The following is a 72,089-nucleotide window of genomic DNA, read 5'->3' as shown; positions in this document are numbered from 1 at the left end:
CGGGGCCCTGCGCCTGGCCGCACGGTTGGGGCTCTGCTCTTGGCCCCATGCGTGGGATCCTGGCTGCCGGCCCCTACTGGGGCTCCGCTCCTCGCCCCACGCCTATTCCCAGCCCCCTTACCTCTGTCCATGTTCTCTCCCCTCCCCTCCCAGAGACACAGCCCTGCTCCCAGCCTCGGGGGTGGAGGGCAGACAGGGATAAGGAGGCTGGCTTTCAGCACCCCCACTACTAAAAATGTTCCTGCACCACTGGGTGCCAGGACAGGCAGTCAGCCTGCCTTAGCCCCGCCCCCCGCTGCACCGCTGACCGGGAACAGCCCGAGGTAAGCCCCCGTCTCAACCCCGAGCCCCAACCCCCTGCCCCAGCCCTGAGCCCCCCCCCAAACCTGGAGCCCCCTCCTTCACCCCAAACCCCTCATCCTCAGCCCCAGCCCAGAGCCCTCACCCCCTCCCACATCCCAACCCCCTGCCTCAACCCACAGCCCCCTTCCGCACTCCAAATCCCTCAGACCCCCCCCGCAGCCTGGAGCCCCCTCCTGCACCCCAACCCCTCATCCCCACCCCCAGCAGGAGCCCTCACCCCCTCCCACACCGCAAGTCTCTAGCCCAGCCTGGAGCCCCCTCCCGCACCATGAACCTCTCATTTCTGGCCCCTCCCTGGAGCCCGCACCCCTAGTAAGAGCCCTCACTCCCCACCTCATCCCAACCCCCCGCCCCAGCCCAGTGACAGTGAGTGAGGGTGGGGGAGAGCGAGCCAGCCAGGGAGGGGAAATGTAGTGAGCGGGGAGGTGGGGGCTTGGGGAAGGGGTGGGGAAGGGAAAGAGGCAGGGTTAGGGTGTTCATTTTTGTGCGACTAGAAAGTTGGCAACCCTACACATACAATGTACACACACACACACACAAATCTATATATAGAAGGCTGGGATTTAGTGAGTGGGTAGGTACCCTAACCCCTCTGAAGTACAATAACTAATACCTATCCTGCCGAGTAACGTGCCTTTGAAGATCCCCGCCAAATCTGTAGATATATATTTTTTCCAGCACATTTTATAGCATTTATTTCTATGATAACTCAAACTCTTACATGACAGTTCCCAATACTGGGATAATAGCAAATCATTTTTTAAAGCAATGGATTAGTGAACATGTTTGGAGATTAAATTGCTGCTCATTTCAGTCGCTATTTGTGAGCTTTCTGACAATATTCACAAAAACGCTTGCAAATCCCAAGTGTTTTGAAAATTTTAGCAAGAATGCCCCCAACGTGCATTGTTTGTTATTTGCGTGTTTAAAATGTTTCGGTCAACCAGTCAGGGAGCCAATACAATACTACGTGCCCAGATACTAGAAACGAAGGTAGTATTATAGAGGTAGTTACTGTGAGAAATTCTGACCGTTACTCTGTTTAGTATGTGCCTCTCTGGCAGCCGGAAAGCCATCTGAGCTAGCTTCCCTAATGCAAAGAGAATCCCTACATGGCAAAGTGCCGGCCTAATGGCATTATGCGACTCTCATTGCAGTTTCTGGCATGAAGGACATGACAGGAGTAAAGGGGATAAGGCTGGAGCAACCTGTACACCAACAATGGCTGCTGGAATGGCTCCTTGGAGTCATGGGGTACTGGGAATAAGTTTGAGCAGTTTTCGCACTGCTCTAATATCAGGGACTAGTCCGAGCTAGCCACAGGATATAGGGACTACAAAGATGGTCTGAACATACATCTACGCCTCACTGCCATGTTTACCCAGAGAGCACAGCTCTTCTGGATCAGAGAATCTGGCCCATCACCTCAATAAAGTGTGTAACAGACACCTCGCCCTGTTTAACACTCTCAGTCCAGGCTGTTAATGGATCCACAAAACTCTGCAAAGCACCCACAGGCACAGCATCTATTTCAAAGTCCCTGAATAAGCACATGCCATTCTCTTTAGCTGTCAGACGCTCCAGGCTGCTTTGGTGTATTGTCGAAACAAACACCTTGTGGGAGGTAGTATGGTCTAGTGGCCTTGGCCTAGCAGTCAGGTAACCTCGGTTCTAGTCCCAGCGCTGCTGCTGAGATACCATCTGACCTTGGGCAAGTCACTTCTACTCTGTAGTTTAAATAATAAGCTTTTTGAGTAGAGACTGCCTCTCCTTATACATATGCATAGCTTCTTGTGCAACAGGGCCCTGGGGTTTCTAGATGCTCCTGCAATATAAATAATAATAATAAGCTATCCAGATTATTCCGTGAATATTTATGAACAATCAAAACATCTGAAGATCATGACTGGTTTGCAGACTACTCACTAGCTGTGCTTTTAATGCATGTTGTTGGTAACAGTTTGACCATCATTAATGTTAGGTTTTCTCAGCTAACGTTCTTTACTAGAGATGGGCAGTGCAGCATAGCCAGTCAAGAATGAAGATAATGATTTAAATCTCATAGATTCATAGGACCAAATACTGTCTAGATCATCCCTGATAGACATTTATCTAACCTACTCTTAAATATCTCCAGAGATGGAGATTCCACAACCTCCCTAGGCAATTTATTCCAGTGTTTAACCACCCTGACAGTTAGGAACTTTTTCCTAATGTCCAACCTAAACCTCCCTTGCTGCAGTTTAAGCCCATTGCTTCTTATTCTATCCTTAGAGGCTAAGATGAACACGTTTTCTCCCTCCTCCTTATGACACCCTTTTAGATACCTGAAAACTGCTATCATGTCCCCTCTCAGTCTTCTCTTTTCCAAACTAAACAAACCCAATTCTTTCAGCCTTCCTTCATAGGTCATGTTCTCAAGACTTTTAATCATTCTTGTTGCTCTTCTCTGGACCCTCTCCAATTTCTCCACATCTTTCTTGAAATGCGATGCCCAGAACTGGACACAATACTCCAGTTGAGGCCTAACCAGCGCAGAGTAGAGCGGAAGAATGACTTCTCGTGTCTTGCTCACAACACACCTGTTAATACATCGCAGAATCTTGTTTGCTTTTTTTGCAACAGCATCACACTGTTGACTCATATTTAGCTTGTGGTCCACTATAACACCTAGATCCCTTTCTGCCGTACTCCTTCCTAGACAGTCTCTGTATGTGTGAAACTGATTTTTCCTTCTTAAGTGGAGCACTTTGCATTTGTCTTTGTTAAACTTCATCCTGTTTACCTCAGACCATTTCTCCAATTTGTCCAGATCATTTTGAATTATGACCCTGTCCTCCAAAGCAGTTGCAATCCCTCCCAGTTTGGTATCATCTGCAAACTTAATAAGCGTACTTTCTATGCCAATATCTAAGTCGTTAATGAAGATATTGAACAGAGCTGGTCTCAAAACAGACCCCTGCAGACCCCACTTGTTATACCTTTCCAGCAGGATTGGCAACCATTAATAACAACTCTCTGAGTACGGTTATCCAGCCAGTTATGCACCCACCTTATAGTAGCCCCATCTAAATTGTATTTGCCTAGTTTATCCGTAAGAATATCATGCGAGACTGTATCAAATGCCTTACTAAAGTCTAGGTATACCACATCCACAGCTTCTCCCTTATCTACAAGACTCGTTATCCTATCATTTCTCCATCTGATCCTCTCTGTCAGTCCAAGCATAAAATCCTTTAATTTCCAGAGATGAGCCTGAGCAGTGAACTTTGGATCCAAACTTTCCTGACATTTGGATGCTTGGATCTGAGGTTTGGTTCTGGCCCGTCTCTGCTAATTAACTGATGCAGAATATGCCAATTTCTTTATCAGGGGGCCTCACATTGTGTCGCATTCAGAAATAACCGGCTCTAGATTTTGAACAGAACGTGAACATCTTAAGGTTCAAGTTCCACTTGGCTCTGGTGAAACACAAACTCTGGGTTGCACCATTTGTTTGTTATATCACGTTCCCTGTGGTCACTCAGACTCTGATCCACATTGTGATCGCCTTTTTATCTAGCCATCTGGGTCCTTATATGACACCCCTTTTGCTGTTGGAGCTGAACACCTTGCAAGAATTCCAAATAAAAATAACACCCTTTCTCTCTTTCCTGTCTGGAGAAGTATTTAGTTCATAGATTTTAGTTTGTTTCCTTGTGTGTGCATGTTGAAATTACTGAGTGACAGCCGAGTCAGGGACACAAGTTTTACATTTAGCTGTAAGCTCAGTGAGGCCTGCTGTCATTCTTATCTCTTGCAGGGCTCCGTTTCATAGTCTAGCAACTCCTGGGAAAATTCTGTCTCCTCACTCATGGGCATCCCCCATTGGCCAACAGTTTTGTAATTCCTTGTGCATTGTATCAGTCAGTGCAGGGGAGTTACATGGGGACTGTGCAGCGCCAATGGGTCCAAGTCTGCTGTTAGAGATAGAACGGACCCTTTGGAGGCTTGAGTCCAGCTCCCCAGGACAGGACATACTCCCCAGAGAGGATGCATTGTATATTAAGATGATACTTTGTTTGCTCTTGAGCCAAAATTGAGGCACAAATGAACTCTGCTAGAGTTACTTACTCAGTGAGACCAGACTGCTCTTTGCTTTCATCAGGGGTTTGTTACTATGGGCCATTTCACATAAACTACTGCCTGGAGGCTGCTGAGTGCCAGCCTGTCTCCCCAGCCCGGGATGAGCTAATATCACATCCAAGTCTCTTTCAGGCCTTCCCTCGGGGCATGGTTTATTAATTCAAAGGGAAGCTCACAAAATAACACAGAACAAAGCTACCCCTGTCCCCAACCCAGAGGCCTTGCACTCTGCACCACGCTCTGCTCCAGGGCTAGTCCCAGAAGCCAACCTCCCTCTTGCAGCTCTCCTCCAACTGAGCCCTCTCACGCTGAGCCCTTTGTAAGGATCACCTGATCCTTTCCCACCTGGATCTGTTAATGCAACAGGGCTCCCTGGCTGCTTGTCCTTAAAGGAGCAGCCCAGCCTCTCACAGCACCTTACTCTGCAAGTAGCCCCATTGATTTCAGTGGGATTGCTTATGGTCCACATAGAGGCAGAATCTCGCCCTGGGAAGGGAAGACGGAGACACAGGTGTGGCTCCGATAAGCACTTGGTGTTATTAATCTTTCGAGCAGCTCTGTACTCGGTGCGATGAACCACATCAATTTTTAAAGCATTTCATTCGCATAGTTTTGTCCGACACGGGTTAAGGGGAAAAAAAGAAAACAGCTGTGCAAGGCATCTAAGGTCCCTCGGAGGGCACGTCTGAGCCGGTGTAAGCCAACCGCACATACTCAGACATATCAAGATTTATTTGCTAGGCAGCCTGGCACAAAACTTGCCAGACCCCCTGCAGTTCAAGCAAAATGAATGAGTCTGACTGCAGAGCAGTTGTTCCACCACGGTTCGACAAAGAAAGAGACTCTAGACGTAGGACAGGCAGCACTGTTCTCTCCACGTTTTGGATCTCGCTTAACCTCATACTTCATTTCCCAACCATTTCTGGTCTTACTGTGCTAATTATGGAGTTTTGGGTCTCTTCTTTTAGTGTTGGTAAAAGGTGTGATATAGATATGCTAGGGACTGATAGCCTCTGTTTTTCCTAGATCAGACATACCTAGTGAGCCTGAGAATAGCTGGTCCTCTGAGTGGGCCCGGGGCCCAGCCGACCTCTGAGTGGCTCCACAAGGAGGAATGAGGTAGCTCAGGTTCACCTATGACTAGCTCACTCTTTGAGCTGCTGGGAGGCAGGAAATTAGGCAGGGAAGCACCTAGGCAAGATAAATGGAAGCTATGCACAGGGAGGCCTATGCTACAGAAACAGAGGCTGCTGGGAAGGGGAACAGTTCCTAGAACATACAGAGAAGGCTTCTCAGGGGAAGCTGGTGAGGGGGGCCCACAGGCAAAGGAAACCAAGAAAGAATGCTCCTGGGGGGAGAGTTTCTGAAAGGAAGGGACTCTGAATGCTACATCTCAGAGAAACCTAGCTCCCATGAAAGTCTTCACCAGGCAACAGCAGAAGGCCTGGGAAAAGAGGAATTATATTCTGTCCTGAGGTTTGGCCTCCATGGGGAACTGGACCCTGGAGGAAAGACCCTCCCCCGGTTAGTGACAAGAGGCCCCTGACTCCAGAAAAGGGTTCCGGGTCATGAAGGCCTTACTGGTAAGGGACCTCTTGGACATGATTAGGGTTGACTCAGCCCCTCCTTCCTTCAGCTAGAGATGCTGGGGAGCAGTTCTAGGTGTGTGACGCTCTGCCTTTTCGGACTGAATATACCTAGATCCCTGGTGGAGTGCAGTGACAAGCCTCACTGGACTTACTAAAATCCTCACTCAGAGAAACAGGCTGAGAAGCAATGGTGGTGCTGCACTGGGCCTCCAGGGGGTGCACTAAGGTTGCGGGCCTCCATTACACATGGGCAGAGGTAATGCAAGATACCCAAAGAGAGCTCCCATGCTACCTCCCCACTGACCTAGAGGGATTACTTCTGGAGGTATGAGGGTAGTTCATTCTTCAGAGCCCATCCTGGTGCTACATGTGACAATTACAATGGTTATGTTTGTGATATGTGCACCTACCCTGCAGGAACGAGCCAGAAACCCATCAAACTCATTTCACTGGATGACAAGGACTTTCAGTCATCACCGAGCTGGGCTGGATTTGAACAAAGCAATCTAAAGGTGAAATTTACCCATGTGCTGCCTGACCCATCCTTTCTCTTTTCATCCTATTGTATGGAATCCATGTACTTCTCTGACCCATCCCTGTACCTCTTTGTCATTATGCACTATACTCGGATCTGTGCATTTCCTGGCTAGGCAGCAGATTCTAAGTATGTTCAAGTTCTGTGCTCAGATACATTTTACACAATTCCTAGTGAAGTCCATGTACCAATGGATATCTGAGGGCAGATTTTGGCCCTTAAGTATATTAAGGATTCATCTCCAAACATTGGTGCTGGAAATAGGGGTGCTGCTGCACCCCCGGGTGTGAAGTGGTTTCCATTATATACAGGGTTTACAGTTTGGTTAAATGGCTCTGAGCACCCCCACTATACAAATTGTTCCATCACTCCTGCCTCCAAATATAGCTTCCTTGTTGGGAAATTTAATTGGCATCTTTCATTGCAGCTTCTGTTTTCATTGTTATTCTGTGCTTACGTGCCCAGGGCAAGAACAGACAAACTGAATGAAATCTGGGGCCTTTTACCTGAATAAATTAAATCTTGAACCTGTGTTATGTAATTGCTATGATTCTGCCCATCCACAGCATGTGGTTCCCCCATGCACCCGTGCTCTAGATCTGTTGAAAGAGTCTGCACTCAAGTTGCTTTTTATCGTGTTTCCATTACATTCTGTTTCTTGATTACCAAAGTAAAGAAAGTGCTTTTGTGTGCCCAAAGGGAGGGGAGCTAGGACTTGTCCTTGGCCTAGCTGTGTAAGAAGAATCCATGTTTTACTGAAAATCGGCAACAACATTCATAAATAATAACAAAGGCTTTGGACCTCACTCAAACTCAGTGTAAGAAGCTGGAGCCTCTGGGTCAAATGAAGCAGTGATGTGGCCGGAGGGGTAAATGAGTTGGGGAAACAAGTGTCAATGGCAAAGAAGTGTAACTCGCACTTATTTGCCATTCAGTGGGTGTGCAAAACAAGTGTAATTGATACGTCGAGGTATCAGACTGGGGGCGTAGCAGGAAAAAGCAACTCAGCGGAGGTGGTAAGATGAAGCGGGTGGAATCTGATCTGCTTTCACCTAGGGTGTAACTGACACTGACATTTACGTCATGGCTGAATCAGGTCCCTTGCGTAGAAGCGGATTGTTCTCAAAGATGGATGTTACGCAGTACGGAGCAGCACCAAGTTACAAATGACAGAGGGGAAGTTTTTACAGTTGAGATGCTTTTGCAGTCCCCCTCCCCCTCTCTTTCTCTCTCTCTCTCTCTCTCTCTCTCACACACACACACACACACACACACACACACACACGGCTACAAGCAGTGTCTCAAACTGAAGCTGGTTTTCCATTGTATTGTGAGAGCCATTTTCAATCTACAGTGCTCAGCCTTCCTTGGGAGCCCTCCAGTCAGATTGTCCGGGGGCCTGACATGCTAGTGCCAAAGGGGCAGCTCTTGTGGAAAATTGGAATAAAGCAGAAGACGCTTTTTAAGGGGCCTGTTTATACGAATGATCTGGCTGAATGACACTACCTGAAAATAAAGGGCTTTCTTGCTCATGGAATGGAATCAAATTCAGTTTCTTCTCCGCTGTTATATACTTTCTTCAAATTCTTTCTTTCTTCCCATCCTCCCTCTCTTTCTGAAGTCATTTAACATTTAGAAGTGAGCCAACCCTGGATGAATCTTGGGCAACATTCTTGCCCCCTGAGCAGGGAACATTCTCCCGTCTTATCTGACAGTTCATAAAACACACCCACATTGATCGCTTTCTTTCATCTAATTCTCATTGCTTAGGTCTTTCATCTGGCTATGTTTCCAGTGCATTTATTGATGACCATCTGACATTAATCTCTTCCTTCCTTGGGTCTCTTGAATCAGAAAAGAAAAAAAAAAGAAACCAAAAAAAAATCAGTTCCAGATTCCTCTTATGAGATCATGAATTTATGCTATTTTCCGGGGCCAATCAACTCCACAAGAGGGAAAGTTTCCCACCCTCCTCCAAGCTGTGTCAAGATGCCTCTAATGCCTTCCCGAGAGGCCAGCTATACCTGCACCTATTTCTCTACCTTCCTGAGTCAGATACGCCAATGAGTTGCCCATCACTCCCATGTGTACTGTTCCTGGCACAGATCTGTGACTGGTACTCTTGGCTTCTTCTCCCTACCATAGGACCCAATTCTGCCCCTGTTACTTGTGCTGAGTAAGTGGTGTCTTACTTCAGGAATGGTCCCGTTGCAATCAATGGGCTTGCATATGGAACAAGATTAATAGATTATCAAGTCTGAAGGGACCACTGTGATCATCAACAGAGGCCATCAGACTTCCCTGAGTTAATTCCAGTTTGAACTAGAGCATATCTTTTAAAAAAAAACATGTAATCTTGAGTTTAAAACGTCCAGTGATGGAGAATCCACCACACCCCTTGCTAAACTGTTCCAACTGTTAATTACACAGACGGTTAAAAAAAACGGCACCTTATTTCTAATCTAAATGGATCTAGCTTTAGCTTCCAGCCATTGGCTCTTTGTCTGCTCGACTGAAGAGCCCATTATCAAATTTCCGTTCTCCATGTAGCTACTTATCGACTGGGATCAAGTCACCCCTTAACCTCTCTTTGTTAAGCCAAACAGATGGAGCTGCTTGAGTTTTTCACTATAAGACACGTTTTCCAAACCTTTAAGGGTGGCAGAATCTGGCCGTTAAGGGTAATTCCCTGTGCTGAGCTTCCGTATGCCACTACAGCATGCTTCCCATTCGGCTGTGCATGCTTTATCTTACAGTGGTGCTTGGCCTGCTCCAAACCCAGCTCCCAGCTAATCACACAAGGTGTCAAGCTCTGGCTGCTTACGGCCAAGGCATTTGGCTGGAGAAACGGAAAAGCTGCCGGAGAAGCCTGGCACCACAGCTGTCATGCCTGATGCAGAAAAGATTATGGGGAAGAAGTCCAAGAGCCCAACAAAGGGAACCAGCCTGGTGTCACTTTCTAGGTCATGGACATCTGACCCCATTCCTCCTGGGGCTTCATCTCTGCTACGCTGTAGATAAACTTCACAAGTCAAGGGACCGATCCTGCAGGCTGAGTCCCCTCGGTTCTCATTGACTTCAGAGGAGTTGATGCCTCTCAGCACCTCCCAGGATCAGACTTGATAAGGACGTATCTTTGCCATGTGGCAAAAGCAAAAGTGACAGTGAAATGCTGAAGCTGGTGGCATGCTCCTGCAGATGGCTACCTGTCAGGGGATGGAGATTCTGCTTCCTTTTCAAATGCACAGCAAGCGCATCTCCCTGCTGGCTTCACTCTCAGGTTCCTGGGAAACTTTCCTCCCTGTTTCACAATGCTCCTCTCTGGCACACAGCCTGAAGCTGTATATTGTACACCTGTTGATGGTGGAAAACATGGCATGTCCCCTGCTACCTTGATATGGCAGCGGGAGCTTACGAACTACCTGTGTGTGTGAAGATATGATCTCATTTATAATGTGTGGGTCTGGCATAGCAAGGGTTTTCAAAGGATCTGCACCCGTCACTCTTTGGGCCCCAGGCTGCCCGTTGCTTCTACAAGGACAAGGTAGCAGAACCCGGTGGATCCTGATTCCTTAGCATGCTCCTCCCATCCCCCAAACCACGCAGCAGAAGGAACGAGATGTACAAGGGAGCAGACGCTCTCCATGGCATCTTTCTTCCGTGAACAATGGATAGCTGCTTGAAGCACTGGTAACTCAGCCTCCAGGTCTGCACATGTGGGTAGCCAGTCCGAGGGCACAATAGCACCAACCGGAGCCATGCCGCAAGGAGGGGCTGGGGGACAAAAGAGCTGCAGAGGGGCTGGCCCTCTGAGGAAAGAGCAATTCCCATCCCTGCATTTCTTGCTTCCTCCACAATCATCCTGGGGAAAAATTCAAGGAAACTCTGTGAGGTCACTCTCCTCCCATTGAGATACACATGTTGGGGAGGTATAATTTGGCCCTTTTTGCACTTTAAGACGCCTTCTCCATAAATCCCCCAACTCAGATTCTAACTCCCAGCCAAGGAGCAATGGCTGGAGACCTCCCTTTCAACACCAATCAATATACTGAGAGTGGTCACTACCCTTAAATCCCTGAAGTACAAGGCTTCCCTTTTCTGGTCCCCAGCCCTTCCAGCTCTTGCCAAGCCGGGCAATCCAACTCAGATCTCCTGCTCAGCACGGCACTGCCCAGTTCGAGCACTCAGCTAGTCGCTGTGATATATTTTTTATCCTTTGTGCTCCATGAAGAACTATCAAAAGACTTCAGCAAAAAAGACTTTGGAAAACAAAAGCCAGGTCCTTAGGTTACATGTGGGAGAAGCTTCATCTTAACATGCAAAAAAGTACAATGCTGCTCATTTGGTCTGATTCCTCAGTTCCCAAATCCAGTCTCTGCATCCCAGCGAAGACAAAGAGAAGACAGAGAGGAGCCTTGCACCTATTTTCAGTGAGTAAGCCTCATTCTACTCACATCCCCCACTATTCCAGTCCTAACAATGGGCTCTTAGCAACGTATTCAACATGCAACACTTGTTGCACAAAAAGTGCATTCAGTTACATCTAGCAGATCAGTTTCTCTAACTGGACAGAGAGAGGGACTTTCTAAAGAGGGCTTGCTCCAGTGGCTTTCAAAATGTACTTTGGTTCGGTGCCCAGAAAATCTACATCATTTAATTGATCTGATCACTTTCCTATTGCACTTTGTAAAAACAAAACAAAAAACTTCTGCCTTCTCTTGGTTATTAAAAAAGGATCTGTCCTGGACAAGGTTACAAAGCATTGCCCACAATTGCCCTGTAACTCACCCATTTTCCCACACATATATAGGGAGAACAGTACAATTGCAAAAGGGTTCTTCAGTAGGAACACATGGTATTTAAATGGGCATCTGAAGAATGAGAAGTGAGTCTTCATTCAGGATTTGTGTATATCAGCTTCAAACTCAGTTCCTAAGACAAACGGACTAGGAAAGCTGCTTTTCAATAGAAATCTGATAACCATTTGGAATCTGTCAACTCAGCAGCTCTTTCTCCACATCACAGAAACCACTCCCACCACAAGAATTGGCATTAGCAGCTGGGAGAGAGGCTAAGGACTGAACACATACAGAGACTGAACTGTACTCTAGGTGCTTCATCCAGGTCAGGGCTAAGACATACAGACTAAGGAGCGGTGTTCAGGGAACCTTGCACAGCTCTTGCCTCTGGGTCCCTGTCCTGTGCACAAAGGACTCAGTCTAAAGGGCTATGATCTGTTTGACGCCTTTCCCCAGCACAGAATTCACTACAGAAATTCTGTTTTCAAACACCATCTCATGGAGCCTTTCCATTGCAACATCACGTTATGGCTGGCTACAGATGATACTACATAAATTATTATACTTTCCATTTGACTGGCTAAGCCTATCTTCAAGCCTGAAATGCACGATTCAGGTGTACATTGCATTTCCTCTGTCTAAGATGCCTGACAATAATTTTCTGTTGCACTTTACACAGGAATATGGGACTGGAAGGGATCTCCTGAGTCATTGAGTCCCGTCCGCTGCTAGCACAGGCATCCCCGCCATACTGTCCTGTTTAAAAAGGTATCGTTCTCCACCTTAAAAGTAGTTAGGTTCCTTGCCCTCACCACTCCTAGTGGAAGGCTGTTCAAGGATCTCACTCTGATGGTTAGAAACCTTCTCATTTCCAATCTTGGGGTATTCATGGCCAGTTTGTACCCATTTGATCTTATGCCAACATTGTCCTTTAACTTAAATAGCTCTTCTCGCTGCCTGGTGTTTTCCTCCTGAATGTATTCTGAGAGAACCAGCCTTTGTTTTGGTAGGCTCAACAAGCCAAGTTCTTTGCCTCCTCTTGAAAGATAGATTCTCTCGTTCCCTGATCATCCTAGTCCCCTTTCTCTGCACCTAGTCCAGTCTGAATTCATCTTTCTTGAACATGCGTGATACCCTAAGTTTCATTGTATAGTGGTTGGATGCATAGAATATGCATCCCTTGACCAGGACTATCCATTCATCAGGTATCCTCTTAAGCAGGTGCCACTATAATGGATCCCAACACACCTGAGCCATTAAAACAAGTTACTACCCCTTGTAGGGGGCTGATTTTTCAGAGGTGCTGAGCACCCACAACTCCAAAGGATGACCCTGTGTCAAAGTGTCCCAAGAAGGACACCCAAATATTGAAACAGCCCAAAATCAGTGGCCACATTTGCCTGAGTTTTTCCATTAATGAAATGGGGCTAGTAATACGTATCTCCCAGGGGCATTGTGAGCCTGAATTCATTCAGGTCTGCAGAGGTGCTATGAAAGTGCAAAGGATTGTTGTTATACCAGGAAAACAAAGCAAGAATATCAGCCCTGCAGGTGCCCTGTGCTCGGAGGAGCTCCACATCTTTCAAACCCCACTGTCAGCTTTATTCACTCTGTCCTGCAAGCACCACCCTGGAATTCACTCCCGGCTTCCTCTAGGGAAGGGCAGAGGTTGGGAGGGATCCTGGAGGGTTTCAAAACACAATGCAAAATGGTTCAGCTACAGGAATTAAGAACACAGCCACTTGGCTTTACCTGGCATATCTTGTCTTCTGAAAATCCAGGATTCTGGACATGAACATCTTGGCAGTTCCATCAGAATCCAGCTCTGGTCCAGGGAGTGGTGAAGAGGGGGGAAGGTGGGTGGAAGAAGCAGAGTGAGACAGGCAGGAGAGGAAGAAATTCAAGAGCAGCAGGTTAAATCCCAGAGGTGGATTTTCAGCTCAGTAGCGGACAGGGGGCAGGGGAGTCTCTGAGATTCGTCTGACCCAAGGAGGAAACAGCAAGCCCCGGGGTAACCGTACCAACTTCATCCGTGCTTGCTTTGTCTGCTGGCTCAGGCATGTAGAGGTAGCAACTCACAGGACCAAGGACCAGATCTCTCTCTCTCTCTCTCTACCCCAAACACTGTGTGTGTGTGTTTAAAATGCTAAAGAGAAAAATCAAGGCCACCCTTAGTTTCTCCTGCCCCCTGTTGCACAAGAGAATAATACAATAAAAACAAAAGCAACCTAAGAGAGAGCCAGTGTGTGTGTGAGGGAGGGAGGGAGGGTACGTGGGACCTGCTGCAAAATAATCCGATGAGGAGGAGGAAAAGAAGGAAAGCGAGCGAGCAATCCCATCCTGCCCCACATGTCACAGCAACCTGCCCAACCTGCCTTATCCACACAGCCAGCTTGAGCGGAGCTATAAATACACCCAGTGGATCAAATAGCAGCAGATTTGAATTTAAAATGTAATTAAAGCATGCCGAGGGCGGAGCTGCAGACAGATGGACAGAGACAGACAGGGTGGGGGGGGGGGGGGAGGGGGCGTGAGCAGCTGTTGATGGGCAGAATCACTCAGTGCTTCCCCAGACCCAGAGCCCTTAGTTGGCTTCGCTTGCTCCCAGCGAGGGCATGGCCTTCCTCACCTTCGCAGGTGTTTTGGCCAGGTGACTCTTTTCTGCACAGGGCTCACGCTTCCCCCAGAACCAAGCTGGGGCCCTTTCCCTGTCTCGAGCTGGGATGCTGGTGAGATGGCGCCTTTCCGCCCTGGCATCCTGGAGGGCATCTTCTAGGGAGTGCTGTTCTCCCTAAGCTGCCGCAGCTGGGGGTGGAGGGACATTTCTCCCCCTTCAATCTAAATGCACCTTTTTTATTAGGGCACGAAGGTCAACAGTTGTAGCCCAGGGCTATTTCTAAACAGCCCGTGGGAGCAGGGGGATGAAGCAATGCAACAGTTAGCGAAGCAGGGCTTTGCACCGAATGGTGCTGCCGGGGAGCTGGGAACCCCAGCTCCTGTCCTTCTCTGTCTGCCTCCATCACACTCCCTTTCTTTGCCTTTCATGCAAGGCCTCTCCCTTCCCTCTGTGCCTGCCCCGCCTCTGGATCTCTACCCCTCCCCCCTAACTAGTCCACATAATGTGCATTAATGGATGTGCTTGGGCTGAATGCACTGGGGATTTGCCTTCCACACAAATGCATGCCACTCGCTCTGCTCCCTTCCTGTACAGTTACAGGGGAAAAAAGAAAGGAGTTTGTTCTGCTATAGGGCAGTCTCCTCCCTAAAGGATCCATGGGGTGTAGGGGCAACGGCCCTCTCCTTAGCTATGTCTCTTTCCTTCCCCCTTCCCCGAAAAATCTTAGATGCTGAAAACTGCCACAAACAGAAGGAGCCAGGCTGAGCAGAGTTAGGGGGGAGTAGCCCTGTGTGTTTCCATTCAACAAAAGAGGTCCTTTTTGCTGGCGCACAGGGTCTTAAAGGCGCACACCCTCCCCATCAGGAGAAACATGACCTGGTTTTGCTCTGATGCCGGAGGGAAGTTCCTGGAAAACAGTTAACGGGTTAGATTCCCCTCTTGTGCCTCTTTTATACCCAACTCCATTGCCTCCAGTGGAGTTCCCCCCTGTACATGGATGTGCCCAAAGCAGAATTTGGCACCAGGTCTCTCTGCTCTTATGTATGAATGCAAGTTGATATAAACCAGTTGTATATAAACTTGATGTACACTGTTTAACTGAATCAATGTGTAGAGCAGTTTTAGTCAAAGGGGTGCAATACAGTGTGTAGACCAGGCCATCTTGTGATATTTGGCCAAAAAAGGAAGCTTAGTATAAGGTGTGATTTTAAACCAGTCTAGTTAAACCAGTGCAGCATTGTGCCTGGACATTCTAAAATTGATTGAAACCTGGTTTATATTGGCTTAGCTTGCATCTGAAAATGTAGAGGTGGCATCTAAATGGATATGACCAGTTTTAAAATGATAGAAGGGCTTGTCTACACACAGCTTTTGCATTGCTTTAACTACATTGGTTTGAAAATGGTATCATTAAAGTGGTACAGCCTCCTAGCATGGACCATGTGGGTACGTACTCAGGGCGGTTAGCCCATGCTCCTGGGGTTACACTACAAATTTTGGTGCACTACCTTGATAGGAACTATCATGAGTATGTCTATGCAAGCTGGGAATTGCACTCCTAGCTTCCATGTATAGACATAGCTTTAGTCTTGACATACAGAATTCCCTGATATTCTATTCCTAAACTTCTCTTAGAAGTCTGCTAACGAGAGTCAATCCTATGTGATTTTGTGATGCAGTACTAGGTTAAGGGCTAAGTACTATGCTAAGACTTTCAAATTGATTTAACTGTTGACATCAGGAAGATTTAAACCTTGGCTTCCACTGACCCACCGTGTCACCTAGCTCCCTCTAACTAAAATCCAAAACTCATCTCAGTTGTTTGGAAGTGTAGCCAGGTTTCTTGAGAATCCAGTTATGTGAGAAGGACAGCTTCTGGGAGGAGTTCATTTCTGTGCCAGAATGTATTTCCCTATTGGTCAAGGATTGGGGCAGCATGAACCAATGGACAACAGCCAGTGATCAAGAAAAATAAAGCAAAGGGATACGCAGATGATTCTGCACAACATTTCTTTGCTTGTTTGGGACTTTTTAAAATTTGACTCAGTGGCATGGCTTCCCGAGGGCTCTCTGATATAGTGCCCAAAGCACTCCTGGGTATACTTGAAGTGTTGTCGGTTTGCTACATTTGGAGCTGTACCCTGCACAGCCCAAAGGGGATGGAGTGGACAAATTTATTACAGCTTGCCCTTAGCTGGAACAAGTCAGAGGGCAAGGAAAAGGGGTAAATCCATAGCATCTTTCTGATCTCCTTTTCCTACCATTAGCAGTCAGCACCACAGTATCCAGACCCCAGATCCAAAACTGACCCTCGCATTAAGATCATTTCTGAGAACTGCTCCTAGATGCCTGCTGCTCACACTTAGAGATTTATTTCAAATTGCTTCTCCAGCCTTCATGACTGTGGAGAAGCTTTTGCCAGGGCTCTTTAGTGATGTCTATTTGCTCCTTTACCTTTCATCAGACATAATACAGGCATTTTGGGAGAAGGAAAAACGTCGGCAAGTAATGCTTAATGAACTGAAAGTGCGGTCCCTGTGGGAGCCCATCCCCAGGTGGAGCAGCCTGTGGGGCTGCAGAATTCATTGGCAAGGGACACCTGAAATGAACTGTCAGGACCAAAATAGACTGGGTTCTGAGGGCAAAAGGCAAATTGAAGGAAAAATAAGTTCCTATTTTTGAGGCATGAATTCAGTTGTTATAGCAACTAAAATCTCACAAATCAAGCTGCGGAATAACTCCAGAGCTAGAGCTTCATCTGACTCTTGGTGGACAGATAATTGCATTGAACTGAATATCATCTCAAGGGCGGGAAATGGAGAAATTCACCCACGTCCCAGCCAAGCGATCAAATGAGCTGGGCAGTCCAGCCCACATGGACCCGCCTTCCCCTGCCATGCCCTATGTTCAGATACCTTCCCCAGAGTATTTGTGCTCTAGGGCCTGGGTCTCACTTCCCCTGAGATATGAGTAACTCCCACTAAAGTTATGGAAAGTTACTAATATCCCGGAACAGGAGAATTGTGCCCCTGGGTGTTTATTTAGTTATGTCTATTATTTTTGTATTACCGTAGTGCCTAAGAGCCCTAGTCCTGGACCAGGCCTCATTGTTCTAGCACTGTACAGGTACAGAACAAAGAGAAGGTCCATGCCCTGTTTAGATTAGAAGCAGACAAGACAGATACAGGGTGGGGGAAGAGGTATAACGCACAAGCAGAAGGAACAAGGTGGTCTCTCTCTTTTATTTCACAGAATCCTCTAATCAAAGAATTGTAAGGCTGGAAGGGACCTTGAGAAGTTCTCCAGTCCAGCCCCCTGTGCTGAGGCAGGATCGACTGAGTCTAGACCATCCCTGACAGGTATTTGGCCAACCTATTGTTAAAAACTTCCAGTGATGGGGACTCCACCACCTCTCTTGGAAGCCTCTTCCAGAGCTAAACTACCTTTAGAATTTAAAAGTTTTCCTTAATATCTAACCTAAATCTTCCTTGTTGCAGTTTAAGCCCGTTACTTCTTGTCCTACCTTCAGTAGACATGGGGTACAATTGATCCCCATCCTCTTTCTAACAGCCCTTAACATATTTGAAGATTATCAGGCCCCCCTCAGTCGTCTTCTCTCAAGAAGAACATGTCCAGTTTTTTTAACCTTTCCTTGTTTCGAATGTGTGCCTATCATGATGGCATCTAATTTCAATAACTGCTGGTTTCTGGATGCTGCAGAGAATCACCATCAATTTATAAATCAGAAAAGCAAGGAGGAAGAGACTGTGCTGCAGTTTAGAACCATCCATCAGAGGTTTGGAAAAAAGGTGAGTGTCCAGAAGCGTTCGGAATGCTAACAAACTTGGACCACAAGAGGGAATGTGAGCTACAATGGGGAACAGTCTCCTGAACCCCATCCCATCCTCAGTCCTAAATTGTGACCAGCTATGGAATGTGAGCAAATCCATCTCCACTGCTCTCAGCCATTCTGCCAGTGCAAAGGGGGAGATGGGTATCTGTGATCTTGGGCATTGATGAACCTGAAAACAAGCTATTTGTTGTCTTGTCCACCTGTGCGCTTGAGTATTTATGGTCCTCGGTCATCTGCATGTCTGTGGCTATTTCTGGCCCTAGTATTGGTGCACCTGAAAATGTACGGTCCTGGACATTTGCTTTCCTGACAACGATCATTGAAGTGTAAATCCCACTCTTTGCTTTCATTTGTGATTTTTCCAGCCTGCCTAACCAGACTTTTTTTTTAAATTGAGAATTGAAAAAGCTTGTGCCTGACTCTTCTAGGCTGTTATTCTTCCTTGTAGTTAGGGGGAATCACTAGTAAATTGAAATTTGTGCCCTCACTGACCATCCATAGCCATTACCTCATCTGTAGCATACCCATAATTCCCCAGGCAGGCACGCCATTATTCACAATAGGACCACGGGTAACTATATTTAGATGGTAGGCTCCTTGGGGCAGGTACTGCCTTTTATTTTATGTTCGTACAGCACCCGGCACAACAGGGTTCCAGTCCTGACTGGAGCCTCTGGGTGCTAGTGTAACACATATACTAAATAATGATAACAACAAAGTATGCACAGTTAGACACAGATCTGTAGTAATGTTAACAAAAGCCCAGCTGGGAAAAAATCTGTCAGTTGTCATGAGTAACTCTGACCTTGAAACATTATTATACTGTCTGGCATACAAGGCATACGCCTGCCTACACCCAGCAGCGATCTGATTGTGAGTCTGTACACCGCGACTCATGGATTGTGAGGATTCAAAGCACAGCGTGTTGCAGACTGTCACTCGCTTGAAAGCGTGTCTCTCTCACCAACAGAAGTTGGTCCAAATAAAGATATTACCTCACCTGCCTTGTCACTTGCTGTCCAATCTGCTATGCCTGAGTGACCTCCCGTGGTATAAAGCAGAACTGCAAAGACACCTGCTGTATATATACTTGCAAATCAATCACACATATAGACACACTTCAGTCTGTACATCCATACAAACATGCCTATTTATCCCATTTCTTCTGTATGTCTGAGCCATACAGTAAAGAAAAATGACATGTGGGGAAATTAACCCTTTTGTGAAACTTTTTTCCCTCCAACCAAACACAGATCACCCTCCCTATGCACATTCATACTCATTGGTGGGTTTGAAAGCCATATGTAGGCAAGATGGTCTGCTGCATGAGAGGCCTGGTGACTATGATAAGAGACGGTGGGTCAGGAGGCCTGGGTTCTATTCCTTTATCTGCTGCAGACTGCTGTGTGGGCTTGGGGAAAATCTCTGTACCTCTGTTTCCCTCCAACCCTTATCTATGTAGACTGTCAGTCTCGCAGAGCAGGGACTGCTTCTTACTATGTATTCAGTGCCCTATGTACAATCAGGTCCTGATGTCTCTAGGCGCTACAGTAATATACACAATAATAATAGTGCATAAAGCATAAGGCTAGATGTTAGGAGACTGTATCTCTACCACTGGCTCACTCTGTGACCTCAAGCAAGTCATTTAACCAATCTGTGCCTCAGTTCTCCCTATCCGTAAAATGGGGGTAATGCTAATTACCCACCTCATACAAGTGCTGTGAGGCTTATCTAATTAGTACTTGTGAAGTGACTCAAAACCCCTGGATGGAAGGTGGGATAGAAGGGCAGAGTATTAAAATACAAGCCATAAATATTTTAAAACCATCCCATCCAAATGACACTCATTGTCCTGAGGCTGTGTTTAAAAGGAGACATTTCCTTGCCTCTGACTCACTAATCCTAACTGAAAAAGACAATAGCTCGCTCAGCGGTTTCCCTGCCACATGTCTTGCTTGTCAGGAGTGTTATCGTGCACGTCCCAGGAGGTCAGAGCTGCTCCGCTTTGTCTCACTGCTCTCATAGCCTAAGAACAAGCAAGGTGACAGGTTTGATCAGCTGAGAGATCTCAAAGAGCTACTGCTGATAAATAATACATACTACAGAAGCAAGCAAGGACCCGAAGCTGCCATAGAGAAAGAGAGCTTTACAGGTTACCGGCACATTTAAACACACTGCCAGCACTTGCGTGCAGAATTTAGTGGATCAGAACGCATGCCAGAGGGGTGGTGGGGACTTGCAGCGTAAAATCAATCACCTTGGCAGGGGCAGGAAGGAAACCATCTTCGGAGAACAGATAGCAGGTCAGTGAGCGATAAACCAGACCTGTAAGGTCTTTAATACTGCTTTAAGTCTGCCCGGCTAAAGCTGGTTTAATGAAAGATGCCACACGGATCCTTAAGCTAGTAGAGCAATTCCTTAGACTGTAAGCTCTTTGGGGCAAGGAGTGTCTTTTTCTGATGTGGCTGTTCAGGGCCTAGCACAGTGGGGGCCTCGTCCTTGGTTATTTGTAATATAAATAATGATTATTGCTAATAATGGAGCAATGGTTCTCAAACCGTGGGCCCCCTGGTATTCCACACCACAGTTCCAGGTGGTCCATGGAGATAGCCATGATATTGGAGCCTCCTACATTTTTCAATCACTGATACCTCCTGTTTTCAGGCTCACGGATGAAGGTAGGCAGGGCTAGTGGCGGGAGCTCAGTGGGCAGGAACAATCACTAGGGTTCAGAGTCAATAGCAGAGCCAATAATTAGGCCAAGGGGCAGAGCCAGAGACAGGTCAAGGGTCAATACCGGGTACCAGGGTCCACATGGGTATTCCAGCATTCAAGCAGGAATCAAGGTCCAAGTCAGAGCCAAGGTCAACTTTGGGAGTTTGTGTGGACATGGCAGATAGCTAGCTAGCAATCCACACCATTACCTGGACACTCCCTGGAACACCCCTTGGGTTTATATAGAGTGGGGAGCCAATCAGGCACCATGAGGCTGCAGTCTGTCAAACCCTTTGAGGCAGGACTTCCTGTGGCCTGGGTCTGTGGTGGAGTGTGAATAGGGGATTGCAAGCTGCTTACAGCTACTGCTGGGTGGAGGTGTTCGCTGTCTGGCAACCAGACACACTGGGCCTTACACCTGCCAATACTGGCCCAGTCCAGGACTCTCCTGGTGTTTCCAGAGACTCCACTGACCACCTGCCCTCAGAAAAGCAAGCCCTGTGCACAGCTTCTTTAGGTGTTAATTCAAGTTTGACGATGGCACCAAAACAGGAAGGGGGAAACCAAACACACAGATGAACTGCACCAACTGCAAAGTGATCTGGAAACAGAAGAGCAACAGGGCCAGCAGTGAAAAAGGGGGGAGTTCCCTGACCAGTCCACAGCCTTGCAGCCTGGGAAAGGATACAGCAGGGATACAGAATGTGGGGGAGGGGAATGTAACCAGGTAGGCCTGGACATCAAATTAAAGCTTTGCCTCTTCCTGTGACCAAATACGCTGACACTAATGGACATATTTTTGAAAGGGCTCAGTAACTAACATGCATCTGACGTGCTGCACTCTTGAAAACCTGGCCCCAGTTGTGGTCTCCTTCTTCTGAACATCCCAGCCCTATTTTCTAAGCCCAGCTGGGTGATTTACTCACTTTGTGATCTCAGACAAGTCATATGACTTCCTTGTGCTCTAGTTAACCCAGCTGAAAACACTGGGTCAAAAGCAAGCACCTCGCTGGAAACTCAGAAGCTTCCTCTAATGCAGCCAGCGTTTCTCAAATGCAGCCACCAAGGGCTCTTCTTGCAGCCACAGCCTCCTGGGTTGCAATGGGTGGTGGGGTGGAGAGGGGAGTGTGTGTCAGGTCGCAAAGTAGCGACCCCTCCCTGGTGTACCACCTTGGTGTTGGTTGCTGGGGCTGCTAGCAGGGGTTAGGCCCTGCCCCCTCTGGAGCCTCAAAAACCGGAAGACAAAGAAAAAGAACTAAAATATTATTATTTTCAATCATGACTTTTGGTGAGTTAACTCATGATTTTTTAACGTTAGAGGTTGCCAACATACCAGTGTTCAGGCCCTGAAACGAGCCCATAGTAGAAGCCACTGAAAAAGCAAAGGAATAGGACAGACTCCAGAGCTGCAGCTGAGCTGGTGAATACTATTATGGCAAGAAAATGAAGCCCCATCTTACTGATAGATGATCGCTGTGGTCTAATCGACCAGGGGCTAGCATGGAAGTTGATATACCTAAATTCTATCCTTAGCTTTGCAACTGAACTATCATGGGACTCTGGGCAAGTTTTTGTGCCTTTATTTCCCCATCTGCAAAAGGGAGTAATGTCTATTGTCCTTTGTATAGCACTTTGAGACCTACAAATGACAATGGCTATACAAGAGCTAACTCTGGTTATTAATGCTGCTGTTAACACTGAGGGAAACTGCTCCTCCCACAATTTTAGCAAGGTCTAGGAAGCTATCTAGAAAACTGGGGGGGGGGGGGGGGGGGTTGTAAACATGAATTCCTGATCCCACAGTTCAATAAACCAGGGTGTACACACCTGGATGTTCTTCACTGGCATGTTAGAAACCCAGATGGGCTTCTATTACTTGTATTCTGGTGGTGCCTAGAACCCCTTCCCATGCCCCGGAGATTGGAGCCGGATTGTGCCAGGCACAGTACAAACACAGGAAAAGACAGCCCCCGCCCTGAGGAGCATAAAAACTATATAAGAGAGTGGGAGGGAAAACGGAGGCCCAGCGTGGGGCCAATGAAATAAGGGCCCCTTCAAATAAAAGGTGGATAGTGACCCTAGGCAAAGTGACTTGCCTAAAGCAGGTGAGTAGCAGAGCCAGAAATAGAACCCAGGGCACCTGTTCAGTGGGTATTAGTCATGGGATCCCAGCCACCAGGATACCCACCTGAGCAGGTGTTATCAGGGGCCCCACTAAGAGCAGAGCATCATGCAGTGATTAACACACCCATCCCAGCCTTAAGAAGCAGGCAGGGAAACAGAGGTAGGGTGCCCCCATAACTGACAGCCTCGTTAGGGTCTGCGGCGCGCCACGTCTCCCATCCATCCGCTGACCCAGCCAGAGCCCACTTAGCTTGGGACAGCTGCGAGCCGCCCTCTAGCAACGTGCCCCGCGAGCGCCTGCGCAGTTTTCAAACGTAACCGCGAGCCGCCCGCACAAACGCCTGCGCACCAAGGTACGGTGGCCGGGCGGTAGCGGAGAGCCGACAGCGCCTGTGTGGATTGAGAGGTTCTGGGGAATGGGGGCGGGATGGCGCAGGCGCGCTCGGACTCCGGCCAGCGGAGCGTAAACAAGGCGCTGGAAGGGATGAGGGGGCGGTCGGAGTCGAGCGAGGCCCGGAGCCGCTGAGGCTGAGCCCGCACCCCCAAGCTCCCCGCCGGCCGGCCGGCCGGGGGTCCCGCCGCTCAGGGAGGCGCCATGAACCTGGCCAGTCAGAGCGGGGAGGCCGGCTCCGGCCAGCTGCTCTTCGCCAACTTCAACCAGGACAACACGTAAGGGGGGGGGGTGACGGAGCGAGCTGGGGGGCGGGGAGCAGCTCGGGGTGTCGCTGGCAGCGGCCGTGACCTGGGGGCGGGGGAGGGCGGCTGCGGCGGGAGCCTGGGCTGGGTAAGGGGGCGGTGCAGCCTGTTTCTCGTCCCCGGGGGGGGGGCGTAGCCCGCCTTGTTCCGCTGCCCGCGGGGGTGTGCTTCCCCCCCCCCCCCCAACACCCCCCCCGTTGGGAGGCTGTTGCTGGAGTGTGCCCTCTTCCTCGTCAGCCCTTGCTCCCCGCCCCCCCCAGGCTATTGCTGGAGGGCGCCCCCTCCACAGCCCTCACTCCCAGCGGTGCTGGAGCTAGGAGTGCGGGGGGTGAAGTGGTTTCCATCTTATACTGGGTTTACAATTTGGTTCAATGGCTCTCAGCACCTCCACTGTGCAAAGTGTTCCAGCACCCAGCTCGCTCCCCATCCAACTCTTCTGCCCCATTGGATAGGATACTTGCCTTTTTTTGAGCCCCTCACTCACTCCCCCAGTTCGGATCAAGAAGGATGCACTTCTGTTTTCAGTTCCCCCGCTCTTAAGATAATGCTTCTGTAAGTGCTTTTGGTCCATAGACTGCAGTGCTTGTCAGAGCTGGGTCAGTATCATTTTCATTTTACAGCTGAGGAAACTGAGGCATGGAGAGGTTAAATGACTTTGTTGTGGTTATGCAGTAAATCTGTGGCAGGTGCAGGCATAAGGCCCAGTTTGTCATATGCAATCTTGAAGGGTAACATACAAGTAGGGATGTTTAGCATGCTCTCCCTCTTAACGCCACAAAGTTTGCCTGGTCTGTGATGTGGTTACCCTCACGTGCATCTGACGAAGTGGGCATTCACCCGCGAAAACTTATGCGCCAATACATCTGTTAGTCTTAAAGGTGCCACAGGAGACTCTGTTGCTTTTTACAGATCCAGACTAAAACGGCTACCCCTCTGATACTTCTTTTAGTTGTTATCCTTGAGATGTGCTCTTCCCTTTGGGTCTCCCCTGGATGTCTCCCTTGTTCACTTTCTGGTGCCCATTCTCTAGGAGAAGGTAGTGTTTTGGGTAGACTGCGGGATGGGACCCTAAGGAGTTAGTGAGGCTTAGGTTTGCAACTCATTGTGGTTGTATTTTCAGGTAACTTTCTCTTAACCCTGTCTCTGTGGTGTTGAAATAATGTGCAATAACTTTCAGAGATACTTCATTAGCAGATGCTCCCTTCAGTGTCTTGTTTTTCTCAAAGTGCATGGGCACCCTCTTTTCATAAAGAACAACATGCTCCTTAAAAATGTCACTTATTTCTCTTGTGTTTTGGCTTCTAGCGGGTGGTAATACACTCCACATCACACTTATCTCCCGAATTATATGTCCATTGTAACATAATGTTTTAGCTTTGTGTATGCGTCTCAGTCTCCTTAGCTGTGAAATACTGTTTTGGATGCATAATATAAATCCACAGAAAGTGGTGGTTGATGTGGTGGGGAGAAAAAATCCATACATATCGAAGAATAACATTGGAAAGTCTGACAGAAGTTTAATACTTTCCATTTAAATATGGGTAACAAGAGAAAGTAGAGGTGATATGAATTATGTAGAGGAGGATTGCGCTGTTGTAAATGGTTAAGAGATTAGATTTATGGGGGAATAACCAAAGGGAAATCTGACATTGAGGGGAGTTCATCTTGGGAAGTAAGAGGAAAGGATCTGGGGTTGGGAGTATGAGTAGCTATTTTTTTTAATGACTTGTTCTTTGGTAGATCTACAAATGAACAGTAAGAAATCAAATCTCTTTTTTCCTTGCAGCAGCCTCAAGTCTCTTGATCCCTTTTCAGCACGTATTGCTAAGTGTAGAAAACCCACTGAGATTGTGAAAGCAGTGGCGATTCTCTGTGGTGGCTTTATAAAATGAATGGAAATACTACTACATCCATATCCTCTGAAAGAGTAGGATATACTGTGAACTTGGTTGTTGTACTTGCATTGAGAATAGTGCAGGGAAACAATACAAATAGACTTGGAACAAGGGATTTAGGGGGAGGGTATCTAATAATATGAAGGAAAAATAGCCTCGAGCATGTTGTAAGTAAATCATAAACTTTCTGTTGTATGTTGTTTCAAACTAAATGTGTTTCTGCAGCTTCTTTTGGGACATCATATTGTGTACCTTATTCAGCTCGGCATGCACTTGAGTGTACAGAGTATGCACATTTTTTGTTTGATACTAAGTACACAACTTTTTCTACCAGTCACCCCTAGGTAAATCAAGTCAAAGGATAATAAACTAGAAATGATTTCTTCACCTCTTTCTATCACCATTTTAAAGGACTAGTATCTAACTTTTTTGAAGTTAAAATATGCTGTCCAAGTTGACAAGCCTAAAAACTTTACTCTTTAATTAGGAAGCAGATTTATTGATAGCTGGCCCAACTTGAAGTGGATATATAAAAATAAACATCCTCGGTATATAAAACAGCAGATCTTAAAGGCTTCTGTTGAAAAAGCAATTCCCTTATGAAATGTTGATCCAGTGTGTCATAAGGGATCTAGTAGCCAGGATGTGTTTTAAGTCTAAAGTTATAAATATTAAGTAAATAGATTTGTTTAAAATTGAATGAAGGTATTGGAAATTTACTGCACTACTCAGTTAACTTGTATTTTAGTGTTTGCATATAAAATCCAGAAGTTAAGATTTTGAATTTAATACAGTTCCAGATTTCTGTGGAAAAGAATGATCTGACAGGTAGAAGAAGATGGGAAAGAGCTGTCCTTAGGGGGACAATTAATTGTTTCATTATGTAGGCGGCAAATACAAGCATACCTTACTGTAGGTGCACTTGGTACATACTTACTGAAGTTGGAATGTTGGAACTTCAAAGAATACTGCCAATACACAAGTTGCTGTAGTGTTACATAGGGTTTTTCAGTTTAAGGAAACATAGTTCCAGGATGTAATCAAGCAGGTAGGTATCCTGCTTTTCATTGTCTTTCTTAGAAAATAGCATTTTAAAAGTACTTTCACAGGTGCCTTGTGTAGTGACACAGTACCTTCTAGTGATTTAGGCACAATTCACAAAGATTTTACTTGCCTTTTTATCAGAAAATGAGCACATGGCTTTAGTTTTATTCAACACCCAAAGTCTGTCTTGGATTGGGAATGTTTTGGTGCTGGAATTTGGGATTTTTGCCTAAAAACTACCCATGCACACCTTTGATGCTCTAATGAGAAGAATTCTTTCTCCTGCTTCCTTTTGGGATAGTTTTCACTGAATGTGTCAATTTCCCTTTTAGATCTACTATTGCATAAATCAGCATGACTCGGTATTCTCTGATTAGGAAAGACTGGCACAGGTTGGAGGGGGCTGTATATCAGGATTCTGGTGCATTAGCACTGCTATGTAATGGAAGCTTGCAGGCAATCTGAGTGCTGTATAACATAACCTATCCCAAAATATAAAATCTTAAATATGTAGGTTCAGAAGGGAGTGTTTGTGCTTGTTTTTGAACAGATTAATACATTCCTTTTGTGGTTTTAAGTTTTTTATATGAATTTCCACAGGGTATGAATTTTCACATGAAAATTTAAGGTTAGTTACAGTGTGTAATCTTGTAATTAAAGTGTAATTTACATGCAGTGACAAAATTTGGTGAAACTGTCTGGAAATGATGCTTTGCAGTAGCTTAATTTGAGGCCTCTGCTATTTCAAATCTGTACTAGAAAGCCAAGACTTCACATTAGACTGCCTGTGAAATTTGTTTTTTTTTTTTTAAACTAGCTGAATAATAACGCCAATTTTTTTCTAAAATTGTTGATCTTAATTGTAATTCTTGTTTTTAAAATAAATTCCTCCATTTGGACAGACAATTATGCCAACATTATCTAGGTTTTGGAAAAAAAAAATGCCAGGTAAGAAATAAAGTCCTGAGGAAGGACTTATAATGAAAATGTTGACATAACTTTAATTATAGTTTTTCACTCTATGCATCTGAAGAAGTGAGCTGCAGCCCACGAAAGCTTATGCTGAAATAAATTTGTTAGTCTCTAAGATGCCACAAGTACTCCTGTTTTTTTTTTTTTTTTTAATTATAGTGGTACTGACAGGCACCATCAAAATATTTTTCATCCCTAATCTCATTACTATACACTGAATCACATTAACCAATTATCAGTCTATAAATTTAATCTATCCTGGTGTCTTGTTAGCTCTCTTTTTGCCTTAACCTCCCTTAATTCTATATTCGTAGCAAAAGCTTACACTTTTGAAATTATAGCATGCTCCAATTTGCTGATGTTCTAGGTAAACAAAAGTTGTCCTATATTTGCTTCTCCATACTTGTTGGGAATCTCCTCCCTCAGCTTTCAGAACACTTGCATTCCTGCCTGTATACTTGCAGGGAACACTGTGCATTCACCTCTTTGTCCTCTATTTCCCTCTGTTTGAGCTCTCTTTTCTGTCTTTCAGGATCACACATTATAGTAACTTTCCTTCTGGTCAAAGAGGGTTGAAGGCCAGAAGGAAAATTGGGGGGTGAGGGGGTAGAGATATTTTCTTCAGACCCCATTGGTATCTCCTTAATGTCATCAGGAGCAGACATGAGAGAGGAAGTCACATGTCGAACACTTCCTGATTCTGCTGTCCTGGGAGAGTAGGCAATTGAAAGGGGTACTCTTGATCGTCTGAAATTCTAATTAGAAGAGCTGGTCGTCTGCTTTGTGTTCAGAATTCAATTTTTGATCTGTCTCAACTTCCTCCATTCTACTGCTCAGTATAACGCTACAGAATTACAATAGGGAAGTGAATAATTTGATTTGAAACCCAAATCCAGCCTTTCTGAAAGTATTTGATCTTTTATACTCACTGTCTAAGCAAATATCAATTGCTGTTACAATCACACATTTAACTATACAAACACATTTCAGTATACAAACTTGCCATTGCATTTTAAAGGTAATCTGCAAATTTAAATAACTTTGCCCTTATTTTGCTGCTTTATGATATATAAAGAGAGCCTGAAAGGATTTTTTAAAAACATTACGAATATCAAGAATGTCCATTCTGGTCTTCCGTGGTTTTGCTGCAGGATCTATCAAATGTCTTGGAGTCCGTGTATCATAAACTCTCATCTTAATTAAAGGGTGATGGTCTTGACTATTTATCAGATATCTCTGTAAAATGCTTATTGGTCACTAAAGCTAAACTGGTGTTAATTTGTTTTCAAACAGTTATGACTAAAAATCTTTCCTCAATTAACTTTCATTTCTTGACTCGTTCTTTGGATGTCATTTCACTAGTTCTTCTTTCATCATAAGCCTGGTCTATATTAAGGAAATCTCTTCCAGAAATTCAAACTGGTTTTAAAACTGATCGGGGCACTAGTGTAGATCAGGCTGTAGTATTAGGAAAGCAGTTTTAACTAAACAAGTTATTAACATATAGTTTTGGCTGCTGGAGCCTTTTCTATGCTGCAACTGGTTAGACTTTGGGGGAAAATTTACCCTGGGATAATGTCTTCTGAGCTAGACAGGACCTGAGTGTCTAATGTAAAAAAGCGAGGAAGAGAACATATTTATAAAAAAAGAGCCCAAAGAGAACTCTTTAAGGCCTTCCTTATTTGTAGTGTAGAAGCAAGAGAGGACACAAGTCAATTGCTTAGCCCTTTGCAGATCACCTATGACAGTAGTTCTCAAACTAGGGCTGCCGCTTGTTCAGGGAAAGCCCCTGGCGGGCCGGGCCGGTTTGTTTACCTGCCATGTCCACAGGTCCGGCTGATCATGGCTCCCACTGTTCGCCGCTCCAGGCCAATGGGGGCTGCAGGAAGGGTGGCCAGCACGTCCCTCGGCCCAAGCCACTTCCTGCAGCCCCCATTGGCCTCGAGCGACAAACCGCAGCCAGTGGGAGCCGCGATTGGCCGAACCTGTGGACATGATAGGTAAACAAACTGGCCCGGCCTGCCAGGGGCTTTCCCTGAACAAGCGGCGGCCCTAGTTTGAGAACCACTGACCTATACAATATATATATACCCAGAAATAATTAAAAGTAATTATCACTGAGGATGGGGACACCTGTTGTGAATGACAATCTTGAAATTAGGGAGAAAATGAGGAAGGAAAGGATGCTGCATCACAAAATGTACTCTGTTCCTTTGACAAATGTAATTGTAATAATTTATGAGCATACATAGTACACTAGTAAAAAAGCTGCATTTTGTAAAAGTAATGAACTCTTTGCTCATACTATAAAATTGTCTTTGAGAAGCGAGGAGAGAGTGCTGTATGTGTGCAAATTATGGAGTAGACTAGTTTACAGTATGTACATAATTTATTATTAATAACTTGAAAATATAGAATATATGTGAAGAAATTCTAATGGAGGACACTTATACCAAGTTAGGATATATGAAAAACACCTACAACATGTAGCATAATGTGTAAGAGAATTTTAACATATTAAAATCAATAACTGCTTTAAAAAACCTCTCAATTTCACACTAACTTGGGAATATTGGCAATAATGAAAGGACATAACGCCTAAACCATAAACTAAATTCCTGCTGTACTGTACCCTCTTTTTGGCAGCTGCTGCTCATGTGAGCACCAGCATAATGGATTATTGATCCTATACCCTTCCACATACTTATATTATTTTATTCAGAAATTGGGGGAATCCTACTCTTTGCTTGGCAAAATGATTAGTCTTCACCATGGGATGGGATCATTTAGACAGTGATTTCTGGTGTTTGAGGGCTTGTCTACTGGGGGAAGTTATACCAGTATGAGGCAGGGTGTGAATTTAAACCAGTAGAATTATACCACTGAAATTCCTTGTGCAGACATTCTTATTCCAGTACACGAGCGCCTTATTCTTTGTTTCATCACTTTGGAAGTGGTTTAAGCTAAGTTGAAAAAGTCATTCATATTCCTGAATAAGAGGGTATGCCTACATTGCAAAAAACAACACACATCCCCTGTGGCAGCGAGTCAGAGCCCAGGTCAGCTGATTTGGCTTGCACTGTGGGGATAAAAATAGCAGTGCAGAAATTCAGGCTCAGGTTGGAGACCAGGTTCGAAGATCCTTCTTCCCTTACCAGGATTGAGAGCTCAGTCTCCAACCCAAGCCCAGACAGCTACACTGCTATGTTTAGCCCCGTAGCTTGAGCCTGAGTCAGTTGACCCAGGCTCCGAGACTTGCTGCCTTGAGTGGTTTTTTGCTGTGTAGATGTACCCAGAGCGTCCACAAAGGGAGTTATACCAGACTTACTCGTGAAACTTTCCCATGTAGACAAGCCTTTAGTGACTTTTCCTGCAAACTGTGGACCCAGAAAGATACAATAAGACAGTTTTCTGCTCCAGGCCCCCACCTGGTGATGGGAGGACAGCTCTATGGTTTCCTTCTTCTGGCTCTGACTTTTGGTTTTGTTTGTTTTTTGTTCTAACAATTTTACCACTCAGTATGTTGCCTACCCACAAATTTCAGTTGAGCTCCCTTAACCATGACGTCTTTGAAATGTGTCAGTTTGGGAAGGTGGGTCATTGTGTTTTTTTTTGTCTACTTCCTTACAGGGTGGATTTGATTTAAATCACTACTCAGGAAGACTTGATTTAATCATGGATTTCTACATAAAAGTGTATTCTTGTTAGTTGTTATAATCTTAATACATATTCTTCACAACTCAGAGATAGGTTTTTTTTTTTTTTTTAGAAAGTACACACTATACATTTTAAAGTGATTTATTTTGAAAACTTTTCAGATTAGTTTTACAGCTATATCAGAAAATGAATGATTGTTTGGTTATTTCATTTACCAAAAGTAATTGAAGCAGATATTTATGAAGTCATTGGGAGGTGAACTATCTCCAATTCAACAGGTTAATCAATAGTATTTGGAGGATTTTCTTGCCATGCTAGGAGGAAAACATCACCAGATAGACATTTAAATTGTTTTATTTAACTAAAACAACAATGTGTTATATTCTGGATTTTTTTTCTTCAACAGCAAACATAATATTTTAACAAAACAAGCATATGAATTTTTGAATTTAGTTGAATATTCAAGTTTTTAAAATCAGGTTTGTTTTTGTTAAAATTGTTTAACTAAAATAGTTAAATGAAATATTAAAAAAAAATTAAATTGACTATTTCAGTGAGGTCAACATGAGAAATTTAAAATATCGGCTTCTGCAGCCAACTCAGTCGTCTTCATTCATTTTCCTGTTTGTTGATAATCTGGAAAAGAAAAACAAGCTTTCCTGCTGTTTCAGGTCCCAAATAATTTCTCAATTTGGAATGAATTAGTCTAAAGGAAGAAAATATTATTTCTACACAGGCAGACGAAGCTACTGCTGTTAAAAGTGAGATTATCACTTCAACAGTCTCTGAATCCAAGTGCTTAAGTGACTTCCACCAGTTCACTGTTGTGACTTTCTTTAAAACATCATTAGCAAACATATATTTCTTGAATGGTTCTTATTCCCAAACTGGGTCTCTTTTACGGCCTGCTGCCGTTCTAGGTTTTCCCTGCTAGTGAGAGGATGGTCTGGTAGATCTCAAATCAATGAAGGCTACACTCAGAAAGACTTCTGGAATATGCTTCTCAGTTTCACTTTTGTTTCCACTGTCTGTCCCTCCCGTCTCACATTTATCTCCAGACTTCTCCTTGTCCAGATCTATTCCACCCCCAACAACCTTCTATTCATTGAACTTTTTGAAACTTTGCACTTTTAGAGAGAGGTAAGGGATTGACTGTGTGTACACAAATTTGCAGAGGGACAATAGGGTTGAGGTCTGTTATTTCTTGCCTCTATATTTATTTATTTATTTATAAAAAATTGCTGCTAACAAGCCTGTTATCTCTGGAGACACAAACCCACAGTTTGTGAATTGCAAAACTAAGCATTTCTGATGGAATCTTCTAGACTGAGCACTGAGTCATATTTGGTACATAGAAAGATTAACCTAAATAATCTATACAGAAGCCCCTGAAACCCCATAAAATTGGGTCGCTAATCCATGAACTATTGAAACTCAGGGTACATCCAGACAACCCACTGTATCGGCGGGTAGCGATCGATTTATCGGGGGATCAATATATCGATCCCTGAACGCGCTCCCCATTGACTTCGGAACTCCACCGGAGTGAGCGACGGTAGCGGAATCGATGGGGGAACCGCGGCCATTGATCCCGCTCCGTGAGGACGGGAGGTAAATCGGAATCGAAACACCCCCCCCCCCCCCCAAGTGTAGACCAGGCCTCATTTACAAAAGTTTTTTCTTAACAATTACATGAATATATTGTCTCATACTATAGAATTAGAATTTATAATCCCTATTCCATGACGAGATATCTGAGCTATAATGTCTCTTTATCTTTAGATGGGTTTTTTCTTCAAAAAGCATTTTATCAAAAAAATCAATTTTTTTTTTTTTAAATCATTGATTTTTATCCATCCTGCTTCCTTAACATTTAAAGCCTTTTTTTTTTAAGGGAGCAGGAGCGACAGGTAATCCAAATGACGACAAACTAGAACTACCCTTTCTGGTGTGTGTGGACCTGTCAATGGAATGGTGATACAACCATCTGCTATAGTGCCCATTTAAGATGTATAAATATAATACAGAAAGTTATGAGGTGTTGCATACGAAATATGAGATACTTCTCTATAAACTTGTTACTAGGAAGCAACAAACTGCCCATGAGGGAAATCATACTGGGTCCTTGTAACTCTGCTTCGTGACTCCATTTATTTGAAGCCAGTTACATGTTTGTGTGCTTTCATGAAGTGAGATTTGCATTGCCTTTCTATATCAAATGACTGTATCCTGTCTCTCTAGTTTAAGGGAAATTCTTGGTGTCTGACACAGCTGAAGAATTGAACTCATTGCATTCCTGATTTACAATCTTAGATGCTTTCATGGAATCCAGATAAACATTCACTGGACCCATCCTTATAAAGGTTAAAGAAATCCCATACATTTATTGGATGCAATCTGCTCTTTGGCCAACATATTTTCAATGTTGTCAAAAGTAAATTTAGTGTGTTTGTGGGTGTTTTCATAGAACAATGGCAACAAAAAGAAATTAAACTTTTTATACTCTCCTCGTATCTGTATTAAAGGTATCTCACTTAATAAGAATGTTATTGATTCTGAAGAGAGTTACTACTGCTGCCTCTCCCAGACATCTTAAATACAAAACTGTTAAAGGTGTTGGTAGTGACAGTTTTTTGGCAGTTGCATTTTTTTGGTTTTGTTAAAATCCTTTAAAGTAGGAAAGCATGTTTTCTTAACTGAAATTACATCACTTACACTGCAAGTTTAAATTTCTAGGAAGATGGATTTAAATTTGTTTAATAGTTTGAGAGCTCAGAGGAATTAAAAATGGCTCCTATTGAAACTTCAGGGCTGAAGTCTAACTTTTTTTGGAACCCTTGTAACTTAAATACAGCTCACTTTTGAAGTCAGGAAAGGAAAGCATAACGAGAGCAAGGGCTTGTCTACACTACCGCCTGGGGTCGATCTAAGATACGCAACTTCAGCTACGTGAATAGCATAGCTGAAGTTGATGTACTTAGATCTACTTACTGCGGTGTCTATGCTAGATGCAATAAATCGACCCCCGCTATATCCATCGGTGCCCGCCAATCCTGCGGGCAGTGTAGACAAGCCCCAAGAGACATAGTAAGTTGCCTTTAAAAGAATATCAATGAGAAAGTTAATTGTTAATGTTTTACAATTAAATATAGTGTACTGTATTCATTTAAATTTCAAGGGCCTGCAAGCTTAGAGTGATGGTGACACAGGTATTCTTCACCTTGGCTAATAGGCTTTAGTCTTCGGGTTTATAGTTGAGTGACTTTTTCAAGCCTTGGTGATAAATCTGTTGAAAGAGTTTGTATGGCTTGTGGGTCAGAGTTCAGGTTGCTGGAATGTACAAACTGAATTTCCACATGTTCACATTGTTAATGAAATGTATGAACTATAAGAGTAGTAGGATATTTATGTAAAATGGTGATTTAAAAACTGATCTGAAAAGGGAGACAAATTGTGCATGTCATCTTTTGCTGTTTTATGATGTATAAGAAGATCTGAAAGATGAGCCGTTAAAGGTTTTTCTGCTGTGGCTTCTTTATATTAAAAATTCAAGTCCTATTCTTGAAGACTCGGGAAAATTAATGCAATGGCATTATGAGCTAAGAGTGCAAACTGAGCGGAGGGAGGGAGAAGGGCTTAAGTCAAATTGTTTAAAACTTTTTGTTCTGTTCTTAACATCTGTTTAACATCAGTGGCTAGCATTTTGGAGAAAGAAACCCAGTATTTAAAGATACAGAATGGTACGGATGTTGAAATATTGAAAGCTAACAACTCGGAGACTCTCAAAGAGTCCTTTAGCCAAACCAGAATTGACATTCCATAACTTCTCAGGTGAAAAACTGGCAGAAACTTTGTAGGAAAAGATCTTGTATGTTGTCAAGAAGCAAAAAATGAGCCCAAGCTTTATTTAAAAAAACAAACAAACAAACCTTTGCAGGCCCTCTTTAATGGTGGTGTTGTAATTATGTATTTTTCCACTGGGTTACATTGCTTAAGCAACCTTAACTCTAAATTAAAGCTTTTTGTTTGGGGTACAGAATGGGGTGAAGAAATCACTAGTGTGATTGCTTCAGGTTGCAGGCTTAAATTAGGCTGCTGTGTGCCCTGTTAAAAATGTGAAACATGAGTTCCCATTTGGGGCAAATGCTGAAACGATCTGGTTTTCTCTCTGTTGAGAGAACCTGAGTATTCAATGCCTCCTGTTAATTTTTCTGTCAAGCTTTTTAATTATCGTTCCTGTTGAGCTGATCACAAAATGAGAGTTTTGAAACTTGCTATTTTCTAGTCTATTGACAGTCTATTCAGTTTCTGTTCCTAATGAACTAATCTGATGTCTCTTTGCAGGTCCCTAGCTGTTGGCAGTAAGTCAGGTTACAAATTCTTCTCCCTGTCATCTGTGGACAAACTGGAACAGATCTATGAATGCAGTAAGTGTCCTTTTCTATTTTGGGGGGGAGGGGCGCAGGGGGGACCTCTTTAGAGTGGTTGGCAGATTAAGTCAGGTCTCACTGTTTTTCTAAAGGCTGACTGAAAGTCGTGGCTGGGGCTTTAGTTAATTTTATCGTGAACTATCACATGCACATGAAAGAAACAGTTGGACTGCTAAGAGGTTTTATATATATATTTGCAGACATAGGTGGCATACTGTGAAATCTGGTAAGTCACCAAAGGAAGGGGTGTTTTCTGGCCACCATAATCTGTTACTGCATAAAGTGATGTGACTTATGTGGAAAAGATCTCATGGGGTCTTAATTTTTCCTGGCCATTAGGACAGGTGACCACAGTTAGCATAGCCTTTACTCTATTTAATTAAAAAAAAAAAAAGCTAATTATGGCATTGTTTTGCATCCCAGTTGCTTTGTTACAGGGACAAGTTGTAAAAAGAGAATACTTCAAGGTCTTGCTGCTTAATAGCTTCTGCTTTCCTCACCAAAACCAATGAAATGTCTGCAGCCTTCCTGTCCCCTTCTCTTCACCCCCATCCTATTCCAACAGATTGAAGCTGAATTGAATATTTTAATAAAGGGTACATTTCTAAGCTCGACTCATTTGAGATACCACTCATGCTCGACTATAGACAGAGATTTTCATAATACGAACATTCTTGCACTGTAGGCAGTGACGTCAGCTGATAATGTTAACATCTAAATTAGCAATAGAGTTCAGAGTTAACATACCATTAAGACAAAAAGTTAATACTTATTCATTTTTATTCCCGTACCACCTAGAGACATCAGTGGAGATGGGTTCCCCACTGTGGTGGGCTCTGTACAAATGCGTAATAAGATAGTCACTTCCCCCAAAAGTTCACAATCTGAATAGACAAGACAGACCAAGGATGCAGGAAACAGAGGCACAGAGATATGCCTCAGGTCACATAGTTGATCCCTGGCAGAACTCCCACAGAACCTAGATCCATAGGCTCTGGGGATGGAGCACCCATGGAAAAAAAACATAGTGGGTGCTCAACACTCACTGGCAGCCCCCTGGATCAGCTTCTCCCCCTCCTCCCCAGCCCTCCCGCCTGCTGCTGGGGCCACAATCAGCTCGTCCCCCTCCTTCCCAGTGCCACCCGCCCGCCGCGATCAGCTGTTCAGCGGTGTGCAGGAGGTGCTGGGGGGGGGGGAGAGGCGGAGCAGGGGCAGGAAGAGGCGGTTTGGGGGAAGGGGAGGAGTGAGTGCAGGGCCTGGGGTGGAGCAGAGCTCCAGCACCCTTGGGGAAATCACAAAGTCGGCACCAGTGCAACTAGATCTCCTGACTCCTAGCACACTGGCCTATCCAGTGGACCACAGTGCTTCTCAGCACATTTTGGGATTGTTTTAAACTGTCTACATTAGTTGATTCTCTGTTCACATTTTGAAAGCTTTCTTTGTGAGTATAAAGATCTACCTTGCACTCCATGCTTTAGCAGCTTTTTTTAAAATAAAAAGTGATAGCTTGGTGAGCTGCTGTGAGCTAGCCTGCCTTGACCTCCACTCACGGAGCATGCAATTCCTGCAATAGAGAAGTAAAGAATAAATCAGGATATTTTCATTGTGTATGTATAATTACTTGCTAAATAACTGGAGGGAAAATAATTAATGACTTGGCAACAGATTTAACAAAATGTTAATTTTACTTATACATAGTGACACCCTATGCACAGGGTAGCTTAACCCTGCAGAAATGCATTTTAGGGTTTCTCTAGTGTAGAAGTTAAAGCCAGTTTTGACTCTGGTCCTAAATGGTTGTGTCCATGCTGTGCTATTCATATCCTCTATTGGTACCTCTTGAATTTTTCTACTGTAGAATTAAACTGTGCAAACTCTTAAGTAGATCACTAAAGCTATGTCTACACTAGAGACCTTTCATTAGCACAGCTGTACTGCTGCAGTTGCACAACTGTAGGTCTCCCGAGTAGCCGCTCTGCCAACGGGAGAGAGCTCTCTCGTCAGCATAATTAAATCACCCCCAATGAGCAGCAGTAGCTATGTCGGTGGGAGAGCATCTCCTGCCAACATAACGCTGCCCACACCAGCGCTTCTGTTGTTATAACTTATGACAGTCAGTGGTGTGGGGGGGTTTTCACACTCCTGACCAACAAAAGTGATAGTGTAGACATAGCCTAAATGAAGTACATACTTCGCCTCTTGAATAGTGCATCTGGTGGTTAGAGGAGGGGAACTGGGAGTCTGGCTCCCACCACGGACTTGTGCTGTGACTTTATGTAAGTCACAACCTCTGTAGCTCTGTTCACCCCTCCAAATACCAGAGATGTTAGGCTTCGTGAATGCTTGTAATGTGCTTTGATGTTCTTGGATGAAAGACGCGATAGAAATACAGATGATTAAAATCCTAGATGGTTCTAACCAACTCTTGTCTTAGATGTTACATACTGTAGTGATGATGCTGTAATCCTACTACGGATGCCTTTTTTCATCACACTTCTCCCCCTCCCCTTTGCCATTTACATATTGTTCTGCCTGTTGTTCCTATGTTATCAAACAGATTTTGTGACCCAAAGTAATTAGCTAATTTGTTTTTACAGTATTTGATTCAAAGTTTGTATTTCTTGTAAAAATTTTGAACGTCATGCTAAAGTGCTTTGTATCTGATTTGTGTTCTGGGCCTGTAATTTTTTAAGGTAAGAGAAAGTAACAAGGACTAGAAAAGGTTAAAAGGGTGGATGGGATTAACTGCTTCAGTACTGAGCCATCAACCTAGTGCATCTAAAAATACTGCTAATCTAGTTCAGCCAGACATATCTTGTACTGTATAGCCTGACAGTTATTTGACTAGAGGTTCAGTAGCACGCATGTGTGACTTGGCATCATTGAAGGGATTATATCACTTGTGAGAAGAAATGCAAAGGAATATAGACTAGGAACTGAGGTTCACCCTGGGTATTTGAAGTGCTTACCTACATTAAAGCCCATCACAAAATCTTCCTTTCTATATAGATAACCATCTGTTCAGGATTCTCACTCCAGTCTCTTAGCTCTTTACTGTGAGACTGAAGGAATTGCCCTAGCTCTTAATGTTTTTTTGACCATTTGAGAGCACACAGAGTGGGGTAATGTGTGAAGTGGTCCCCTTAATGGTTGTTGCATCTGCCGTCTGCCAGAAGTTCCGGTCATTTCCTTCTTGACCGCGATCACTTGTACTCTTTCCGTTAAGCCCCACATCAGTTCTGCAGGATGACACTTCCACATGTATCCTGGCCCCTGACAACACTTCTGGTGTTCTGAAAGTTCTACAACCCCGCTCCCAGGCCTGGGGGAGTGGCAGGTCTGGTGGGAACCTCTCAGCCCCCCTCATTCCAGGTCTTGGGTTGCCAGGGGAGGGCGGGGGAAGGAGGAGCTGATTCATTTTTCACGAGAGGGGAGGAGGGAACAGTCACCCTGAGCAGCTAGGTTCTTTCTGTTCCTCCTCTTTCCTCTTGTAAAAATGGTGTATTTGCTATGAAGCATTCTGAATGCATGGCAGTACATCTGAAGACTGTAACTTGTACTGTCAGTTACTACTTGCACCAAACTGATCACATTAAGCAGTGACCTCTGTATTTTAAAGTCTAAATGCATCATTACCTCTCTAGATTTAATCATTTTTGAAATTGTGATAAACTGACATATTAAAATTATATATTAATAAATGATTGGTCTGACTTTTTTTTCTTTTCAAAAGTTGCCCATGTCAACCACATCAAGAAGGTTGAGATCCACTGCTTTAAACCATGACTGAAAACTTACTAGCCCAGGCACAAAAACTAAGTGCTAATTCTTCCTGTGTTGAAAAATTAATCACCCGTTCCTCTGTTTTAATAATAATAATAATAATAATTAATAAAAAAAAGACACCACTACTTTGGCTCAGAAAAGGGGGTGAATAGAATTTTACAAGGCTGCTTTAAACAAACTATTTTGATGTTTCTCTCATACTTTGGATGGAAGCTTATTTCTGTGTAAACATGTTTGAACTGTTACAAGGCCATTAACAAGTTAAATACCACTCCTGATGCTCTTGTTAATCTGAAATTTTGATTAAAACTGAAGGATCCTTCATCTATTAAGGTTGCATTTAATAATGAAAAGTACTTGGTATAAACTCTTCCTTCAGCAGCTTTGGTATTGAGACTTTTTCTTGAAGTAGGGAGTGCATGCACATCTTACTCCGGGACCTCTTTAAATATTTCAGGTAAAAATTGAAAAAAAATTGCTAGATGAATTAGCTAAAAACTCACTCATACTGAACAGGTGTGTAGGGTATTGGATGTGTTCATATGCTAGACAGATTGGATGGATAAATATACTGGTAGTCTTTCAGGCAACTTTTGGCTTTGCTGATGAGGAGTATCAATTGCTTGACTGTACCAACGGATGCCTCTGAAGCCCTCAGAAAATAGTTCTCTCAGGCAGTTTTCCTGTTTGGCAAGCATCAGCATTGCACTAATCCAAATATTGATTTTGAAATGGTAGATTTACAATAATGGATCAAGGCAGGAAGGCTCAAGGAGCTTATCTTGACTGAGTCTATAATGGAACACCAGGCTTTTAGCAGATATTTATTTACAGCTCTAGAACTCCTGTAGGCATCTGATAAGTATCTGAACGGGAGAGTGCTTAACAGATTCATTTCTTCTTTCCACTTCAATATTAAATGCATATATACAGCCAACTGTCCTAGAAAATGCCACTATTGATCCAGCAGGGAGAAGGAGTCACTGCTCTCTGTGGCTCAGTGGATTATCCAGATGCTCAGTCCTCATGTCAGTTTTTACAGCTATTTGAGATCATGGATGTTCAGTTTTCAGATGTGAGACCTCAGAAAAATGAAAGTGGCATGGGAAAAGCCAGTGGCCCTTATAGTTTCAGAACAACCAATTTACCAATTGCCTTGTGTACGATAGTTTTTCTGTCTGCATGCAGATGTGTGCATAAATTCCAGGTTACTTGGCATCATAAAGCTTTTCACACACACACCGGGGTACTTAATTTATCTAGTATTTATCTAGGCAGTCATCTGTTCATTTCACTATACATCACACAATGTAAGATTCTTTCCTTTTATGAGGTTTTGATGCACCCATTCAGTATCCTATTAATAATGTCTACACAAATAACAAGTAAACCCATTTTAAAAATACCCTCACATTTTACAAACATGTAAAATACTATGGCATCTGAAGAAGGGGCTTTGTAAATCAGAATTCAGTGTGTAGGGTTCTGTTCGCAAATTAAGATTATAGTCTGTTCTCACTTCTTGTGGATTGGCTTCAGACTTTTTGTGGTCTGTAGGGTACTTCTTCTATAACATGGAATTTCTTACTTCCCTTTCCCTTTTGTAACTCCTTAGCCGACACAGAAGATGTGTGCATCGTGGAGAGGCTGTTCTCCAGTAGCTTGGTGGCCATAGTTAGCCTGAAAGCCCCACGCAAGCTGAAAGTCTGCCACTTTAAGAAGGGGACTGAGATTTGCAACTACAGCTATTCCAATACAATCCTGGCTGTCAAACTAAATAGACAGGTAAGTAGTAATGTTTGGATTTAGAAATGTCTCTTGACAGGCTGGGGGTATGGCCCCTGCCAAGTACTATTTCCCTCTGGTGCCAAAAAATAGTTTGAAACTGCTAATGTTAACTTTCCTGCGTCTAGCCCTGGAAGGGTATAGGCAATTAACCTCTTCATTTGTGTTAAAGTCTGTTGAGTATGAACATTGTTGTAAAACATCCCCCAGAACATCATTTTCAATAATTGATTCAAGAACTACATGAGAATTCCTTAAACTTAATGCTTTCTATATGGGAAATACTGTGGAAGTTGTTGAGTCTTTTTGTAGGGTTGAGGGCTGTATTAGTTAGACAATATACCTTAAATCCCAGGGTGTGCAAGTAACTCAGTTGTTGGGTATTGCTGAGAATAAGCATATATCTACGCTACAGAGACTCTACCGGCATAGATCATAGTGTAGATGCATACTACACCAACGGGGGGCGGAGTTATGTCTGTGTAGGAACAACCAACTCCCTGAATTTAGGCTAGGTCTACACTGGGGGGCAGGGGAGAAATCGATTTAAGATACGCAAATTCAGGTATGCAAATAGTGTAGCTGAATTAAACGTATCCTATTTGACTTACCCCGCTGTGAGGACGGCGGCAAATTGACCGCAGCGGCTCCCCCGTCGACAGCGCTTACTCCTCCTGACAAGGTGGGAGTACACGCGTCGATTCGAGGATCGATTTATCCGTCTAGATGAGATGCAATAAATCGATCCCTGAGAGAGCAATTTCTACCTGCCAATCCGGGCAGGTAGTGTAGACTAGCCCTTAGTTACCTATGTCAGAAGGAAGCCACCTTCTGTCAACATAGCTGCATCTATGCTAGGAGTTATGTTGCTATAGTTAAGTCAGTTAGGGTGTGGGGTTTTTACACCCTTAGCTGATGTAGCTATGCCCCTATAAGTTTTCAGTATAGGACAGTCTTATAAAGAGGTGTAGATTGTCTCAGCTTAATGTTAATTCTTCCTATCAATTCAGAAATGACTAGCACTGAATTGGGCAAGGACTTTCTGCCTTTGTGTTTGAAAATTGCCTAATATGTTTTGGACACAGCTTGTGGTAATCTGTAAGAAATTGTACAAATTCCTTTTAATATATTTAATTTTGTCTTTATTTTCCTCTCCCCTTTCTCTAGAGGCTGATAGTATGCCTAGAAGAGTCTCTGTACATACATAACATACGAGACATGAAGGTGCTGCATACAATCAGGGAGACGCCCCCCAACCCTGCTGGTGAATATCTATCTAGGGGCTCAGTTAATTTAAGAAATGCAAGGAATGTAAAGTCTTCCATTGTGTGCGACTCTGTTTCTTATAGGAAATTGTGTAGAGCTCTCAATAGAATCTTTATTCCCCCTTGACAGTGGGAGTTAGCTGCTAAACCCTGAAGTATATTCAGATTCAATGGGTGCTGAACTTGCACCATGACACGAAGGGGATTTTTGAGAATTTCTTTGAATTCATACCATCACAAATAAAAAAAAAAAAAAAACCTCTGCCATCCTATGTGAAACTTTTTTTTTCTGTACCTTATTTTCCTGTTCAGGTGAAAAATTTCCTAGGGATATTAGCCAGATTTGATCATAATTGAACAGTGAAATAACCATAATGAGCAGGATGTCACCGGAATTTGCATTGCAACACTGCAAAATGCATCTGTAGGGATAATGTTTTAGGTATTGCTAACTGTGAACCCAGGAAATTCTTGGCTCTTCATCAGTTTCTCTCCCTTTCGAATTACTATTTCAGTCTTAAAATGATATATCAGTTTTTTAAATTGGTGGCTGTTGGCCTCAAGATTGTCCAGCCCCCATCCCATTTAAGTCCCTTCTGAGAACACCGGCTTTGAGTTAAATTTTGATATTTTGTAACTTGATCTGAATATGGAACTAAACCTCTGATGGGTAAGTTTTGGCCTCTGCCTCTCTAATCCTTTTTTGCTTATCCTTCATAGGCTTGTGCGCCTTGTCAATAAACAATGACAATTGCTATCTGGCCTACCCAGGAAGTGCGGCCATCGGAGAGGTGCAAGTCTTTGACACCATCAATCTGGTGAGAGTCCTTGTCAGTACTACTGGCACTTTAAAGATGTACTTTTTTTTGAGATTTGGCTTAATAAGTTCAAAGAGGAGTTAATGGAAATCAAATTACTTGAGATCATTATTGTGGAAGGAGGTCTCTACTGTAGTTGGTCTGTTACTGAAGCTGGGCAGAAGACAGTGGAACACAGTAAAGGGGTAATACTACATTTGATTAATGGGTAGTGTTGAGCATTATAGATTTTCCTAGGGCTGTCAATCACAATTTGTTTTGCGTTAAGCACATGCATTAACTAGATAAAAAAATAGTCATGATTAATCACACTGTTAAACAAAAATAGAATACCAATGTACATTTATTTATAAATATTTTTGGATGTTTTTCTAAATTTTCAAATACGTTGATTTTAATTACAACACACAATACAAAGTGTACAGTGCTCACTTTATATTTTTTTATTAAATATTTGCACTGTAAAAAAGAGAAGCAAAAGAAAGTGTTTTTTCTATTCATCTCTTAGAAGTCCACTCAGTCCTACTTTTGTTCAGCCAATCACTAAGACAAACAAGAAGCAGGCAACATAACTGCACTTAAAAACAAAACAATGTAAAACTTTAGAGCCTACATATCAAAGCTTGAAGGAGCATACGAATGATTAGCATATCTGGCATGTAAATACCTTGCAATGCCAGCTACAACAGTGCCATGCAAACGCCTATTCTCACTTTCAGGTGACATTATAAGTAAGTTTTTTCATTTATGGGAAATAATGTTTTCATAGATTCATAGATTCTAGGACTGGAAGGGACCTCGAGAGGTCATCGAGTCCAGTCCCCTGCCCGCATGGCAGGACCAATGACCTCTCGAGGTCCCTTCCAGTCCTAGAATCTATGAATCTATGAAAACATTATTTCCCATAAATGAAAAAACTTACTTATAATGTCACCTGAAAGTGAGAATAGGCGTTTGCATGGCACTGTTGTAGCTGGCATTGCAAGGTATTTACATGCCAGATATGCTAATCATTCGTATGCTCCTTCAAGCTTTGATATGTAGGCTCTAAAGTTTTACATTGTTTTGTTTTTAAGTGCAGTTATGTTTTAAAAAAAAAAATAAATAAAAAAAATATTTGCATTTGTAAGTTGCTCTTTCATGATAGGGATTGCAGTACAGTACTTGTATGAGGTGAATTGAAAAATGCTATTTTTTTGCTTATCTTTTTCTACAGTGCAAATATTTGTAATTAAAATATAAAGTAAGCACCGTACACTCTGTGTTCTATGTTATAATTGAAATCAATGTGTTTGAAAATGTAGAAAAACATCCAAAAATATTTATAATTGGAATTCTATTATTGTTTAACAGTGCGATTAAAACTGATTCATCATGACTATTTTATTAATCTCGTGATTGTGATTTTTTTTAATAATATGACAACCCTAGTTTTTTCCTTAAGATATCTTTTGTGCTGTCAATCATTTTTATGAATGGTGATGTTAATGTTTTAGTGAAGTTGTACATTCCAGTATATTACCAGGTCTAAAACAAGATAATGTACATTTGTGTGAGTTCTCTTAAACATCCAGCTTTGCATTTTTTGTTCTGATTTTACCTGCACTATACTAAGTTCTATATTTTATTGGTTTATTCTTGCAGAGAGCTGCTAATATGATCCCAGCTCATGATAGTCCCTTGGCTGCATTGGCCTTTGATGCAAATGGCACTAAACTTGCCACAGCATCAGAAAAGGTAGGTTTTGATTTGGTGGTGACTGTATGGATCAGAGTGAAGCTTACTTTGTAGTGTTTCAAAGTATCCTAAATGTTTCACAAGTACTAAAAAGAGAGGTTGGCTGATATAATTAAAATTCTCTGAATTACGAGCTACTGATATTAGTGGTAACAAGGCTTTTAAATAACTACATTACATCTGATTGTCTGTAGTCGGGACATCCCCCGTCAGTGATTAAGTATATTTATTGAAAGTTAGCTATCTTGTGTATTATTAGGAAGGTAGAATCATAAAACAGAAACAAGACAGTAAAAGTCGAAGTGGAATAGAGAGAAATGACTAGCCTATACCTGCCTAGACTGACAACTTCTGTCTGAATTGCACAAATTAGCACAGGCTCATCTCATTCTGTATTAGACTGGAATATTCCACTCTCTCTCAGAACCGAACCGAAGTGCATACCATTTTCTTTACTTTTATCACATGGTACCATGCCTAGGAGGTAGCGCTAGTTGCATTTCCTTTCCACAAGGAAAAGAAATACTGTTATAAGTATGCTCAGAAAGGGAAAAGGCTCCTCCTTGATGCATAACTCCTTCTCTTTAACTTTGTAGGTCAGCTATTAAGCCCATCCTCTTTCTGCTTTTCCCACCCTCTAAAAATAAACCCGAAGGGGATATGTGACTGGCTTATGTTGAGTGACTCTTATCTGGTGTGCAGCAACTGTGACAAGAATTGCACAGTATGAACTGGTTATGATGGTACTCTGATCTTTGTGCACGCTGACTAGAGTGAGAACCACAAAGCAGGTATTTAAATTGAGGAATGAGGCTTGGTTTTTTTCTTCATAGGGGACAGTGATCCGAGTATTTTCCATTCCAGAGGGACAGAAACTCTTTGAATTCCGAAGGGGAGTGAAGAGGTGAAGTTCAAAAAAGCTCATTCTCTGAAGCCTGTTCCTTGCGGTAGATTTCCAATATATTCTGTAGCTGACCTTTTGTATAGCCATGAGTCACAGTAACTGAAGTAAAGTTTATACTTCACTACAATTGATCCTGGATCCCTTAAAGTTACAGACCAGGTTTGTGAGAAAGCAAGAGAGAACATGGCCCTCTACAGCTCTTTTTGACTTGACCAACAGCCTGCCCACTTTGCAGACCTCTGATATATTTCCACCATAAGACGCTCCAGCATACTGACAGACTGTATCAATACACATCAAGCCATGCCAGCTGTAGCACTGCTGCTTGTGGTGCGGTAATGATGCTGGTGTTAGGAAAGATATCTTTCCTGCTCAAGATTTGTGAGGTTTATTTCTGGTGTCTGAACTACTGAAGGGCTTTAGAGATATAACACTGATGTTTGTGTCCAAAACTGGGTTTGTTCATTGGACTGCTGAACCACATTATTTAGAAAACTATATCAGTATTAAACACTTACTAGTCAATCATCAGCAAAACTGTATGTCAAGAAATGCTAGAGTTAGCCTAAAAATTGTAGTTGTAAGGAGGAAGAATGCTGTCCTGATTTTTAGGATGATTTCTAACCAACCCCTTTCCCTGGCTCCCCACTGTCTCAATCAGAATAGAGCATACAAGAAGCTCAAATTAGGCCAGGTGTTTTCCTATTGAATGATGGAAATGGGGAACAAAAAAATGCTTGTTCTTACAGTTTTCCATGATATATCAAGTCCTCCAAAAGCCTTGCAACAAGAAAAGGAAGTGAAGGCCTGACTTCTAAAGTAGAAACGCTTATTTTAAAAGCTTGAGGCAGAAAAGAACATATGAGACAGACTTGCAATAGAGAGAGCGCAAGGGAGCAAAACACAAATCTTGAAGTACTTTTGAAAAAATGCCATACATACTGTTCTATTTACTTCATTATCAAGCATCCAAAACTGTTTTGCCATTTAGGGAAAACTTACTGGCTTTTCACCTAACTCTTTTCTGCAATGTACACATGCAATACAGAGCTGATGAAGAGCTGATTTAAGTTTTTCCTTTTAAAATCTAGTTTTTAAAAAGTTAAACATCCGTGGATGCTTAATACAATGCACCCGGTGACCTCCTTTCAGTGTGGTGGTGCATTACTGCCTTTATGAAAAACAGTACTCTTTCACCTCACAATAATTTGTTACTAGAATTGTTTATGCAACTACTCCGTATTATGAAGAGACCTTGCTGAGTGTTAATACTAACATATAACAAAGTGAGCTAAATCTTAGAGTGTGGAGAGTAACCACACTAAACTTTAAGTATACCTCACTTCTACTACATATTTGCTGTCATCTGAACATTCTTTCAGAGGAAGTGTAAATTGACCACTTGGGAATTTTTTATCTTGAAGAATGAGGGTGGTGGTTTTTATGCAATGTACCTTTTATGATTATTAGTATATTTTAAGGGTTGAGGTGAACTCTTTTCAGATCTACTTGCTAGCCATTCTGGGGTTAACATAAGTGAACAATGATGGAAGTCATACTGGAATCTGGCTTGAATTGAAAAAGAGACGACTAAGGGGGGGTTATGATAGAGGTCTATAAAATCATGACTGGTGTGGAGAAAGTAAATAAAGAAGTGTTATTTACTCCTCATAACACAAGAACTAAGGGTAACCAAATGAAATTAATAGGCAGCAGGTTTAAAACAAACGAAGTATTTCTTCATACAACGCATAGTCAACCTGTGGCACTCTTTGCCAGAGAATGTTGTAAAGTCCAAAACTATAACAGGGTTCAAAAAAGAACTAGATAAATTCATGGAGGATAGGTCCATCAATGGCTATTAAACAGGATGGGCAGGGATGGTGTCCCTAACCTCTCTTTGCCAGAAGCTGGGAATGGGAGACAGGGAATGGATCACTTATGAAAGTCTAATTTTGAGATCTATACATGTTTTCGTAAACTGCAGAATCTTAATTTTATAGCTTTAATTGGTGATACTTGTAATGGAATGACATTTTTACATTGTACTTAAATCTCAATTTCCAGTTACCGTTAATTATGAACAGGTGATAGTCTGCTTTGTGCAGTTTCATCAGGAGATCAGAAGCAGGCAGCATTAAGGAACAATCCCTTTCCTCAGACTTTCCCACCTACGTAACAAATGTACATTATAATAATGTATTCATATGTCATTAGCTCAAAGTTATTCAAGCAGTTTGTTTGCCAATGTCACCAGAAGCTTCTAACTAAAGAGAGCTTATCAATTATGTATGTATATATAGTCTGTCTTTTCCAGCAATGACAAGCAAGGTCTTGTGCTTAACCTTTGGCCATATTGGCATTCATTGAAGGTTCTAATATACTTCCAAAACCTTCAGAATACATTTTGATTACTCTTACCTCTCAACGTTAGAAGTACACTTTTTTTGTGAAACTGAGTGTAAATATTAAAAACGTTCACTATAGATGTGTCAGAGGGTCCCTTAGATTCTAATAGTTTTAATGGGCATTTTTGCATTTTTCATAAACTTATGTTTTTGCTTTCTTGTCTTTCTAAACTGAGAATATCCATAGGGATAGATGGCAACTGAATTCTGTGTGGCAGTGGTGACCGATAAAAACCCAGTTAAGATGACACCACTCTTTCAATCACCCAGGCTCAATCTTGGTGACCTCTTCAACTCTTCTTTCCTTCCCTTTCACACACTCTGCCTTTCAGATCAACATTTCCAAAATTTGTCCCTTTGTCAGTATTAAGATACTTGTCCATACTCTGGTCACTTTCCTTCTTGACAATTGCAATCTTCTCCTCTAGCCTTCACCTTCCTATACTCTGCTCTTTCTCTGTCTCTATATTCAAATGGGAAGATTGTTTTGTTTCTTTCTGATCTTACTATCTCTTTCCAACCCCAGATCTCTGAACAGACATCCCCCTTCCACATTAAGTCCAAGCATCTCTGCAAAGAACTAACTAATCCACTTCTGCCTACATCTCTTTACTCATCTGCTCCAAAAGCCCCTCCCTAGAGACTACTCAAGCGTGTCGCCTGAATTCTGCATCATTATGTGTAACACTGCCTACAGTGACTCGAGAGCATGAGTACCAATCTCAGGGCAGACTGCTAGGAAGCAGGGCACAAATCCCAAATTAGTTGCGAGTTCTATATTTAGATTTCACCAACCAGTTATCAAGTGTGAACTCTTCAGGCACTAAAACAGCTTTAACATGGAGTCACATATAGTCTCCTTCCTTACTCCAACCTATCTTGTCACCCAGGTGAGCGTACCTTTGTGATAGATGGTAGAATCACTTCAATATTCAGGTTACTTCTAGTCCCAAAGGACCACTCACTTACCCAAGGTCAGTTGCACTTTAGATCTCACGCCAAAGACAACACTTGTAGCCAATCCTATAATAAACTATATGAAGATTTATTAAATAGAAAAAAGAAACCAGAGTTATTTTACAAGGTTAAAGCAGGTAAATATACACACAAATAAGTTTCAAAAGCTAATAGAAGCTTCTATAATCAGCAAGCTCTGTATGTCCTTTAGGGCTAACCCAGGCTAAGCAGCTGAAGATCTCTTGCCTATGCCAAGAAAAACCTTGCCTCCCAGAGTCCAAGCTGCATAGGGATACCTAATTCCTTTTATTTGGGGGCTTCTATCCCTCCCCTGCTATGTACAAACTCATTTTTATCGGCGGAATCCACTTGCATGACTCCTCTTCTACTCCTGGGGAAATTCTGTGCCAGTGCGATTGCACAGAATGTATGTTCCCTGCAGATTTCTTTGCTTCCCCGCCGAAAAATGACTTTCTGACAGGGAAGCCACAAGAGCAGTCATGCGACTCGCCCAGCAATATGTTTTGGGTGCCCAGGGCAGCTGGCAGAAAGATAAATCACGGTGGGGCAGGAGGCGGGATTGGAGAAGACCCGGCTGGTGGCTCCTACCCTGCGCTGGGCTCAGCTGCTAGTCCTGGCTTGGCTGGGGAGGATGGAACTACTTCTTCCCCTGCATGATATCCGGGGCTGCGTCAGACCCACCCCCAGATTTCTCTCCCAGATGCAGGAAGCTCTGCAAACACCCCACACACACCCCCACCCTTCCTGCACCCATTGCTCCTCAGCTGCAGGGGAAGAGCTGCTCCCCCATCCGCCCAACCCTCGTGCATCCAGATCCCCTCATACCCAGACCTTCCTGCCAAGCGTCACCCCCCGCACTCAGAACCCCCTCAATGAGCCTTACTCCCCCGACACCTGGACCACATGCCTCCAGATCCCCACCCCAGCCAACTGCACCTGGATCCCCGCACCAGTCCCCCAGCATCTGAGCCTCCCCACACCCAGACGCCACTGCTGAACTCTATCCCCCCCCACACCCAGCCCCCCTCACTGAGCCCCAACCACATTCACCCCCTGCAGGGTTCCATTACTTTTGCACCCAGAACCCCCCAAAAAGCCCCTGTGCATCACGATTTTCCCCCCCCCCTCGCACCCGGATCCCCCCCACTGATTCGCCCACAACCAGATTTCCCCACATAGAACTCTCTGAACCCACATCTGGATCCCTCCACATTAACCCCCTCCACACTTGGATCCTGGCTTGCTGAGCCGGCTTGCCCACACAGCGGGGCAGGGCCTTGGGGTGCTTCTGGGACAGGCCAGGTCCTTTATGCTGTGTCAGGGTTGGGTGCAGCTTCACTGTTGAGTCCGTGTCCCGGGGAGAACTGCACAGTGATCTCCCACCTCTGTGCAGCCAGTGGTCTGTGCTCCCCAATGCCATGCTGGAGCCTCCACATTTATTTGACAAATAAAATTTGCAGAATTTTTAAATGTTTTGGCGCAGAATGCCCTCAGGAGTAAGACTCCTCGCTGTGGCGGGGTGGGAGAGAGAAGCAACAAATGCTGACCACATTCTTATAATACCTATTTTAACAGGACTAACACACAGGTGAGCCAGAGTGATTCCAGCTATGTATTTATCATTGCTCAGTTGAGACATGGGGACCTTGGCATGAGCTGGCATCTGGTCTGCCAGCATCACAGTAGCCTTCACCCACTCTTGCTTCCCCACTATCAGTGTTCCTGGAACAACTTCCAATTGAATGAATGCTAACCTCCTTCCCTTCCAAAGCTTGCCATGCAGTATTGTACTTGCTCTTGCTTTTAGATTAGAAATTTATTGGTGCAGGTACTTGTTTGACACAGGTCACTACTGCAAAGTATCTGGTATGATTATGGTACTATGTGTGGCTGCACTAATCTACAGTATAAAACACTAGAATAGGTATTGAAAAGAACGGATTCAAGCGTTTGGTCTCTGATTCATTCAGTCCTTGACCTCTCTCGAGACTAACAAACTCATTTCACGAAGGTCTTCAAGTTCACATTTGGGGCATGCTCAGATTTCATGACAGAAAAATAACGTGTAAATAGCGGATAGCTTGTTTTCACACTTCTTCAAATCTCTTTAACCATTTTGATTCCAATAAGTCACTGGTATAATACTCCAGTTTCTGTGATACTTCGCCATGTAGTTGCGTTGGGCTTTATATAGAGATGGGTAGACTGAATTTAGACTTTGATGCCCACTGGTTCCCTAGCTGCGGTCTCAGCTCAGTCCAACTCAGAAGCCTGAGATTCTGTCTCTGTAAGTGAATCAGGAAATGTCAATGAAAAGAGTTCAGAATGTTCTCTCTAGAAATGTTTTCCCTTTTCTGATTCACAGAGGGCAGTGGACACAGGCTCTAAGTCCTTTGGAGATCTTGGTTTAACTGTGAGTGGTCTGTAAATCTCTGATATGAGACTGAACAAGGAAAGCTGTCTTTTTCCACCTTTCTGCAGCGTTTCCAGAATTTTTCCTGGCCTGCACTATGCAGCTGGATTAATAACTGAAGAGGCTGGAAATATTCAGTGACAAAGACTCCTATATGCTAGTGTGTGGAACTAATATTCCCATTTTAACTGAGACTCGTGAGCTCAATATGAATTAATGATACCTTTTCTCCATTTCCTGTTTGGCATAGCGCTAGTATGTAGACATTTATGCGGTTACTCTCTCTTCTAGGTGTGTAAGCATCTGCTCATTGGCCTTCAGCATGGATGGCATGTTCCTCTCTGCATCCAGTAACACAGAGACAGTGCACATCTTCAAACTCGAGACTGTGAAAGAAAAGTAAGTTTCAGAAATGCTCAAGAAACAGACTTGTTGTTTGACAATCTGAATGAATTCTCAGGAGTTTGGACCGGGGTGGGCAAATTACGGCCCGTGGGCCAGATCTGGCCCATCAGTGCTTTGGATCCAGCCCGCGGGATTGCCACCCTTGTGGCGCCACCGGGCTAAGGCAGGCTCCCTGCCTGCCCTGGCCCCGCACCGCTCCCAGAAGTGGCCACTTGCATGACTCATCTTCTACTCCTGGGGAAATTCTGTGCCAGTGCGATTGCACAGAATGTATGTTCCCCGCAGATTTCTTTGCTTCCCCGCTGAAAAATGACTTTCTGACAGGGAAGCCACAAGAGCAGTCATGCGACTCGCCCCAGCAATATGTTTTGGTGCCCCTGCGGCCCCAAGGGGAAGAGGGGGCAGAGGGTATTGCTCTCCGCAGCTCCCATTGGCCGGGAACGGGGAACTGTGGCCAATGGGAGCTTCGGGGGAGGTACCCGCAGGCGAGGGCAGCGTGTGGAGCCCTCTGCCCCCTCCAGGGGCCGCAGGGACATGGTGCCGGCCGCTTACGGGAGCGGCGCAGGGCTAGGACAGGCAGGGAGCCTGCCTTAGCCCTGCTGCGCGCCGCTGCCACCCCGGAGCCACTCAAGGTAAGCGGCACCGGGCTGGAGCCCACACTCCAAACCCCTCCTGCACCTCAACCCCCTGCCCCAGCCCTACATCCATGACCCTGCATGCAATTTCCCCACCCAAAAAGTTTGCCCACCCCTGACTTGGATACTTCCTTCTTTTGAAAACCCCTTACTGTTAAGAGCATAGCAAGACAATTGTGGATCAGCTGGCTGAATTCAGCAGCTGCGATACATGTGTCCCTCTGTAAATAGGAAAGGTATTTTACTGTACAAAGTCAGTCCTCTTCCCCACCTGCATATATCATAGTACTGACATGCATGGAGTGCCATAAGGCTGCAACTAAAAACACTTACATTTGTGCGGGTGAGAGCATGGAGCATATTGACTCTCTACATTATCATTTCAAAGGTGACCTGCAAAGGGAATTTGGATTTGTGCCCTTTCTGCTGCTTCGTGATGCATAAAGGAGTTCTAGAAAATTTTTTTTCAATTTTCCTGCATGATCATTGTATTAGAAATTCAGATGTTGTTTACTGTTCTCTCTGAGAGATTCTGGATAATAGTTGGATTATGACACTAGATAAACGAGAGTGAAACTTGATTGAGAATGGAAGTGATTTCTTTTTTATAGTCAGGTTGCTTAAAATTTTGTGTTTAACACTTTGTAATGCAATTTTATAAGTAGGAAAAAAAGTTAGCAATTTAATATCCTATCCATTCACTAAAGGGCTAACAGTGCTCGTAGCACATGAGACTTACCGTGAGAAGCCCAACAAAAATAGGGGATACCAGACTTATCAGTAGTGTTATTTCGAAGGGGGAGGGGGCAAACAAGGAAAAGAGCCTTTATACATCATAAAGTAAAAAGACCACCAGCCATCCTTCTCCCGTTGCAGGTTGTTTTTAATGTCAAAGTATGCAATAGAATTCAACTTTCCTTTTTCTTCCTCCTGAACTTTAGACCTCAGGAAGAGCCCACTACCTGGACAGGTTACTTCGGAAAAATGCTGTTGTCCTCCACAAGCTATCTGCCCTCTCAAGTCACAGAAATGTTTAACCAGGGTAGAGCCTTTGCTACAGTCCGTCTGCCATTCTGTGGACACAAAAACATCTGTGCTCTTGCCACGTGAGTAAGGAGATGAAGTTTTTTCCCCACCACCCGGTGGACTGCCAGTATCGAGCAAAGGAAGCATTGACAGAGTAGATAATGTTCCAAGGTTTTCTGGCTTGTCAGGTCCCACATCTCATCTATAGCCAAATGGCTAATGTATAGAACATATCCAGGGTTGAATTGTCATTTGGTAACCATTTCAAAGCTTCCTCATGCTCAGGAACAGTGTGTGAAAACTAATTGCTCATAGCCCGACTGAAACAGAAGGCATAATGTTTCTTCAAGGATGATTGTGGAATTAATTGCTTTTTAAAGAGGATTTTGTGAGCTTCCAGAAATCCTTCGTGGTGAAGGAAGAGTGTTTTAAAAACAGACTCAGACCTAGAATATTCATTCCCCATTAGTGCTGAATGAAATGTTAGTGTATTTGGTATTAAGTTGTTGCATTAGACAGTCGTGACTATCCAATATAGAAGACTTTAAAGGTAATTGCGGGCCCCAGATTTGGCACCTTCCTAAGACAAGCTCTTAAATTTGGGTAAAAGTATCGCATTCGTGAGTCTTTTTTAACCGACTAGACGTATTTTAGTCTTCATTCTGTCTGAACCAAAAGTGGAGCATTTAGCATAGCTATCAAAGCAATAAACTGTGCAGTATTAAATGTGTTTTGTGGGGAATTAATAAATGTGTGCTGATCTACTTAGACTTACAGGTTTCATGTTACATTTAATAACATTTCATCTGGTCTCAGAGCTCTCTGCAGACATTAAATAAGCCTCACCTCATGCTTATGTGGTAGGGAAGTATATCGCTGTGTTAGATGGTGAAACTGAGTGCCATACAATGCCACAGCAAGTGAGTAGCAGAGCTAGTATGCGAACCAGAGTCTTCTGACTCCTTGTCTCCTTTAGCCATTCGACAACACTACCTCCACATGTGAGTTAATTGGCATGCACAAGACCTACACAAATGGCTCCTTTTAATGCCAATGGTAGTTTTGTGCCGGATTCCCCTGCATGTTCCTTTTGTCATGGGAGCCCTGCATATGTAGCCATTGAACCAGATTTCTTACAAGCTGTAGGGAGGGAGCAAGTGAGTGGAAAGTGATCACTTAGTTTTATGCCAGCAGAACATTGTGGTTTCTATCATATTCCTAAAACTTGGTTTTCTGTGTCCTCTCCTAATCTCTTCTAGAATCCAGAAGATTCCCCGTTTACTGGTGGGAGCTTCTGATGGATACCTCTATATGTACAACCTGGACCCCCAGGAAGGAGGAGAGTGCACGCTAATGAAACAGCACAAGTATGTCCAGACTCAGTCCTACCTGTATACTTGTCACATTTGGTTTTCTAATACAACTGGACTGACAAAAATCTCTCTTGTTCCAAAACTCATTTCCCCCTGCTGAACTCAACTCTTAGAGCTCATTTTTGTATTGATACTTTTAAGAGCAGTGGCAGGAGGTGAGTAACCTTTAGAATCTCCTTGCTTCTTCCTTCTTAGTAACGGTTACAGTAAGCATCACTTTCGTAGCAGAAACTTAATGCTGTCTGATTGGAGTCAAGAATCAATCTGCTGTCAGTCTATACTTCTGTCTCTTGCCACGCAGCAGGTAATTCAGTTACTTTAACAAGAATATGAAACATGTGACTTCATCCATGGATGAGAGAACTTTCCAAAGGTGGGGAAGCATCATTATCCCCGTTTTACAAATATAGAAACTGGCTCCTGCACTGATATCTAATGTCATGGGACAGGCTTACTTGTAAGCTACCTTGTCTGTAGGCTAGCCACATGGTCTATTTAGTAGCAGGTCTGTAGAATGGTGTAGGAGAGATCAGGGCTGATAGTATAGCAAGGATTCATAGATTTGTAAGGCTAGAAGGGCACCATTATGATCACCTAATCTGACCACCTGTATAATGCAGGTCATAGAATTTCACCCAGTAATTCCTGCATCAGGGCTATAACGTCTTTTTGGGCAAGAGCATATCTTCTACAAAAAATCTAATCTTGATTTAAAGATTTCAAGTCATGGGTAATCCACATTACTGTGGTGAATTGTTCTACTGGGTAATCCTCATTGTTTAAAAAATTAATAAAAATTTGCACCCTATTTCTAGTCTAAATGTATCTAGCCTCAGCTTCCAGCCACTTAGATCTTTGTATGCCTTTGGCCTCATTTAGATGATTTGTCTTCAGTGTTTGTGATGAGAAGTGCAGTGCACCAAATGCTTTCCCTACAATTCTCTGGAAGGCTGACACCTCTTGGTCACAATGCAAGGGATGTGTGGCATTGAAGATTGAGAAACTGATTTTATTAATGCCTTTGGTCACTGTAATCTTCAATATTACACATGTATGATCTTTTGCATGCCTAATGTGGAGGTTTTGCATAATTGGCCTGCAGGAGAATTGACAGCAGTTGTATTGGTGATTGTTACTTGAACCACTTCTGCACATCTAATCCCTTTCTCTACCCACTAGGCTAGATGGCAGTATGGAGCCAGCCAATGAAATTTTAGAGTCTGCGTCACATGACCGGCCACTAGTAGCACAAACATATAGTGCTGCTGTGACAAAAGGTACTTATGTGCCTTCATCACCCACAAGACATGGTAAGGATAATGCTGGAAAATCGGGAGAAAATTATTCTAAAGATGACTCTATCCCAGATGGCTTCTTGTGCTCTTCCAAGTTTTGGCCTTTATCTTTATGACTCTGTAAACCTGTTATGAAGCATTTGTTCTGTTAGTCATAGTGGGAAAAGAGGGTAGCTGTTAATGACTGCAAGGGCCACTTTGGAAGCTTCACTGGACAGATCGTTTGTCTTTGCTACTTTCTGGGCAGTCTGGACAGAACTGAATATTGAACTGTACTTGGATACCATAGTAACATGTGCCTTAGATTATGAGGTTTTGTTAACCTTACGTAGTGTTAGGACAGACTCTTGGTACTGGCTTCTGCACAGCATCTGGATGGCAGTCCTTGTTTTGTAAGAGTTGCACAAAGTACCCCAATATTTCTGTTGCTGTCATGGTGAGGTTTGCCACTGTCCCACCAGTCTCTGACGCACAGATTAAATCTGTACTGGCTTGGTGGAGACCAGAATTTGAGTATGTTAGGGTTCCCTAAGTAAGTGGAGACCAGGTATATAGTTAATATAACCAGTATGAGTACCCTCAACTCCTTTGTGGGTGGCACACTGGCAGAAGATTTGGCCATGGAGATCACACATTTCACCGTCCCAGGGTGAATGCTGTGATGACAACAGCAGTGTCTGGGAGGGGGTCAAAATTGTCAGCCCACCTGCTCAGAACAAGGGAGTGAGCTCTGCTTAAATTTGGAAGCCTGATGATGACCTCATCAGCAAATCTTGGTTTTAAAAAACACACCAACTTGTGACTAAGCCGATATAGAATGGCAATGGTGCTATTGCGCGTAGTGGAGAGGTGGGCAAACTACAACCCATGGGCCACATCCGGCACGCGGGACCATCCTGCCTGGCCCTTGAGCTCCGGCTGGGGAGGCTAGCCCCCGGCCCCTCCCCGCAGCCACGCCGGGTGGCGAGGCTGCGAGTTCCTGCAGGGCAGCATGTCTGGGTCCAGCCGAACGGTGCAGCTGCCAGACATGTTGCTCGGAGCGACGTGGTAAGGGGTCCGGGATCAGATAAGGGTAGGGGATCCCAGGGGGCGGTCAGGGGACAAGGAGCTGGGGGGGGACGGGGGGTTGGATGGGTCAGGGGTTCTGAGGGGGACAGTCAGGAGGTGTGAAGTGGGAGGGGCAGATAAGGGGTGGGGGGCCAGGCTGTTTGGGGAGGCACAGCCTTCCCTACCCGGACCTCCATACAGTTTTGCAACCCCGATGTGGCCCTCGGGCCAAAAAGTTTGCCCACCGCTGGCGTAGTGTCTTATACTTCAGCTTATAAACTTGCATCAGGAGTTTTCTTGTATCCAAGCTCCAATTTTTGCTGCTGAACTCCAAACATTGTCATTGTTTCTGCAGCCTATCCAGAGGATCTGGGTGCAGTGGGTGGAGCTTGCCTGGAAGATGAAACCAATGCACTGCGATTGGATGAAGACAGTGAGCATCCTCCCATGATTCTTCGGACTGACTGAACTTTGACCTGTGAACTCACTCCTAAAGCAGAGAACACTGGCCTGATGTTTCTTGAGGAATCTCGTGTTATGCTGCTATGAACTTTGGCATGAATTGGGAGAGAGGATGACAGACTCCAAAACCAGTTTTAAACGTTGTAGCTGTAGTCCTAATTCTATACCATTGGGAAAATATATGGTTTCAATTCAGTGGCTTTTAATCTTGCTTATCTATTTTAGCTGTGTGTGGTTTTGCTTTTTTGTTTTTTGGGGGGGGGTTGTTTTGTTTGCTGTTGTTGCCAAAACCTGCTGTTTGTGCAGTCCTCAGAACCTACTAGCTTTGCATGCATTCATGTGCCAAGCAAGCATAGGAGAGAGAAGCCACTTGATAACAAACTAAAGTTTGTATTTTTTTATATATGTATATAATACTTAGCATATATAAGGAAGGAGTGGAAAAGTGGTTCTGGATGCTGAGGCTGGTTCTGCACTGACAAAGGTCCAAATGGTTCCCTTTCATTGGCTTGCAGGCATGCCTCATGACTGACATGCAACCTTTAAGATGCAATATCCTGTTTCTTGGGTTCCCCCTCCCCTTCCCTGAACCATTTGGTTAATTAAAATTCCTTCTGAATGTTGCTTATTTGTGGGAGTGTTCTATTTGTTGGGATGGAAGGCCTGTTTCCTGACTGGAATTTCTTCTGTCCCCAAGAATATGTAATCTAGAAAGTGCCTGTACAGGAAAACATTTTAGGGGAAGGAAAGCTAGGAAGGGGTAGACATTTACTGTTTTTAGATGTGTGTTCATCTATCCTTGCTATTTGGAGCTGTCTGTCTTCAAGCCAAGTTAGCCAATATGCTGACTTAGAAGAAGTGTTTCAGGTTAATAACTTGGAAAGCACTTTCTTCTTCCCTCCCTCTGTTAGATCAGTTATGTCCCTGTCAGAGCAGCAATAATCTCTCATTTTATACCTGCTTTAATCCCTCAGAGCAAGGCCAGCATCCTTCCTGCCAAGGACTGGATGGAGATCGCTTCAGAGTCTGTCAGCCCTACTTCTTAAATGGCCTTAAGGTTTTGCATTGGGAAGATACAACGCTCCCCTCTCCTTTCCTTGTCTCCGTCCAATTTGGATCTGAGCATGCTGCCTCAGTAATGAAGGTTGAGGAATTATGGAATGCTGATGTAAATATAAATGACTATCCATTTGAGTTCCAGCTTTTGAGAGTTATTAATCTTCTCTCAAGGGTTCCTTGGATAACTAAACTACATTGTGTGTTGCCTCCATTTCCACCGGCTTGAGGAGCACTTCTGATGCACTTGAAAGGGATGGTTGTCCATTAGGCAGCTCTGGAATGACAGTTCTTGAACTGCTGTGACCCTGGCTAGGAGTGAACAAAGTTGGGCAATGCTGCCATCTATTTATAATGTGCCTTTTGGATATATTAGGTGAGCAAAATGATTACCACAGCCTTCAGGTGTGAGTGTTGCTTTCCTTAGACTGTAAGTCTCCTTTACCTTTCAGATAGTGAAACTGATTACCCATCTCTCACTCTGGCATATCTTTCAAACAACCAACCAACCCCAAACAGATTGGAACAAAAGGGAAAGTCATAAATCTTGAGAGAGAACAGAACCAGGATTTCCTTGAGTGCTTTCCCAAATTTAACTTTCCTACCAATCACACACAACTATGGTGCTGCTTAGATTTAGGATTTGTTACTATGCATGTTGTTGAATAGGGGCCGGCAGTGGGGGCAATTTGTCCCCAGAGCTCAGCACAGGTAGCTGGGCTTCTGTTTCCTTTAAGGGAGCAGAGGATGGTGGTAGGCCCTGCCAAAGAGTCTTGTCTTATGTACAAACTTACCTGTCGTCATGCTGTCATTATAAAATGAACCACTGTTAGTCAAATCAGTTTCCTGAAAGAGAATCTTCATCGTTCTCTCCCAGATCCTTCTCATGGGGTGGGGAGGTGTCAGATTTGCCTTTACCCACTTTGAGCTCTCCGCTGTTCTGGATACGTTGAATGGAGCAACTAGGTTGGGCCTCTTCAGTGGTCTCCTCTGAGTGTATTATGTTCTGAAACATGTTGAAATCTCATTAAGTCTCTGAACTTCAAGCTCTGTCAGAAAACTAAGCCCCATAAATAGAATTTGTGACCATTTGTGAACCACTGTGGGCTTTGCTGTGGAACTTATAACTTTAGTGAGGCCTGAAATGCAAGTCTTACAGCAAATACAAGCTCAGCAGGTTTTGTTGGTAGCCGAATAACTACCAAGAGACTTCAGATGTGGTTCTGGTCACGTCCGTTTTGATAACCCATTTGGAGGCTTGGCATAAATTCTAAACTCCATCAGAAGGGCTTGTAATAAACAGTCATGAGCACCCCTGATGTAACATAGGTCTGGTAAAGGTACAAGCTTTACAACTTCTGAGTTATAATGGCACCAAAAAATACTTTCCTTCATTTCAATGTAAACTAAGGGAATTTCCTGACAGTGTTCCCCTTTAAAAAAAAAAAAAAAAAAAGCTAGTGCTAGTGTGCAACACTCACAAAATACTACACACCTGTCAGGACATTCATAGTTTAAGGTTCCAGCACCAACCTTAGCTCTGCCTCTCTGCTCATTGTCTACCTATAAGCTTGAGACCCCTCACACGCTAGCTATATTTCCCATAAATGCCATAGACTACCATCTCCACCCATATTCTACATACGGACAGATGAATAGTTTACTAGAGACTCAATACTCATCCAAGTCACCCTTCTGCTCCAGGCTGAAGGCGATAATTTCTAGTATCTTGACCTTCCTGTGCGGTCCAGAGATTATCCTTGCTTGGCCAGCATACCCCTATGGGCCAGAGAGCCCAACCTACCTCACTCGCCATCATTGCTGTACCTACCTGTCCAATGGAGGTCAAAGAAGCCACTTTCAAGAGATCTGTCTTTATCCAAACCACTCAACACACCAGCTGGTCACAGATCCTAGAATATGTATCCCTGACTATGGGGGTGATCTTTCGTCGGCTTCTGTCCCCATGGGAAGGAGCTGGCTTGCATGTAGGCCCTGCTTGGCAACCGCCTTTCTGTCCTGCAAGATGTGGCTGTCATATCTCCCACCTGGCCCTATCTTGTAGGTCTGTCACCAGTTGTGATGTAAACAATTCAGGGGTTGAGAGAAACTCACTGCATCTCCTCATCCCTTCCCCGTTCAGCCTGGATCTTAAACATTGCCTCAGCAGAAGTGGGAACCTGGCCATTGGGAACTGGCTGCTGACAAATATAGGAGTTCTCTTTAGCATAGGGCTTAATCCCAGGTATATAAGGGGCTGCCTTATGGTGACAACCCACTCTTCCGTCATGTATCCTCATATGACTAAGGAGCGTACTATTGGAAGTCCTGTGCTCCACACTGCAGGTGGTGTTAAAACCTTTAACTGTGAATTTCCTGAGTTTCTAGTGTGTGCGTAGGGTTCATATTTTATTAACGCTCTAGCGGGCAATATATTCTCAGCCATAACTCCACCTACATTTTCTTTAAATACTGCACTTATCAAAGGCTTATTTTTAACAATAAAGCTTTTTGGGGAAAGTGTCAGTATGTGGTGAAATGTATAACCAAAGATGACATGCTGCGGGGGGGAAATGTGTGTAGTCTTGGAATTCTAAACTCAGGTGTTGCTAGGTTCTAGGGTTACTAGTTCCCATTGAGTACCATAGATAGAGGAGGGGCTGCGCTTCAGATACTTTTTGTTAATGTGTACATAGCTAGCAAGTGTGCTTGTTCTGTGGCTGCTTTGAGATCGGTCAGTTCTTGTAATTTTTCTCTTATTTTTTTTCTTGAGTTATGAACCAGGAGATGTTGCCTGCTTTGGACTCTCCCTAGAGCATTGTTCCCGCAGTATAACCGTAGGTAAATCTAGCAGTTAAAAAGTAACTGGGCATGGCAGAGAGGAGAACAGAGCATTGTAGAATCATGTGAGGAAGTGGCAGGAGGTTCCTAAAGGCTGCTGCTTTTTTCCTAAAGTCCCAATTCAGCCAGGCACTGAAGCACGTGAGTGGTCCAGTGAAATCAGTTAGGCTCAAAGTTAAGCACCTTGCTGAATTGGGGCTCAGCTGAGGAATTTCTTAGGACTAATACCCGAGGACTAAATTTCCCTAAAGGAGTAGGGAAAAGCTATCCCCTTTTTTTTTTTTTTTTTTTTAACTGCCTCAGATTGCATATAAACATCAGTTGGAGTACGAACCTGAAGCTGTTTCCTTAAGTATAGTAACAGGAGTTTCAAGCTGAAAGGAAGTTGTTTACAGCTAATAATTAAAAAAAAAAAAAAAAAAGGAGACCAATTGGAGAACTACCACCACTTAATAATTCAGCCAGAGACCTAGGGTTGTGAATCTGATCAGCAGAACTTTTTTCTACTGGGAATCTCACACTCTGCTTCCTTGGTTCTAATAATGGCATCTGCACAAAAGATAACGTGTAATAAGGTTTTAGAATTTCTTTCCTAGAGGGTCACCCCAGCTACTCAGCATATTTTTCTCTTCTATGCAGACCAGTTGCGGCTGTCTGGGGGAATAATCATGTCCTCCCACCCCCCAAAGCATTGTCTGTGGTCCTACTCGCTGTACTTGCACAGCTCAAAACCCCTGCCCTGCTTTGAAAGTTTTATCCCTGATAATTAAAGCCCAACTGCAAGGAGCACAGTAAAGTTTTGATTTAACCTATTAGCACTTGAGGTCAAGGCTTAAGTGTCTTCTCTGTGCAAGCATAATTCTTCATGTTTCTGGGAGTTACGCCATATGCTGAAAGGAGATTAGACCCTTAAAATGCTAATGCGGCTCAGGAAAGTGCTCACAAGCAAGAGAGTCTGGCTCCTGGTGTGTGAATAACTCACTTCAAATAGCAATTTCACAATTGAAGGCACTTAGCAAATTTTCATTTATGCATCTTTAATACTTAACGGGCACAATCCATCTCTGTAAAATAGCGGACAACAGGTCTTCACTCTGTCTTGCAAGTAGCTACTTTTCCATGTGCATTGTGGGTGTCTTGGCTCTATACTGTTCATATGGCTGCAGAAATTGCACATTAGTCCTTACTTCCTTTGTACATAATTTGATTAATTTGTAAGTGGGTGGGGAATTGGGTAGTAACTAGTGTGAGGAGTCCAGTCCCCAGCTCCTGAATTTAATTGAGTCAGCGTCTTTCTCAACCCTCTCGACCCAGTCAAATCTTTCCCTTTCAGATTTACTTCCTTATCTGGAAGAAGGTGCATCCTGCAGTGCTAATACGCTTCTGCTCAATGTCTGTATAAAAAAATGGCAAAATCTGTTCACAAATAACATTCCACACTACCAAGTGTCCAGCTCTTACTGCTAGCCCATTGCTGTTCAACTTTTATAATTGCATAAGAAATTAAACCTGTGTTGTGATATGTATTTTGTGTTGTCTTTATTCATTTGCTACATGAAAATGGGGTCTGTTAGCTGTAGATGACTTTGTACAAAAGAGAAGAGCGCTAGTTCAGATAGCTTTATCAGCTACAGCCAACACTGCCATGCATTTGCTGTCAGGGGACACCGTCAATCTTACAAAACATTGCAAAGATCATTGTGAAACAATGCAAGGACACATGGCAACTTTCATCTCCTGGCAGTTTTCTAAACACTTTTCTTCTCCCCTAGCTGCCCTCAGCAAGAAGAATCTGGCACGGATGGAGGGGAAGGGGAACAGAACCTGCCTGACAGTCACTGCCAGCTTAGTGCAAGGGTTTGTGATGGTGAAACATCCTCGGAACCAATTTTCTGCTCCCCTTGCTGGTTTCACACAGGGACCTTTGTGTGTAAGGGGAAGAGGCAGTTCTGGCTGCTCTTCCACTCCAACCTTGGACCCTACACATTTCAATTTATATTGAGAAATTCATAACTGGCTTCATTTGCTGAAGGAGAAACAGTTACATGGTGGCCTCCAGCCAAACGGCAACAGCTGCAGTGCCACCGTTGGACAGTTAAACACTAAACAGACTGAGCCTGGAGAAAAGCAGGCGCTGGGGCTTCTGGAGGAATCTGTTCCAATGCTGATGCTATGTTGCTACATGAGACTAGGGAGGGAAACGGACTATATAGCGAGCACTGTTCAAAGCACAAAGCCAGAGAAACCAGGAAACAGGAGCTTTCTGTTATTTTGTTTTAACAATCTGCAGTAAGGAACTGTGGATTTCACTACACATACGCTGTTCCTTTTTAGAGTCCTAATTAGGTGTAATCCTCTTCCACCCCCACCAAAATTCTCTGCCTTGTCCTATCCTGCGGGGAAGCTAGAAATAAGAACACTGGATACAATAGCATTAAAAGGGTGGCTTCTCTAAGGCATTCTGTCTGGGTGGACTGGGGTATGCTACTTTGTTTTTCTTGTCTGCAGTACTTCTTAGGTTCAATGGAGCAAACTCTATGCTTTCGCCATGGGCGCGATGTGCTAAGAGAAACACAGGATGTTGTCTTTCAAGGATCAAACTCCAGGGCAGTGTGTAAAAATGTTTTCACACTACAAATGCATCCAGGAGGCTTGTGGGAAGTCTGCAGAAGCCTTAGCAGCACAAAGCTATCCATTTTTAACTACAGCTTAACCAGGGCTCTTTAAAGTGAATTGTTTTTACAAGCAGCTTTTCCACTTTCTCATGCAACCTCTACCACCACTTTCTTCCCTCCTGCTCCCTCCCCCCTAAAGAAAAAACAAAATTGCAAGAAAGCAAGACAACGTGTGTGTGTGTGCACGTGCGCACACACACACACACACACACAATATTAGCTCTATTCTTGTGCAGCAGCATATTCGGCAGTCAGGGGAGGATTACTTTAAATAAATTCAGCCCTTGAATTAAGCAATTCCATTGAAGTCATTGGCTTTGTACCTGTTTACGACATTACGGACTCCGACCTATTAAATCTGAATTCCCAGGGAAGAAGATGAGAATATTTCTGTCTCAGGTTTACTTTATCACAGTGCGCAAACGTCCAACCCGTCGTCTTTGTAAGTACATTTTATTTGCTGCACGCTGCCAATTAGTTTTTAATTCTCTCTCACCTTGAACGGTCTCTAGGCAGACTTGTGACTTTCAGGAGAGAAGTAAAACTTGGAGGGTTTTGCCGCCCATTGTAGTTCTGAGCTTCTGATTCTGTTCCTTAATGCCTGCGTTTGCACTTGCCTGAGCCCTAGGACGCTTGAGGCCAGGATGAAATCTGTTCAGGATGAAATCTGTTCAGGGCAATGCAACTGCTGAGGCTGTAAATTAGTCCAATTGTACATACTGTGCTACAACTGTGAAAAGGCTGTTCTTGGGGAATTGGGGAATGTGCAGTAACAGTGAGGTGCGTATTAAACAAAGGTAGAATATAGATTTGGAAAAGTCCTGGAAGACAGTAGCCGTCTTATTCTTGCAAATGCTCTGACTTAGGAAACCTCTTCTAATGCAGCATAACTATGTTTCACAGCGATCCGGTGGTAATAAAAAGGGCGGGTGTTGTATGAACTTTAGGCACAGGCAAGAATTGTGCCTCCTCTTCTCTTCAGATGATGGTGCTGAGGTTCAAAGCACACATTGGTATTGGGCTTTCTCCCATCTATCGAATCAGGGGTGGGCAAAGTTTTTGGCCTGAGGGCCACATCTGGGAATAGAAATTGTATGGTGGGCCATGGATGCTCACAAAATTGGGATTGGGGAGCAGGAGGGGGTGAGGGCTCAGGCAGGGGATTGGGGCACGGAGGGGAAGGCTCAGGGGTGCAGGCTTCAGGTGTTGCTTACTTCCCCGACCCTGTTCCCTGGCTGGAGCGCCAGAGCAGGACAAGCCCCAGACCCCACTCCCTAGCAGGAGCTCAAGGGCTGGATTAAAATGGCTCACAGGCCAGATCCAAGCCATAGTTTGCCCTCCCCTGATCTATATAGATAACTTTTGCTGAATGTTGTTCTGAGCACTAGAATAGTGTAGCGCAGGGGTAGTCAATAAGGCTATGGGCCAAATCCAGCAACCCCAGATACTTCTGAACAGACTGAAATCTTTTATTTACTTATCACTGTTGTTTTTGTATTTTTTCTGGAATCTGGACCGTAACTATACCTTGACCAAGAAATTTGGACTTTGACAAAAAATAATTGACTACCTCTGGTGTAGTGCTTGTCATCTCCATACCATGTGCCAAACTAGCACCCCTGGCATCTCTTAGGGCTGGGACCCTCTGCACAGACAGTTCCATGGCCAGATTTTGGGCAGAGTTCTGCCAGGCATGAGGCACAACTTCCTTCAGCTAATTTCTTGGAGCAATATGAGTTAAATGGGATTCTAGGCTCACCATTCCTTAGTTTATTTAAATACACACACCACACACACACAGATATATCTCACTGGCTGTTTTAGCATCTTTTTATGTTTTACTGGCAAGTTTTTAAGAATATCAAGTTGCCTAGAAGGGTTATATTAATAGATTTTTTAAGACGAGGAGGTCATCTAGTCTGACCTCCCGCATAACGCAGGCCATAGAATTTCACCAGTGATTGTGTTACGGATAGGATACCATCTACTAAGGCCTAGAGTGAGATCAGCAGTGAGATTGTAAACTTGGGTCCTGATTCTGTAATCCTTCCTCATGTGAAGAATTCCCCTGATGTCAATGGTATCACATAAGTAAAAGTTGCACGGTTGGGCTGCTACGCTGTAGTTTCTGGTTCCTTCTCTCTGTCCTATCAATGGCTAACCCTTCCATCAGCGCGATACAAACCAGCATAGGGTTTCTTCACGTAGTTTAACACTGTGGAGTTGACTGCTGTCTAAATGTTAAAAATAATTAGTGCTGTCAATTAATTGCAGTTTAACTCATGCAATTAGCTCAAAAATTAATTGTGATTAATCGCACTGTTAAACAATAGAATACCAATTGAAATTTATTAAATATTTGTGGATGTTTTTCTCCATTTTCAAATATATTGATTTCTATTACAACACAGAATACAAAGGGTATAGTACTCACTTAATATTATTTTTATTACAAATATTTGCACTGTAAAAATTATAAAAGAAATAGTATTTTTCAGTTCCTCATACAAGTACAGTAGTGCAATCTCTATCATGAAAGTGTAACTTACAAATGTAGATTTTTTGTTTGTTTGTTACATAACTGCAGTCAAAAACAAAACAATGTAAAACTTTAGAGCCTACGAGTCCACTCAGTCCTACTTCTTGTTCAGCCAATCGCTAAGACAAACAAGTTTCTTTACATTTACAGGAGATAATGCTTCCTGCTTCTTATTTACAATGTCACCTGAAAGCGAGAACAGGCATTTACATGGCACTTTTGTAGCCGGTGTTGCAAAGTATTTATGTGCCGGACATGCTAAACATTCATATGCCCCTTCATGCTTCAGCCACAACTTTGGAGGACATGCTTCCATGCTGATGATGTTCATTTAAAAAAATAGTACATTAATTTAATGTGTGACTGAACTGCTTGGGAGACAATTGTATGTCCCCTGCTCTGTTTTACTTGCATTCTGCCATATATTTCATGTTCTAGCAGTCTCGGATGATGACCCAGCACATGTCGTTTGATTTACAAACACCGTCGCTGCAGATTTGACAAAATGCAAAGAAGGTACCAATGTGAGATTTCTAAAAATAGCTACACCACTCAACCCAAGGTTTAAGAATCTGAAGTGCTGTCTAAAATCTGAGAGGGACGAGGTGTGGAGCATGCTTTCAGAAGTCTTAAAAGAGCAACACTCCAATGCAGAAACTACAGAACCCGAACCACCAGAAAAGAAAATCAACCTTCTGCTGGCGGCATCCGACTCAGATGATGAAAATGAACATGCGTCAGTCTGCACTGCTTTGGATTGTTATCGAGCAAAACCCGTCATCAGTATGGACGCATGTCCTCTGGAATGGTGGTTGAAGCAGAAGGGACATATGAATCTTTAGCGCATCTGGTATGTAAATAGCTCTCAACACCGGTTACAACAGTGCCATGCGAATGCCTGTTCTCACTTTCAGGTGACATCATAAACAAGAAGTGGGCAGCATTATCTCCCGCAAATGTAACCAAACTTGTTTGTCTGAGCAATTGGCTGAAATAGGACTGAGTGGACTTGTAGGTTCCAAAGTTTTACATTGTTTTATTTTTGAATGCAGTTATTTTTTTATACATAATTTGACATTTGTAAGTTCAACTTCCATGATAAAGAGAATGCACTACAGTACTTGTATTAGGTGGATTGAAATACTATTTCTTTTGTTTTTTACAGTGCAAATAGTTGTAATCAAAAATATAAAGGGAGCACTGTACACTTCTTATTCTGTGTTGCAATTGAAATCAACATATTTGAAAATGTAGAAAAATCCAAAAATATTTAAATAAAGGGTATTCTATTCTTGTTTAACAGTGCGAGTAATTGTGATTAATTTTTTTAATCACTTGACAGCCCTACAAATGATTAAAACAAAGGTGGGCCGAATGCACTGGAGATCGCTTCAGAGTCTGGGCTGGCCAGGATCTGAAAGATTTGGCCTGCTACGTGCAGCTTTGGTTTTCCCTAGCGGAGCGGGGTACTTTGTGGGGCATATGCTGGGAACATCGCTGCATTAGGACAAAAAGTTTGAAAGAGAGATGACGAAGAAATGGCGGCAAAGCAAACAGTCCATACCTGAAACCTAGGAACAGCCTTTCACTGCAGATGAAACAGAAAGGGAAATCAAAACCTTGAAAACAATTTGTGGACTTGATATCTCCTCTGGATTTCTGAAGAACCTGGGAAAAACTAGCAGACAAGGGCTAGCCATCTTCGATCTAGATTTCTTGTTTGCAGTGTTGTAGTCGGGTTGGGCCAAGGTATTAGAGAGCCAAGAGGAGTCCAGTAAATGATATTACCTCAGCCACCTTGTCTTTCTATCTAGAGTCATACAAGAGAATAAAATACCTAAGAGCTGGCACAGAGCAAAAGTAAAGCCTTGGCAAAACCTGAGAGACTGCTGACTTGCAACAACTCCCCATCTCTTTGATAGGCTGCATTTACAAATGACTTCAAAGGCTTATCCTTCAAAGAATTGTCCCTATAGTTGATAACTTGGGTGTAGATCAAGCAGGTTTCAGACCAAACCGCCGCAGTGCCTGCAGTCAAGTGCTGGCAGTCACCGCCTACCTCAGCATGGCTTTCAGCCTAGGCAGAAGCCAGGCTCAATATTTCTAGATCTTACTGTTGCATATGATACAATGTGGTATACAGGTCTACTGTAAAAACTGTCATTGGTCCACAAAAGTGGGGTTGTCATGGTTATGGAGCTGTTGCGGACAGGCTGCCTATTCCAAGTTTCACTTGGACCTCCAGGAGCTGTTTTTTCGGTCCCAAAACAGCGATCTACCCCAAGGATCCCTGTGACGGATTTCCCTCAGGGTGCCACTTGAAACTGGGGTACCACTGAGCCCACCTGTCCCACCAGCCTTGACACTGTACTGCTGAGCCAAGCCCTCCCTCAGGCTTCAGACTGCAGTTTACCAACACACACACACACACACGCCCAGCTGCAGTGTCATACAGCTGCTGAGATCAGCTCTGCATGGGAAGGCTCAGCTAAGGAATAGCCCAGCACTCAAGTGCACACCCTCCCTCTGGAGTGTGAACCCCAAATTGTATCCTCTTGCGCTGCATAGAGAACTAGACAGCGTAAGCCCATTGAAATGTGCCTCCTCCTGATATGTAGAGAAAGATATGCACAGCTTTTTACTCCTCCCTCCCCTCCCCCCCATTATCAATTCCACAAACTGGTTTTAGAGAAAACAAAAACAAGTTTATTGAATACAAAAGATAGACTTTAAGTGATTATAAGGGAGAGCCAACTGATCAAAGCAGATTACGTAGCAAATAAAACAAACATGCAATCTAAGCTTAAGATACTAAAGAAACTGGTTACAAGTAGGACATTCTCACCCTAAATGTTGTTTGAGGCAGATTGCAGAGCTACTTGAAGGCCAGCTGCACTGGCCTGCAGCTTAAAACTTCAGATATTTCATTCACAGGCTAGACACCCTTCTAGCCTGGGCTCACTCCTTCTCCCCACTCGCTTGTCTTTGTTTATTAGATCTATTTAGCATCCTCCTGGGTAGGGATTCAGTGAAGAACAACCCCTGATTGTGTCACTCCCCTGCCTTAAAAAAGTTTTACATATGGCGAGAATCCTTTGTCTTCCAGTGTGATTCCCACCCCGGTCAGTGAAAAAGTATTAATTTTATCATGGAGTCCAGGAGCAGGTAACTTGATCACATGACCCTGCAGCCACAACTCAAAGTCTGTTTGCAGCATCCACAGGAAGGTGAGAGATTAATATCTTCAAAGACCTATCGTTTTTCCTAATGGCCCTTTCCAGCCAGCAATCTAGACTGATTGCCTTCTGTCTAGTGGGCATTCCCCAGGTGTAAACACATTTGTAATAGGTGCATAGACAATATTCCCAACTTCAGATACAAAAATGATACACAAAATATGACAATCCTATTCAGCAACTCCCAACCTCTCCAATGATATCTCACGTGACCCATCTGGCATAAAATACATCTTAGATATGCTATAATCATATCATAACCATATGTCCATGAAGAATATGGGGAGTAGTGTCACACTCTCATTTTGAGCACCAACACTTTTCAACCTCTTGACAAATGACTTTCCCAACACCACTGCCAGGCATCTTATCTCTGCAGACATCATCTGCCTGGCAATACAGGGCCAGGATTTCAGTCACCTAGAAGTCTTGGAAGCTGACGTGAAAGAGATGGCCCACTATTGCAAAAGATGGAGATTTGCACCCTAGTACCAAAAAGACAGTTTCCAGCTGCTTCCATCTATATCGTACAAAGGCCAACAACTAGCTCAACATCTTCCTGAATGGATGCAGGCTGGACCATGACCCAAAGCTTGTGTAGCTAGCTGTTATGCTGGACTGCACCTTGATTTTCAAAGAACTCCTTGCCAAGACCTTGCTGAAAACAAAGAGAATAAACCACCTTATCAGCAAACTACCTGGTTTTACCTGGGGAGCCAATGCGCAGACACTAAGAAGCTCTGGGCTTGCCTTGTGCTATTCTGCAATAGGTTAGTGTGGTTCAGCTCTTTTCACACAAGACTAGTAGATAGTCAGCTGAATGAAACCATGCGTGTTATAACAGATACCATGAGACTGACCGACCTGGTCTGGCCACAAGTCCTGTCCAACGTCACCCCTCCTGACATCAGGCGACAAGACACCTTGCAGAATCTGCTCCTAAAGGTACAAGACATATGCTACATCTACTCTAGTTTGAAAATGTGTTTGATCCAGTGAGCTGCCGCATCAGCTCAAAGCACCCTATTTGGACCATTCCCCTGAGAAACCTCCCAAATATGACTTCCAGGCGGTGTACTAGGTGACAAGAACAAGCTACAAACATCAGCATTGGCTATCTCATGACAGATCCAGCAGTCCAGCCCCCTAGTTTTCACCTTCCCCACCATCTTTGGGTAAAGCTCAGTTGCTTCAGCAGTGGAGTGATCAGATGCGCTGCTAATGATTATAAGTGGGGCCTTCGTGACTTCCCTCTTTGATGCTGTGACCCGGTTGATGTAGGCCACATACTTGCAGGCTGCACCCATCGGCAAGGCCTGCCTGGTTGCCTCAGGGACTTGCACGCTGCCCTTCCCCCAGATATTGAGTGATTAAGACACTTGACGCTCTACTAGATGCAATTGCTATGAGTATAATAGGAGAGAAGTAGCCACTTTGATTAAAGAAAGACTAAAAAAAAACGCAGTAGCCCCTAAATGGAGGACAAGCTATCTGTTCTTGTAGGGCTGGCTGTCTCAATTGTGTGAAGACAGCTACCAGGCAGTAGTTGTCTTTAATAATCGTTGCACATATTATGTGCCCAGAGCCATGGTGGTGATGCATTAAAAAAAATGATGATGAAAGACAATATAACATGTTTCAAAATACTTTAATGGAGTCTTGAAGAGGGGAAGAAGGGTGGACGTAGATAAAAAGGGAGTTTCATAGACTGGGGCCTTGGACCATGGAGGCTCTCCCCTTAACCCAGGGCTGGCTCCAGGCACCAGCCGACCAAGCACGTGCTTGGGGCGGCACCTTGTAAGGGGCGGCCAATCTTGAGGTGGCGGGGGGCGCTTGGGGGGTTGTTATTTTTGTTTCAGCCAGGCAGCGCTGGGGGGGGGGGTTTCAGTGGGGCGGGGGGCGCTGGGATGTGTGTTTCGGCAGGGCGGCACGGCGCTCGGGGGGGGTGTTTCGGTGGCGTGGCGCTGGCGGGGGTGTTACGGTGGGGC

At 43.8% G+C, this 72,089-nt stretch overlaps 2 protein-coding genes across 2 annotated transcripts in view; one reads left to right on the top strand and one right to left on the bottom strand.

Annotated features, from left to right (window-relative positions):
* The window catches only part of MMD2 (monocyte to macrophage differentiation associated 2), a 41,322-nt gene extending 27,563 nt beyond the window's left edge, over positions 1 to 13,759 (bottom strand). Inside the window, exon 1 of the mRNA XM_034784947.1 lies at positions 13,164 to 13,759. Coding sequence (XP_034640838.1) covers positions 13,164 to 13,210 — 47 coding nt within the window. The 5' untranslated portion in view covers positions 13,211 to 13,759. The remainder of the gene's footprint in view (positions 1 to 13,163) is intronic.
* Positions 13,760 to 23,123: 9,364 nt separating this feature from the next.
* On the top strand, positions 23,124 to 63,173 carry WIPI2 (WD repeat domain, phosphoinositide interacting 2). Its single transcript, XM_034782907.1, has 12 exons — positions 23,124 to 23,392; positions 35,332 to 35,414; positions 40,819 to 40,988; positions 42,156 to 42,252; positions 42,974 to 43,071; positions 44,716 to 44,808; positions 45,642 to 45,712; positions 51,803 to 51,910; positions 53,493 to 53,657; positions 54,837 to 54,944; positions 56,130 to 56,260; positions 57,648 to 63,173. The coding sequence occupies exons 1-12, from the start codon at positions 23,319 to 23,321 to the stop codon at positions 57,758 to 57,760; spliced, it is 1,311 nt and encodes a 436-aa protein (XP_034638798.1). The 5' UTR covers positions 23,124 to 23,318; the 3' UTR covers positions 57,761 to 63,173.
* The last annotated feature ends 8,916 nt before the right edge of the window (positions 63,174 to 72,089 follow it).

The sequence above is a fragment of the Trachemys scripta genome, chromosome 10 (genome assembly GCF_013100865.1).
Source record: "Trachemys scripta elegans isolate TJP31775 chromosome 10, CAS_Tse_1.0, whole genome shotgun sequence".
NCBI classification, from domain to species: domain Eukaryota; kingdom Metazoa; phylum Chordata; order Testudines; family Emydidae; genus Trachemys; species Trachemys scripta.
Note: the sequence above shows the minus strand (reverse complement) of the source record. Positions and strands in the feature narration are given on the sequence as shown.

What these genes read in the sequence shown, in the direction of transcription:
- WIPI2 (XM_034782907.1), top strand. Translation starts at nt 23,319, where the DNA reads ATGAACCTGGCCAGTCAGAGCGGGGAGGCCGGCTCCGGCCAGCTGCTC. An exon ending in GACGCCCCCCAACCCTGCTG is followed by an intron (nt 42,253 to 42,973) that starts GTGAATATCTAT and finishes TATCCTTCATAG; the next exon opens with GCTTGTGCGCCTTGTCAATA. An exon ending in ACGCTAATGAAACAGCACAA is followed by an intron (nt 54,945 to 56,129) that starts GTATGTCCAGAC and finishes TCTACCCACTAG; the next exon opens with GCTAGATGGCAGTATGGAGC.